The sequence below is a fragment of the Balaenoptera acutorostrata genome, chromosome 1 (assembly GCF_949987535.1).
Source record: "Balaenoptera acutorostrata chromosome 1, mBalAcu1.1, whole genome shotgun sequence".
In the NCBI taxonomy this organism is placed as follows: domain Eukaryota; kingdom Metazoa; phylum Chordata; class Mammalia; order Artiodactyla; family Balaenopteridae; genus Balaenoptera; species Balaenoptera acutorostrata.
The window spans coordinates 45,561,519-45,622,670 of record NC_080064.1 but is presented as its reverse complement, the minus strand read 5'-3'; the positions used below and the strand labels follow the sequence as shown (position 1 = coordinate 45,622,670).

Below are 61,152 nucleotides of genomic sequence, written 5' to 3'. Positions count from 1 at the left end.
TCTGTGAGCAAATTATCAAACCCAAGGGGGGGGGGGTCGTGGGAACCTCCAATTTATAAGCCAAGTCAGACAGAAGTCATGGGTAACCTGGGGACCCACTGCTTGCAATTAGCATTAAGACCCCCTAACCTGTGGGTCTGCACTAACTCCAGGCAGTTAGTATCAAAATTGTTTAGGGTGGAAAAACCCACATATCTGGTCTCAGAAATGTTGTAAGTGTTCAAGTAAAGAAAAACAGGTTTTTTTCCAGGCACATATAAATATCTGATTTTGAGGTGGAAATTAGTTACTACTAATTATTTTTAAGTTTGACACGACTTGTACATTTTTCCAAAATTATGTTTAGAGATTCTATGATACAGTGGTCAGAATTTAATATTTTTAATTAATTAATTTGTTTATTATTTATTTTTGGCTGTGTTGGGTTTCCATTGCTGCGCGCGGGCTTTCTCTATTTGCGGCAAGCGGGGGCTATTCTTCATTGCGGTGCGCGGGCTTCTCATTGCGGTGGCTTCTCTTGTTGCGGAGCACGGGCTCTAGGCGAGTGGGCTCAGTAGTTGTGGCTCACAGGCTCTAGAGCGCAGGCTCAGTAATTGTGGCACACGGGCTTAGTTGCTCCGCGGCGTGTGGGATCTTCCCGGACCAGGGCTCGAACCCGTGTCCCCTGCATTGTCAGGCGGATTCTTAACCTCGGCGCCACCAGGGAAGTCCCAGAACTTAATTTTTAAGTAAAGATTTTAGACACAACCAGCATCATAAATTACCACCATCATCTCGTGAAAGAGAGGACATTATAATGTCAAATAATCTGGAAGGGCATAATCTCAGTACTAAAAGTTTGAATAAATTTAGTTTACGAAAAACCGACTACATTGTTCATTCTTTCTCACCTACCAAGTACCAGTGAAAACTTCATGAACGAACCAGCATCACCCTTTTGGAAGCCACTGACCTTAGGAACCCCATGTAGCCCTTAAGAATTGCATTCAGCTGTAAAAGAACCCAGAAAAGCAGTGGCTTAAACAAATTAGTAGTTTTATTTTTCTCATGTAAATAGAACTTTGGAGATAGTCCCAGGCTAACGTGGCTGCTCCTTGAGGCCATCAGGGACTCTGCCTTCTATCTTTCTATTTTTCTTTTGTTCAGCAGTCTTTAGCATGAATTTGTCATCATCTGATCCCAAGATTCCTGCTTCCCTCTCCAGCAAAGTGTAGGCAGTGAGGAGTCCGCCTCCAAGCCAAAAACCTGTGTCATATTTCAGACCCAACCATAGGCAGTTACAAAGCTTTGCCCACAGGCCTCCCGGGAAGGTACATAGCCTGTGCACTGCACTCTCTGAGGGGGTTTGCAGCCAAGGGCTCTGGCCCCATCCTACCATCAACCCAGTCTTAGCCCAGGCTCCTTAAGTGGAGAAGGGGGAGCCTAGCCATGGCCTCTCTTAGGTGTCTCTGCACAGACCAACTTACTGGCTGTTGGCGGGGGGAGGGGGAGAAGGGGGCGAGAGTGGGGCCTTGCAATGTTTCCTCCACTCTGACTCAGTATGCAGTACTTTTCCACTCCTAGCCCTTCCCCCTTCCCTTCTCCCTGCCTCCCTGGTCTGCAAAAAGGCAGGAGCCTTTTGTTCAGGGATCCTTCAGCAGTGAGACAATCCCGGCATTTGCACTAATCCACCTGACTCTTGCCTGGCACTGTTCCAGGGAGAAAAATGGAACATTAGGGGAGCCAGCACTTTCTCCTGTTTAGTCTCTTGCTTATACTGTCACAGTAGATGATTAAATCCTTGACCGTTAGTTTCATTTTTACTATTCTACACAGATGCCTAGCAGCTCAGCTCTCTGCAGCTCAGCTCAGCTTTTGGCAGGAAGAAAGAAGGGAAAGGGCAAAAGGGGTTGGTTGGCCAGCTGAGTTGATCTGCCTTTTGGTGAGCTTTCTCCAATGCCCCACTGATATCTTATGCTTATATCTTATTGGTCAGAACTGGATCACATAGTCATCCCTAGCTGCAAGGGAGGCTGGGAAATGCTTTTTAGCTGGGTACACTGCCACCCTGAGTGAAATCAGAATGGGTTTTATATATTTTTATTTTTATTTTTTAATTTATTTATTTTGGTTGTGCTGGGTCTTTGTTGCAGCAGGTGGGCTCCTTTGTTGCGGCTCACTGGCTCGTTTAGTTGTGGCACGTGTGCTCCTTAGTTGTAGCAGATGGGCTCCTTAGTTGTGGCTCACGGGCTCCTTAGTTTGCAGCTCACCGTCTCCTTAGTTGTGGCACATGTGCTCCTTAGTTGCGTCTGGTGCGCTCCATAGTTGTGGAATGCAAACTCTTAGTTGCGGCATGCACGTGGGATCTCGTTCCCTGACCAGGGATCAAATCTGCGTCCCCTGAATTGGGAGGTGGATTCTTAACCACTGTGGCACCAGGGAAGCCCCAGAATGGGTTTTAGATAGATAACTATTACATCTTGGAATCCCCTACTTTTAGAAAAGTTAGTGGATGGTGGTTTGTCCATTGTCTGTTTGATTTCACTGGTTGGCATTATATAAAGAATTGGGAGAAAAGCATTCTGGGAAGATAGCAGTGGCATTTTTTAATCTCCCTGAATTCCCCCATTAAAAACAAAACAAAACAAAACAAGCAAACAAACAACAACAACAACAAAGCCACAGAGCAATTGGGATAGCAAAACCAAAAACCTACAGACATCTATAACAAAACTGGGAGACAAGACAGCACCGCAAACCCCAAAATTCATGGAGGTGGAAGCCACTGGTGGCTCGAAGACTTGCATGGTATCAGCATTTTTGTGGAAAGAAGCAGGGGGAAGCAAAGAGTGTCTGAGAAATCTGAAAATAAGAGAACCCCAAAACAGGTATTCCCTGGAAAGTACAGTGGGCCAATAGGAGAACAGCAGCTGGAACTGTGGGGAGCAGGGGGTTGTACAACCCTGTTTGCAGCTGATGAGGGCAAGGGGTGCAAAGTAAGGACTGAAGAAGCTGGAGCAGCCCGGGTCCTGTGAAGCCTCAAAACCAGACAAAGTGTCTTTGCAGGACACTTTGGAAAGCCGCAGGGAATATACTACAAATAGGGTAGGCCAGGGATATTTGGGACAAAGGAAGGGGAAGTCCAAATGAGAGTTGGGGAGCGGAACAGAGCCAGAAGATCTCGGAAAGTATGAAGCCATTCTTCTGACCACTTCATGGAAACATAGACAAGGAAGCTGTAGAGCCTTGAATTTAGCAAAGCTATCCTAACTCACTCCTCCCCACTAAATGTGCAGGAAAACTAACTTCATCTAAAAATGAGCAACAGAAAGGACTGGAGTGAAATCTCATAATGAAGTTATTATAAGAAAAATGAGAACAAGGAGCAGAAGAACATCCTTAATGAAATAAAGCATTCCAGAAAGATATGCCCACAAAACCAGGTAAAAACTGTAACAATATTTCAAAATGAGCTAAAGTAAATTAAGGAAATATTACAAGATACGAAAGAAAAGTACAAGTCAGAATTAGAAAGCAAAAATTAGGTAATCAAACTTAGGAAAGAATTGGAAAGAAAAGGGAAAACTCATCTTACAAGTGAAGACTGAACTAGAAGGAATATAAGAGTAACATGGTTTTTGCACAACAGATAATGCCTTAAGGGAATAAAAAGTGAAAAGAAGGAAAACATTTAAATTCCAGAATGAATAAAGAGAAATCTGAGAATTCAAGAGAAAATGACAAATATAGAAGATAGGCAAAAATATCTAAAACTGTATTATACAAGTCCCTGAAGGAGAAAAGAATAATGGGGCAATGGAGGAGAAATAATATATTTTTAAAACTACATAAAAGAAACTTCCCTGAAAAAAAAATTAAAAAGACTCGATTGCATATAGAAAGGGCACACCTTGTACCTGGGGAAATCAACCCAGAAGATCAATACTGAGACATATTCTAGTAAAATTAATGGATTTTAAAGAAAAAATATTTGGGGCATCCAGGCTAAAAGACAAATTCACTTATAAGGGAAAGAAAATCAGACTGTGATCAGACTTGACAACAGCACTTTATGTTAGGCGACTATAGAGTAACAATATATCTAAGATACCCAAAGAAAGGAAACCAAACCGACCGACTTTCAGGTGTGAAGGCCACAGACAAAATGTTATCAACGTGGAAGAACACAGGGACTGTTCTCATGAGACCTTTCTGAGGCATCTTCTAGGGAACATACCTCAGACAACCAGACTAGTGAGACATTGACATAACAGGTGGTGAGCACTAAATATATTTACTTGTATAACTAAGAATAAGTGATGGTTATAAGGGAAAGAATATAGTTTTTAATGGTTATGTGCCCTTAAATACACAGTATAACTAACAAAATAGAAAGAGAATGGGGAGAACATTTATAAGAGGCAGACAAAGCTTGCTGATTGCCTTATAGTTATTAACCAAAATATTGCTTCCAACCTGGGGCTGGAGAAGAAGGGGAGGAGGAAGAAGTTACTAGATAATGTCAATATTGTTCATAAGAGGAAAAAATAGACAATAGTTGCCTTCCCCAAATAGAGGGGATTAAAGATGTAACACAGAGGAAATGATTAGAACAAAAGTACAAACTTTTGTAAATATTAAAACCAAAAAAGGAGTGAGCAAGCAAATAAACAGACCACAGAGTGAAAAATTATTTATATAAAAGAGTTGAAATTTTCACATAGATGTGGGTGTGAATCCCTGCTTCACCTTACCTCTCTCTGCTTGGCTTCCTGTGTAAAAGTCTATATATATGTATGCAGACTTAAGTGCCTGGGAGCACATCTTATTTATATGTGTATATGTGTGTGTGTGTGTATATATATATATATATATATATATATATATATATATATACACACATATACACACACACACATATAATATATATAATTGATCTTGAAGGGCAAGTGTGAGAATTAAATTTATATAATATGATTTTCAGTACCCAGTATATAATAAGCATTCAACCAAAGCAAGATCTGTAGCCTTTTCAGCAAGGGAGGGGCAAAGCTAGGACTTGAAAGTAGGATGGTCCAGCTATGAAGTTTGCTCTTTCTCTACTGTGCTACTCAAGGCAGCACGTATCCACTGAATGGTGGAATTACAGGATTTTTCAGAAGGAGAGATTCCATGCTTCATGGAAGACATGGCATTCAAAGATATAGAGTCCAGCTTAAGTAGAGGCATGAAAGAGAAAACAAGATGTGTTGGTGAGGAGGTGAGGGTCTGTAAAAGATCAGTTTTAGTGTCTTAGACCTGTCCTCATCCTTTTTCCAAGAACAACTTATAAACGAAAAACTGATAGCCAGTTCTACCAGATGTATTAGTTGAGAGTATGGTTTAGGAGAATGAGTGTCTAAAGATAGGACCTTGTATACTAACTAGACAGGAAGGTCCTGACAGCAGCGACTCTGCTCTGATGTACACCCCCAGGGCCCAGCACAGTGTGTGGCCTACACTCAACCTATACTCATTGCTGAGTAAATGCTGGTGGGGTGAATTAATAAGGTAATACCTAAAACATAAACCAAGTTTTTCAAGGAGTTTTCAAGCCCTCATCAGGTAACTGTATTTATCGACTCACTATTTGTATCATTTGGGATAGGTTAGGTTATTCTACAGTAATAAACAACTCCAAAATTTCAACAGTTTAAAACAAAAAGTTTCATTTCTTGCTCATGTTACAAGTTCACCACAGCTTGGCGGGGAAACTCTGTTCTTCGTAGTCACTCAGGCCCCTGGGTTGTTGGAATGAGCATCATCTCATATATTGTTGGTCACTGTGCCAGGGGAAAAGAGAGCTCTGGAGGGTCTCTCAGTGGCAATTAAATCTTCCTCCTGTAAGTGACACGTGTCACTTCTGCTCACAATTTATTGGCCAGAGCGTCACATGGCCATACCTAACTTTAAAGAAGGCCATGAAGTGCAATCCTATTATATGCCTAGAAAACAAGAGACCTGAAATGCTTGGTGAACAGTATTAATGACCATCCCATTATCTGAAGGTGGGTAATGGGGCTCCATTTAGATAGGTAGATAGAAAGAAAGGACAGTGTACACTAGTATCCCCCCTTTTTACAGTTGAGGACACTTGTGCACTAAGAGGTTGTTACTTGCTCACACTAACTTGCTATTAGCAGGGAGCTAGGATTCAAATCTGCATCTGTCTGACTCTAAAACCTTTACCTGCCTTTGATCCTGCCTTTGATCCTGCCTCTTCCTCATATACTTGGAGATGAGGCAGCAAGTAACCTCACCTTCACCCATGGATTTCATTTTACTGTCTCTGTGTCACTGGCAGAAGTTTAAATCAGACTTTGCAAAAAACCCAGGCCAGTGTAAAAGGAAGAAAAAGTCATTTCTGAAGCCTGGATTACATACTTTGTTTGTACTGTGTGGATTTTCCCTCAAGGTTCTCCCTCTCTCTTCATTGCACTTTCCTTTGAAATCTAATCCACCAAACAGCCATCAAGAGGTGAAGCCTGGCTCCAGAGAGGGGGTATCAAAGGAAGGAGGAGGAGTTTGAGCCTCATTTTCAATTTGCTAAACCTTTCAAATTCTTCCCCAAGGCTTCAGTTTGGTAAAAGAAAAATAGTAATGACTTATGTTTATCCTGGGGAATATGTGTTTTCCATGCCCCCTTAGGAAATGTCATCAATGTGTTTTGAATTTATTTTTTGCTTGATTCATCAAAATATTGTTGCACAAGAGACTTCGGATGTCCAAAGAGCTGTCTTTTAAAATAAATGTCTTTTATTTTGCCTTCGGAAACAGCTAATCACATTTTATCAAGAGTCAGCAGCCTTCTTTCTTCAAAGGACTGAATTTAACACTAAAAAGGTTACAGATGGGGAGAAAGAGGGGTCATGTACGACAACCACCCCGTAACATTAACAGGCTATAAGATGCCCAGGACTATACAGAGTGAAAGTTTTGAAATGAAAACTTTAGGAAAATGATGGCTCATTTAAAAATATTAGGAAAATTTGAGCAAAAAGTAATTCCCATATTCCTTACCTCGTTGGGAGAGAGTGGTGGTTAAAAATGAGAGTCCATAGTCTTCAGGGACTCCCATTATTCATATGTTAGATCATCTTTGCCTATCTTCTTTATTTATTGCTTTTTAAAAATCCTTTTTGTTTCTTTCTTTTTTCATTTTTGGTTGAAAAATGTCCTTCCCTTTTTTATGGCATTAATCTTCTGTTTCTTTGCTCTTGAGTTCCTCCTAGTTCAACCTTCATTTCTATAGTGATCTTTCCTATATTTCTATTCTTATATTCCTATATATCTATTTACATAGATAATCTTTTTTTTTACAGCTATTCATAATATTTTATTTTCAGTAAGAGTAGACTCGTAAGGTATTCATTTTTTCATATGTGATTTTGGTAATGTGTATTTACTTTTTCATTCATCTATCTCTTCAATAAACAAAATTGGCTTTGATTATTGTCTCTATTATGGGTCTGTTTCTATTTTTTCTTTCTTTTTTTTTTAACATCTTTATTGGAGTATAATTGCTTTACAATGGTGTGTTAGTTTCTGTTTTATAATGAAGTGAATCAGCTGTATGTATCCATATATCCCCATATCCCCTCCCTCTTGCGTCTCCCTCCCTCCCACCCTCCCTATCCCACCTCTCTAGGTGGTCACAAAGCACTGAGCTGATCTCCCTGTGCTATGCGGCTGCTTCCCACTAGCTATCTATTTTACATTTGGTAGTGTATATATGTCCATGCCAGTCTCTCACTTCATCCCAGCTTACCCTTCCCCCTCCCCGTGCCCTCAAGTCCATTCTCTACGTCTGCGTCTTTATTCCTGTCCTGCCCTTAGGTTCTTCAGAACCTTTTTTTTTTTAGATTCCATATATATGTGTTAGCATACGGTATTTGTTTTTCTCTTTCTGACTTACTTCACTCTGTATGACAGACTCTAGGTCCATCCACCTCACTACAAATAACTCAATTTCGTTTCTTTTTATGGCTGAGTAATATTGCATTGTATACATGTGCCACATCTTCTTTATCCATTCATCTGTCGATGGACACTTAGATTGCTTCCATGTCCTGGCCATTGTAAATAGAGCTGCAATGAACATTGTGGTACATGACTCTTTCTGAATTGTGGTTTTCTCAGCGTATATGCCCAGTAGTGGGATTGCTGGGTCATATGGTAGTTCTATTTTTAGTTTTTTAAGGAACCTCTATACTGTTCTCCATAGTGGCTGTATCAATTTACATTCCCACCGACAGTGGAAGAGGGTTCCCTTTTCTCCACACCCTCTTCAGCATTTATTGTTTGTAGATTTTTTGATGATGGCCATTCTGACTGGTGTGAGGTGATACCTCATTGTAGTTTTTTTTCATTGTAGTTTTGATTTGCATTTCCCTGATGATTAGTGATGTTGAGCACCCTTTCATGTGTTTGTTATATAGATAATTCTATTGCTATATATTTCCTATATTTCTATTCCTATATATCTATTTCTTCCTGGTGTTCTATATCATAATCCTGAGTTTTTCTAGTACTAATTAGTGTTGTTCTTTCATCTTTTGTATCATTTTCTTAATTAATTTTATTCCATTTTGGAGGATTAGGTTATAGTTTCATCTATTTAGTGCATGTGTCTTTCTAGTATGCTTTCGGTGTCCATAGGGATGCTTTTTTTTTTTTTTTTTAAAGCAGAGGTTCTTTTTTTCTTTTTTTTTAAATTAATTAATTGATTTATTTATTTTTGGCTGTGTTGGGTCTTCATTTCTGTGCGAGGGCTTTCTCTAGTTGCGGCAAGCGGGGGCCACTCTTCATCGAGGTGCGTGGGCCTCTCACTATCGCAGCCTCTCTTGTTGCGGAGCATAGGCTCCAGACGCGCAGGCTCAGTAGTTGTGGCTCATGGGCCTAGTTGCTCCGCAGCATGTGGGATCTTCCCAGACCAGGGCTCGAACCCGTGTCCCCTGCATTAGCAGGCAGAGCCTCAACCACTGCGCCACCAGGGAAGCCCCATAGGGATGCTTTTAAATCTTCTTTTCATATAAGCCAAGAAAGATAAAGTGACTTTCCCAAGATCAAATAGCTACTAAGTGGCAGAGCAGGTATTCACACACATGTTTATCTGACTCCAAAGCCTGTTAATCTTCTTACTAATCATATTTATCATATATTGAAAATCTACTGTGTGGCAGACAATTTACAAACAAAATCTAATTTAATACAGCATCTTGCAACATCTTTTTATTATTGATGAAGAAACCAAAGCTTGGAGAGCAACTGCAGATGGTTGTGGGCACCTGTGGTGGTTTCAACAGCTCTAGGGTACTAGCTCCTTAGTTCCTGCTCAACAGAAATGGTGTGGTTTTAACAGCAGTAATGGAACTACCTCAGCAGCTGAGCACTGCATGTGGGCTGATGAGCTCTAATGCAGAGGGAGTAGCATCTTCCTGATATTTGGGTAATAATTCCTGTCTTCCTTTTGCTACTACAACCCTGTTCTTTCTCCCCTATGCTCTTTTAGCCCTTCCAATACTTTTGTTATCAATTCTCTGAATTAAATCCCCCTTTGATTTAAATAACAAAGTTTGTCTTCCTGAATCAGACACTATCTGATGCACTTACTTGTTTCCATTCATTATTTTGTTCATTTAAGAAACATTTATTGACTACCTACTAATGTTAAGGGTATTTTGGAAACAATGATTAACAAGATAGACAAAGTCCCTGCCCTCATGAAGCTTGTAGACTAGTGGGAAGAAAGATAATAACTAAGGAGTTACACAATATGATTTCAGATTGTAGTAAGTGCTGTAAAAATAGAAGTCGGTTAAACAATAAATAATTGTCTCTCTTGTATAAATTAAGTCAGAAGGTAAAGGCAGGTAGCCCAAGAATAGTATGATTGCTCCAAGTAATCAAGTCTCCTTTTAGTTCAGTACCTAATTTGCCTAGAGTGTGACCCTCTTCCTGTGGTTCAATATGGCAGGCAACACATCCAAGTTCCATACAGCTGGATGGAGGAAGGGATTAAGAAAGGGGCAAAGAACAAGAGCTAGCTCTCTTTTAAGGGGAGGTTTCTGGGAGGCTACCATGCAATACTTTGATTATATTTTACTGGCCTGAACTCAGCTACCTGGCTCCACTTAGCTGCAAGACAGTCTGAGAAATGTAGCCACAGGCCCAGTTAAAAGTGGGAGGGGGGGCAGTCTACTACTAAGAAAGAAGGGGAGAATAGACACTGGTGTAGACAACTACTAGTCTTTACCAAAGGAACTAAACAAAGGGATCTGATTGCAAGTAACCTGAGGTCTGTTTATGGACACTCATTTAGAATGATTCTTCTTTTTTTTCATTATTTTATTTTATTTTAAATTAATTAATTATTATTATTTAAAAATTTTTGCTTGCATTGGGTCTTTGTTGCTGCGCGCGGGCTTTCTCTAGTTGCGGTGAGAAGGGGTTATTCTTCATTGCAGTGTGCAGGTTTCTCATTGCAGTGGCTTCTCTTGTTGCAGAGCACGGGCTCTAGGCACGTGGGCTTCAGTAGTTGTGGCTCGTGGGTTCAGTATTTGTGGCTCACAGGCTCTGGAGCACAGGCTCCATAGTTGTGGCACACAGGCTTAGTTGCTCAGCGGCATATGGGATCTTCCTGGACCAGGGCTCAAACCCGTGTCCCCTGCATTGGCAGGCAGATTCTCAACCACTGCGCCACCAGGGAAGTCCCTAGAATGATTCTTTATAATCTCTCTCCACCACCAAATAGAAGGTTTCTTCATGGCAGAGACTTGATCTACCTTTCTATTTCCAGTTTGTCCTGCAATACGTCAGACTTGATTGATATAATCATGTTTTTGGAAGTGAATATGATATACAACCTTAAAACAACTCAAGAAACCACTTTTAGCAAACATTGCAGAGCAGTATGTGTGATCTCAATTACTCTCACCAGACTATGAGTTTCTTCAGTCAGTAAATCACTGAATCTGTCTTTCTAGAGTACTGAATATTGTCTGTGGTATGTAACTGGGTGTTAAAATGTGTTAGCAATATGCCTCTGGGGATCTCACTGAGGCCTAATGCAATCAGAGAAGGATTCATTAAGTGGGACTTAGGCTGGTGAAAAGCCTTTTTCCTCACTGGCAGGAAATTAAGGACAATATTTGTATAGCATTTTAGTACATCTTCACAACATCATCCGATGCCATCTTTATTTTTATCCTTATTTTATAGATGAAGAAACGGAGACTCAGGGAGGGTAAAGATATTCCACTTAGCAAGTGGCAGAGCTGGAGCTAGAAACCAGATCTTAGGAAACCAAATGCACCTCTAGGGAAAGAGAGATTTTCATTTCAGTAAAATTAGTACCTTTGTGGAGAGGGCCACAGCATCCTTTGATTTCACTTTCAGGAGGTCGATAAAGTAAGATCGGAAGAAATGAAGGCAAATCATTTTGCCAGGTCTTTCTAATTACAGAATTCTGATAATCAGCACTGTGACTAGAAGCTGCTTTATATAAGACTACGATTCCCAGCATGGCACAAGGGACCAATGGGAAGACTTCGACTCCCAGCATGCTGTACTTTGGAACTCCCAGTCCCAGAATGCAACGCTCTTCCTTACTCAGAGGGCCGTAGAGACTACAGTTCCCAGCATGCAGAGCCGCCCCCAGTTTCTGGCGCCCCGCCGGACCCTGCTTCGGAGAGACGTTTTGGACTCCAGAGGGCGGGCCCTGGAGTCCCAGCCCCCTTTGGGGGACGTGTCTGCGGGGCGGTTCTGGCCCGTTGGGCCCGTCCAGACGGAACCTCGAAGGGATGGGTTGGGGCCTGGGCCGGGCTTCGCCCAGGCAGCGTCTGAGACAGCCCCAATGGGGCCCTCGGGGGGCCTTCCTCCCTTTGAACTGCGGTGGCGTGTGGGCTCACTGTATCCTGCACTTTTCAGAGTAGGGGCCGCCATCACCATGGTCACTGCTGCGAGTCGGCCGTGCGCCGGCGGGCCGCGGGACATCCTGTGGCGCGTGAGTGCTGCGCGCACTGTGGCAGGCGCTCGGCAGCTGCGGGGGTCGGGCTGGGCGTGCGGGCTCTGGTCGCGCGTGCGCGCTGGACGGGGGCGGGGCCGGCTCGAGTGTAGTGTGGGGAGCGCGTGGGGAGGGGGCGACCCAAGTGACTTATTTCAGGGTTGTGGGGGGCGTCCTGAGTGGAAGCTGGTTACAGAGGGGACGGGCGTACTAGGGAAAGTTGGTTACAAGTTGTGTGTGTGCGGGGCGTCCTGAGTGCAAACTCTTTACGGCGTGAGAGAGGGGTCCTGAGTGGAAGCTGGTCATAGTGGGAGGGATGTCCTGCATGGGAGTTGGCAGAGAATGGGGAAGAGTTGTATGCAACTCTGCTAGGTGCACAATTAATAACTTGTTGATTACTTGGGATAAGAAGCGGGAAGGAATATCCGGAATCGGAAAGAATGTGGTATGACCTTAGCAGAGGCTGGTCTTGGGGACTAGGTGAGCAGGACAGGTGTTTTGTCAAATTAGAGGAATGTGTGCACTGTGGGCTCGAGAAGAGGAGGTACTTCCTTGTTGAAGTCCAATCAACAGTTCTGCCTCCATTCTGTGGAGGGCACAGAGATATAGGAGTAAGATCCCTTTTAGGACAGTGCTTCTACCCCAGCGGCACTGCCATCTACTTTGTATCCCGGGTTACTAAGTCTTACCTGTTCTTTACCACCTGTATTATCAGTCATCGATGTCCTGTAGATTGTATGTCAGAAACGTGGCTGCAGTTTTTTGTTTTTTTTTTAAACTTTCTCTTTACCACTGCCTTCCTTCAGACACTGACTGTAATCTTTGGCTTAGGCAATTGGGGTGGACTGCCTCCTGTTTGTCTCCTGTCTGTGTCTTGTCCCCTCTGATCCATCTTCATTATAGCCACCTTACAGACACAAGGGTGTTTTACCTTCCAAAATATAAATCTGATCGTCACTTGCGTGCTTAAAATGCCTCAGTATCTCTTCTTGTATTCAAGTATTCAGCAGTAAATCTTGTGCCTCATATGGTAGGCACTGGTGAGTCAGACATGAATACAATGCAGTAGTTGCCCAGTAAGGAGCTCATATCTAATAAACACAATTACAATATACAGTTGGTTCCTGGAAAATGAATACACTTTCAGATATTGATACATCTATCAAACCTAGAGAGACAAGTATAAGTTGCTGTAAAGTACAGTTGTAAACTAATTGAGACCTCCCTCACCCCCCCAAAGTGTGATATTTAATGTGACATCTGACTCTGGACTAAAACAAGCATCAGTTCACTGATACTACAAGTTTCTGGAGTGGTGTGTAGTGTTACTAATAGTAGTAACCGTTAGCGTTTATCTGTAGCTGCATGGACTGTGATCTGGGTGTAAATATTAGTGATTAACATCCTGTATGAAAAGATAGGATTTGCATAACTGAAATAACTGAAATAGTTTAACTGACTTCATGATTGAGGGATTTTTGTTTGTTTAATTATAGGTTTTGGGCTGGAGGATAGTTACAAGTATTGTCTGGTCGGTGCTGCTTCTGCCCATCTGTACCACAGTATTTGTCATCTTCAGCAGCATTGATTTATTTCATCCTATACAGTGGCTGTCTGGTAAGTGATACTCAGTTTGGGGAAAACAAATTTACAGGACCCACTTCTCAACATAAAAATCGCATTATGTTTTAAATAATTTATTTTAATTGCTGTATTGACAATGACAAAACATTCACTTTGAGGTATTCTTAAGGCATTCCCTTCCTAACATAGGCCTTTTCACTATATACTAAGATTAGTAGACACATCAGAGACTGTGTAGTATTATCACATGAACAGAAAGATCATTAGAAGACCACATAAATAGAAACCTAATTTTGTTTATTTGTCTCTTCTATTTGGCAGCTTTATTGAGGTTGTCTTTTTAAGGAAGTGAACTATTCCTTTTATATATTTAAAAATTGTAGGTAGAAAATATGACATACCTTTTTAAAAAGTCTGTCTAAAATTAAGAGTACTTTGGGACTCTCTGGTGGTGCAGTGGTTAAGAATCCGCCTGCCAGAGCAGGGGACACGGGTTCGATCCCTGGTGCAGGAAGATCCCACATGCCACGGGGCAACTACCTGTGTGCCACAACTACTGAGCCACGTGCCTAGAGCCCGTGCTCTGCAACAAAGAGAAGCCACCGCAATGAGAAGCCCGCACACCGCTACAAAAGAGTAGCCCCTGCGCACCGCAACTAGAGAAAGCCCGTGGGCAGCAGTGAAGACCCAGTGCAGCCAAAAATAAATTAAATAAATAAATTTAAAAAAAAAGAATGATACCCTGGAATCTGATACATGAGATATATTAAAAAAAAATTTCTATCTTGTGGCTGATAAGAAAGATGAGAAGAGAGACAAGGAGGAAAGACTAAGGAACATAGAGTTAAACTGAAAGATTGATGAGGAGGAAAAGATTGGAGCAGGCTAATGTTTCTCCAGATCCTTGGAGATAAAATTAATAAATTCATTAAACTATAACTATTTTATGTTAATAATAGCTACCAATTATTGCTGCCTACTATGTGTCAGGCACCATGCTAAGTACCTTAAGTATAATACTTCTTATCCTTCCTACAACCTTGTATAATAATGACGTAGTATCCCTACTTAAATGAGGGAACTGAGACTCAGGTTATAAGTCTGTGCAGAGACACAGCTAGTGAATAACTGAACTAGGATTTGAATATTGGTCTCTGACTTCAAACCTATGTTTTTCCACTCTGCCACACTAGAATTAAAAAAATAAAAAGAGAGAAATATTCCCAGAGTAGGTTTTGAAGTCTTTAAAGTCTTGCCTAAGGCCTAGAAGCACAAATACTCTTGAAATTCTTTTTTTCCCTCCCTCTCAGAAACAGTAACAATAAATTTCTTTTGCTTTGGAAAGTGGGAAGTATGTTGTTAATTTAATTTTTCTGAAGAAATGCCAATTTTCAAAGAGTTAAAAGCTTTACCTTGTGACCTTTAGAGAGATATTGCTGCTAAAGAGTTAAAGTCATTTAAAGTTTTTTGTTGAAACATATCAATCACTTCTTGGGTGAGTCTCACGGGTCAAATGAAATTAAGCCATTAGCCAGCACAAGGATGGCAAGTATTTCTGTAACCACCTTGCTGCGTCTGCATCACTCATGAGCTGGGCTGTCTAGTTGCAATCTCAGAATATTTCAATATTGTAATCTAGAGCCATTACCGATTGTTCAGTACTGGCACTTGAGATAAACACTTTCTGCCATTTCATGGCCCAAGGGTATCCTAGTATCACTTTCTCTTCAGATTGGATTTGATTTATGCCATTTTTCTCATCAAATATTACTTGTATTCTTAAACTTTTGCTTCACAAAGTCTTTACAGAGAAACTGTAGTCCTTCCTTCCTTATTTCCAGTCACATGAATCAGTTCTTTCACTCTTTTATCTCAGTATAATGTTTGAGGAGTTTAATTGTGGATACTGAATAAATATTTTTCAATAATTTTGGTCACTAAATTAAAATTTTAAAAATAATTGGTTTCATTATTAAGTCTTAGTCTATTTAACAAACATATGTCCTTATTTTTATATCTCTTGTTCATGTTTTTAGGCATAATATATACGTATTTTAAACTTTACCGCATTTTTTAAATGGAATATTGATTGTTGAACTACTCTAAAATGTGAATGTATTAGTATTTCACAGGGACATCATGATTTTTTTTTTTAATTCGGCTCATTTGGATGATTTATGGATTATGCTATTTCTAGAAATGTTACTTTTTTCTAGCTGTAGGGACTAATTGCATTTATTAAGAAGAGATCTGAAAAATATTATTTACATTTTAAAAAGAAACTTTGTTGGTATATTACTAAATGTGGTACTTCTCTGTTTCACGTGATAAAATGTTTGCATATGGTATTATTTTGTCTGATGTTAACATCTGGGTCATCTAAAAGAAATTCTAGTATAATGTTAAAGGACCTGGAACTTGGTCCAAATAACTTGCGCTGTATGTAGTTCTTGAGTTGATGTCCTATAGGACCCATCAGCAGTGTATGAGTAAATTTTTAAATAAAAGATAACTTTTAAAATTAAAATTATAGTTGTGGTTCGAACCCCTTTTCTATTGCAGTATACTAAACATGACTATATGACTGAATGAACTTACTAATTCATCTCTCTTGTGTTTTAGATTCTTTCAGTGATCTGTATAGTTCCTATATAATCTTTTACCTTCTGCTGCTGTCAGTGGTAATAGTAATAATAAGTATTTTCAATGTGGAGTTCTATACAGGTGAGTTTTCAAATATTAACCATCTTTAAAATATCTGAATTTATTTTACTAAGGGCAGACTCAGTGCATTTTGTATGTGGATGTGTACATCAGAGGCTGTGTTTTATGTCAGAGTTTAAAAAATATATACAGAATTATTATATATGCTTTGAATGTCTTACCATAAAATTTATTTGACCAATACATCCTCTGTTTTTAAAAAAATAATTAGAACTCTTAGGACAAATATTGGATGATTCCACTTATATATATGAGGTATCTAGAGTAGTCAAATTCGTACAGACACGAAGTAGAATGGCGGTTGCCAGGGGCTGGAGGGAGGAGGGAATGGGCAGTTGTTTAATGGGTATAGAGTTAATGGGTACAGGGGAGGATGGAAAAGTCTGGAGATGGATGGTGGTGATTGTTGCACAACAATGTGAGTGTACTTATGCCAGAAAACTATACACTTAAAAATGGTTAAGGGACTTCCCTGGTGGCCGAGCTTCCAATGCAGGGGGCGTGGGTTCAATTCCTGGTCAAGGAACTAAGATCCCATGTGCCACGCAGCGTGGCAAAAAAAAAAAAGGTTAAAATGGTACTTTTTTTTAATGTGTACTTTATGACATACAAAAATTTAGACCTTTTAATAATTCACAGCTGGTGTTAAAGTTGTGATTCAGCAGATATATTATAAAAATAACTCCTTTATAGAGTAAGAGATCAAGACCAGACGATTTCTAAGGTCCTTTTCAAATATTGAAGTCTATAATTCTATGGTTTTCCAACAAAATTTAAAATATCATATGTTTTGCCTTGGGAGAATCACCTGTTAGATTTCAGTGCTTTTTACTTTTTCTCAGTTTCTCTCCTTGCTCTTCCTGCCGTTTCAGATTCCTTAAATCTGTCTTGAGGTAAAATGAGAAGCTTTTTCTGATACTTCTTTTTTTCACTATAACATCATTCTTCTTTTTAGCTCTTTAGTACTTCCTTGTTAGATATGGTATAAAATGTCACATTGTTGTCTGGATTTTATAGTACACCCTTTTCCTTTGCTTTTCTAATCCCTCACTACTGGCTGATGGATCTCTTTTTCTATTCAAGCCGTCTACAGAACCCCTTGGTTTACAGCATGTGTGCTTTCACACTGTCCCATGTACCTGGGTCATCTAGATTTAGATGCCAGACAAGGGGTCTCCAGCTAGTCATTCTTTTTTTTTTTTGGCCTCGCCACGTGGCATGCAGGATCTTAGTTCCCCGACCAGAGATTGAACCCGTGCCCCCAGCATTGGAAGCGAGGAGTCTTAACCACAGGATCACCAGGGAAGTCCTCGTCTAGTCATTCTTAAAGCCTGACTAGTCACTTTGGCTCATTCCTTCAACATTCCTTATGTATTACTTTATGCCATGCATTGTGTGGGGATAAGAGATGTATGGTCCCAGTTTTCCCCAGGGGATCACAATTAATGCTGAGAAAGACAGTAATACATGGATAGTATGGACGTATATAGAAGCACCATTTACCCAGCATGGGGAGCTTCCTGGAGGAGGTGATGCTTGAACCAAACCTTAAAGAATGAGCTGTGTTAAGTAGACACGGAAGAAAAATGATGTTTTAGGGAAAAGGTGTATCATATAAAAAGGCTTAATGACATGAGAAGGTTTGGTATGTTCAGAGTATGAGTCAGAATATAAGTCAGTTACACAGTCAGTAGGCCTTGTGGGCATTTCTGGTGGGGAGGGGAAGGTAATAGCAGCCTCTTCCCCAAATTGTAAAGCACCTAAGCCCTCTCCCTTTATACTTAATTTTGCACCTCCCCACAATCTCTTGGTGTGTATCAAAAGAAGAATGTGTACAAAGATAGGCCAGGGAACCCTGTGCCAACTGTTTTCAAAAGTCAGCACCCCTCACCTCCCACCCACACTTGCTTCCCCCAGCTCACTTCTGAAAACCTTTTAGGATTATCAGAGCAGTATTAGAAATTCCCATGCAAGCATTTATTTTAGTATTCAGTGTTATCATTAGTTACCTGGTTTGTGGTTTATTTTTCACAGATGGACTATATATTGACAATTTAAAATGCTGAAATAAGGATAACTTGCTGGAGGGCAAGCACTATCTAAAAATTATTATTGTTTATTCCTTTATGGCAGTGAGGGGAGTGCCAGGGTAGGCACTATTTGAGCTATCAGGAAATCTTAATTAAAAAGAATTGAAAAATGTTAATCATAGTATACTTAGGTTTCACCTCTCTAGATCCTTTGGTTTTTCTTTTTCTTTGTGCATCTGTTTGTATTCAGTCTTTTTTCAAATTATTTTAACTAAGAATTTTTAACTTGGTATTTTTCTGTACTATATTTTACATTGACTCTGGGTTTCTTCCTGCCCTTTGGCGTATTTGTGCAAAGATGAGGGAATAGTTTAAGTCCTCTAATTTCATATGCTGCAGATTATAAAGCCACAGTCACGTGTTTTGTTTGCAGTTGTGCCTTCCATTCCCTGCTCGAGACTGGCACTGATAGGGAAGATCATTCATCCTCAGCAGCTCATGCACTCCTTTATTCATGCTGCAATGGGAATGATGATGGCTTGGTGTGCTGCGGTGATAACCAAGGGTCAATACAGTTTTCTTGTGGTTCCTTGCACTGCTACTGAGAGGTAATATTACATATATTTTTTCTAAGGGTGCTTGTTTAGTTACTAAGCCCAAAGTGACCTATATACATTAATAGTTTATGGATGTTCTTTACTTTCCGGACTTCAGTAAAAAGTGCTTTTTTACATACATCGAATGTTTTTGATGTTTTATGTTTGTTGAATTCAGCAGTTTTTTTAAACCATTTATTTTGTACAAGGTGCTATGCTAAATGCTGTTGGATTTGTTAGCATGATTCACACATGGACTGTAAGCTCCTTGAGGGTTGAGAACAGTAGGGGATTTAAGACCTGGACACAAATGGATATAATAGGAGAGCAATAGGAATGTATGAGAAATAGGATTTAGTAGGAAGAAAGTGAAATGTGCAGATAAAACCTCTGGGGGTTCAGAAGGCAGGGAGGGATCCACACATGGCTTCTTGGAGGAGGTGGTATTTCGGTTGGGGCTTGAAGGAAGGACAGTATGAGAAGAATGAAGAAAAAAATTTTTAATAATTAAAAATACCTTCTTCAGTAGAGTACTTTTATAATTTTGAAACTTACACAGTTCTTGAACAGATGGCATTGATGTAAATTTCAAGTTTATATTCTGACTTTAAAAGTCAAAAAAGTAATCTTAAGTTCTCTGTTATCCAGTGACTTTAAGACAGTATTCATGACTGCTACTGAATACTTGATGTCCTTTTATCCCCCAGTTACATTATATGAGGCAAGTTTTTTTCCTAATGCAATAAATTTTCTTCAGTGAAAAGGGTGCCCGTGAGGGATTGCCTAGTTATAAGAGCAACACAGAGAGTAGCCCAAAGTTACAGCATCTCTATCAGGTTATAGCCTTTATTTAGAATTCTTCAGTCCAGATGCAATTTACCAACTCATAAGCACCATTGCTTACTGTCACAGGGGACTCTCTTACCCTTACCAGATTTCTGGAGGAGCAGAGCTAGAGCATTAACTAAAGATCAAGTTCTCATGCATCAGGGAAAAGGGTTTTGTTAATCTTTTGCCCACACTTAACCCCTTTGTTAGAATTTGGGGCATTTCTTAAGTAATTAAGTCAAAGCTTTGCCTTCAGTAAATAATGAGCCTAAAATAGTAATATGTGTCCCTGACTGTTGAATTAATAACCTAACTTTTCCCCTTCAGCTTAGATGGCCCTGCTGCACAAACCTGCTTAAATGAGTATCACCTTTTTTTTCTGCTGGCTGGAGCATTTATGGGCTATAGCTATAGCCTCCTGTATTTTATTAACAACATGAACTATCTTCCATTTCCCATCATACAGGTAAGCTATGATTTGAGCATTACTTTATGTCAGAATTTGGCAGAGTTAAAATTGCCTTGGTGTTTGTATATATAACTGGCATCAACTGATTAATTCAAGATTTGATCAGCAAAACTTAGGACTGAGATCCTCAAAATGCCATTTGGAGAGGAGATCTTTGTCTTCATGAGACTTCAGTGTCTGTTTGAGAGCTGCAGTTGCCCTTCCTGCTGCCACTCTCAGAATACCTCTTTGTTCCACTCTTTCCCTCCCTGCTAGGTAGTGGCAGTTGCTGTGACCTAGCAGGGCTGGGGGAGGATGATGATGACATTCATGCAAAGTACCTCTGTGCAGCTGCCAGCTTCTTTTTGAACCTAAGAACCTCATAAGCTTGAGAATGTACAACTAAGTATAGAATATGTCAGTTACTGTCTCAGATCCTTTTCAGAACAAGCCTTGATGTGCATAAATAAAACAGTTTTGACTGGTTTGAGTGGGATAGGTTTTAAAAATTCTACTAGTTTGGTAGGAGCTGCCTCTTCCTCTGGCAGGAGAGAGAAAGATGGGTTGAGATTTTTCCGGTGCCATCAAGGCTTTCCCCAGCCTGTTGCTGCTATTCTTGACTATGCTATTATTCGCTTCATTCCCACTCGAGGGCATGCTGAGTACTGAGCTTTGGAGCAAAACTGTTAGAACCAGCCCCTTCCCACTAGGACCCAGTCCGGTAGGGAGGGAGGGATATGTAAATAAATGATGTTCCACAAGAGTGTAAGTGTGAGAGTGTGAGGGATTAGGATTCTCCTGGTTTAACTAAAATTTTCACATGCCTGTTGCATCCCTGAGAACAATCTGATGAAAATACACCTACTGCAAAGAGATAGTGCTCACAGGATCTGGCCCTTATCTGGATCTGGCCCTTATCTCCCTGCAGTCTGTGAGTGTATGAACAAAGAGTCCTATTTACAAATTCTTCACATCTTGTGAAGGTGAATTAAAGCAGAGTGTCAGCTTTGCCACCTCAGAATTTCAACAGGAGAAAACCCCCCAAAATCCTGTATAGAAATACCCATGGTGAATCAGCTTTGATCCAAACATAGTTAAGAATATAGGAAATGAAGAAAAAAAAAATTAGAGAAAAATGAGATTACCCCCAAATATCTTGCTCCTCCATGGACTTGTGTTGAAAGTAACCACCTATTTAACATCATGGATGTGTAAGAGTGAACAAGGGGAGTCCAGGATTGACAGTACTGATAAATTATTGTTTCTACGATGTACTGTCACATTTGTAAAATTTAACTACTAAATTTTTTGTAATAGCTTTTGATAAAATCTTAGATTCATTCTTGTGTATTCTTCCAGACCCTTTACTGTACATTTATATATATAGTAGCTATAATACTACATATTTTGTGGGGTGGGGTTTTCGTAAATAGTTTTATATTGTACATATTATTCAGTAACTACTTTTTTCATGTAACAGTATGAAAAATTAGATGTTTTTAAAAATCTAGTAATTTTAACCATTTACCATTAGTCCATTAGGTTTTTTTCCTATAAACTTGCCTATGCTACAAAAACCAGTTCTATTGCCCTTATTAAATTCTTAATGACAGACTGATAGGGAAAAACAGAACGTTGGCATGGAGTGGGGGACAAAGAAATGGATTAATGCCAAGACAGGCTTGGCAAGTCATATGCCAACAAGACTATTTGAAAGTATTAAATGAGATAAGATTTATAGAGCCTGGCACATAGTAAATATTTGAATAGGTACAGGGTAGCTCATAACCAAATCACAGAAGAACCCAACAGGGAATTGAAAAACACTTCAGCTTGGGAGCAAGAAGAGGGTATATTAGCTGTTCTCTGCATATCTACTGAAATGTCTACCTGCTTCCTTAGCCTCTCTGGACCCTTGTGAGTGATGATGGAGGTGAGAGCTGCAGTAGGAATAGTTTAGGGACTATGCCCTTTTTATTGGGGGGTTGAGGTGAGATGGTGGTAGCACCCAGTAACTGCATCGAATAGTGCAATTCCATGTCTTGGACTTTGAAAATATCTGAATAAATCAAGATACTTCAAGCTGTATGGTTAGTGATCGAGCATTCATTTCACCTGGGCTGCTTTTTGTAAGATGCTATGGGAAACTGCAGACGTGGTATGAAGACATAACCTCTACCTAAGGACTATAATTCTTTGCTGCCCTTTAGCTTCGGAAATCCTTAGAGAAGGATCAGCCTTAATATAAACACAAAAGAAGACCAGAATTTGGGAAGTCCATCTTTGGTTCTTTGGGTTTACTTAGATTCTTTCCAATAATTTAAAAAATATTTTTTCCATTGACATTTTTAGGGCCGACAACCCTTGTTTCACAAGAAATGTAATTTTTTCAGGAAAAACATTTTGTATTTTTTCATATTTGATTCTTTTCTCTTAGGTTGTTAGCATTGGAAGGTATCCACTAAGGAACTGTTTAGCTGGTTCAGACTTCTTATCTCACAGATAATTAGATAGGAGATGAGGATGACTTAGTGTTATACAGAAAGAGGAAGCACTAGAACTCGGGTCTCCCAATTCTTAGTCTCGTGTCTTCTTCACTACCTCCTATGTTTCTGCAAACAGCATGTGAAAAATTTCAGTGTAGAGGCAGCATACATTATCTTTAAGGTTGCAGGCTCTGAAGGCAGCCTGCCTGCATTAAAATCGCAGATTTTTCTTTTGCTAGCTGGTAACACTGGTTAAGTTACTTACCCTCTCTGTGCCTTGGTTTTCTCATCTGTAAGATGGGTATAATAATAGAACCTCCTTCATGGGGTTGTTGTGAGGTTTAAATGGATTAATGTATTTAAAGTGCTTGGAACACTACCTGGTATGTGGTAAGCATCCAAAGAATGTTAGCTGCTATTGTTGTAATTATTATTATGTTTTTTGTACTTACTCCATCCCTGTAGTCCTTACTATAAGTATAGATTGATATTGTTAACTTTCTCATTTCTGATCTCATATCAATGAGATGTTGTATAATGTAAATTTTAAATACTTTAACATCTGAAATGGATGATTTTTTTACCTCTGGAATAAGCTTTGTCTTTTTATGCAGTGATTATGTTTTATGTGTGGACTGTTATAGTTATGAGCTTGCTTTGGAATAAAAAAGAACCTCTGTTTGAATGTCATTTGATTCTGGTTTTCTTTTCTTCCACAGCAATACAAGTTCTTGCGCTTCAGGAGGTCTCTGCTTTTGCTAGTTAAGCATAGTTGTGTGGAATCGCTGTTCCTGCTTAGAAATTTCTGCATTGTGTATTATTTTCTTGGTAAGAATTTCTGCTTTTTGATACAGTATATGTATTAGCTCACAGCTCAGAAAATATCAAAGTCATTCTTGATTGTATTTATATATTTCCTACAATTGTAGGTATGTGATTAGCCCAGCTGATTGCTTGTTTCGATTAAATGTTTAGATTTAGATTCAAACGTTCAAAGACTAGTTAAGAGAGAATATTGTTACAGAAAATGTGGTATATACATACAATGGAATAATAGTCAACCTTAAAAAAGAAGGAAAGCCTGTCACATGCTACAACATGGATGAACCTTAAGGACATTATACTAAGTGAAACAAGCCAGGCGCAAAATGACAAATACTACATGATTCCACTTATACGAGGTGTCTAAAATAGTCAGCGGACTTCCCTGGTGGTCCAGTGGGTAAGACTCCAGACTCCCAATGCAGGGGGCCCGGGTTCGATCCTGGTTGGGGAACTAGATCCCACATGCATGCCACAACTAGGAGTCTGCATGCCGCAACTGTGAGCCTGCATGCTGCAGCGAAGATCCTGTGTGCTACAACTAAGACCTGGCACAGCCTAAATAAATAAATAAATAAATAAATAAATATTTAAAAATATATAACTAAATAAAGTAGTCAAACTCTTAGAAATAGAAAGTAGAATAGTGGTTGCCAGGGGCTAGAGGGAGGGGAGAAAGGGGAGTTGTTCAATGGACATGGAGTTTCAGTTTTGCAAGGTGAAAAAGTTCTGGAGATCTGTTGTATGACAAGGTGCCATACAGTGTATAGACGCTTAAAAGTGGTCAAGATGGTAAATTTTATAATGTACTTTTTTAAGTCTTTTTTATTTATTTATTTATTTATTTATTTATTTATGGCTGTGTTGGGTCTTCATTTCTGTGCGAGGGCTTTCTCTAGTTGCGGCAAGCGGGGGCCACTCTTCATCGCGGTGCGCGGGCCTCTCATTATCGCAGCCTCTCTCGTTGCGGAGCACAGGCTCCAGACGCGCAGGCTCAGTAATTGTGGCTCACGGGCCCAGTTGCTCCGCGGCATGTGGGATCTTCCCAGACCAGGGCTCGAACCCGTGTCCCCTGCATTGGCAGGCAGATTCTCAACCACTGCGCCACCAGAGAAGCCCTATAATGTACTTTTTACCACATATAAAAATGTATCCTTTAAAAAAAAAAGAGAAAATATTGTGTATCATTTAGTCATTACTCTATAAATAACATTCCTTTTTATAACTTTTTGTAACTTGCTAATACAACAGAAATACCCTGTCGCTAAGGGGACATTGTAGAATTTATTAACATGAATTTTAAGCACAAAGATGCAGTTTATTTAATACAATGAACAGTACAAGCTGAATGGAAAAGCTTAATCTCAATAGCAACACATATTAATATAAACAAAATCCAGCATTCTAAAATACTGTTTTCAGACTGTAACATTTTCTGGCCCTACCTTTTTCTGTGGATTTTACAAAATTGTTCTATTTGTGCATAGGCCATTCTGTTGTCTACTTTAAAAAACTTTTAGTTTATATAATCCATTTTTCTACATAGCTTTTATAATTGTCATTTTAATGTTAACACTTTGTTGTTTTCTATTAACCTACTGCAATCAGCCTGGATGTTCCCCTGTTGTTGTATCAGTACATTTGGGTTGACATAGCAGCTATGTCAACATATCCATGTCAACTATTTCTTCTATAATTCCAGTTATGTTTCATTCAGATTTCATTTCCAGTGTTACCACTTTTCATTTCTTTGTTGCACTTTGGTCTCTTTGGCCAGTTTCCTCTTTCAGTTTTTCATTTTGGTAAAATGTCATGGAGATTTATCATGGCAGATAAGGAGGCAACACAACTACATGCTTTGCTGTCTGTGCCAGAACTGAATAACAGACGTGAGTGACTAATCACTAACAGACTTTGAAAGAAAGGATGTCCATCTGTTATCTACATACTGATTTGTGTACTACTGAAAAGCTAGAATTGCTATATTCAGTTATGCACAGCTAAGGCCACAGTAACTGAAATTTGAATTGTGTTGTTGCGGGCTGGTGTTATTAAACCACAGTAACTGAAATATGTACATGTTGGACCTGTGCAAAGCAAGGACTGCCTGTATTTAGAAATTACTCTCTTTTCCTGCCCATTCCTAATCAAAGTCTAGCATTTTGACTGAGGTCTTGGTGTCTACTTGGTCATCTCATCCACCTCATGTTCCAAAGCATGATTAAGATTTGTTTCATTAACTTTTTATGATTATAGCGTGGTATTTTTTCATTTCAGGCCACATTCCCAAAGCTTGGATTAGCACTGCTATGGACCTTCAGTTAGATGAGTAAGTGATCCTGAAAAGTCTAATTTTAATGCTTTTAATTGTCTCCATCCTTTTAGATGTTTGCTACTTTCCAGTTGTTTTATTTAGATTTAGCCTTTAAATTTTTTTAAAAATTGCATTCATTTTTGAATACACATAGTTCACATAATTTAAAATTCCAATGGTATATAAAAGGGTGTACGGTGAATCTATTGGCCCCTGTCTCTAGTCACCCAGTTCCTTTCCCCAAAAATAAGCAATGATAATTCCTTTTTTGTTAGATACAGCTTTTATAGAAGTGGATTTCTTGAGTTACATGGACATACCTCTCTTCTGTTTTTCTCCTCAATAATCATTCTTTGCTATGTTGTGGTAGATAAGCACCATACTGGAGTTTTACTCTAATTTTACCTGTGAGGAAACCAGATTTGAGTCAGGTCACGTGACCAGTTGCAGGTCATAAGTAGCAATGGGGTGGCAGCACTGGGGTTTATTGTTCTAGTTATTCCCTATGCACTTTGCACATAGGCAAAGCTTTAATCTTTATTTAGCGAATAAATGTAAACTCCTCTGTTAGTATTTGTTCTTTTAACTATTGGTTATTCCACTGTGATACTTTTGTATGATCTTAACTACTACCACTTTTGAGGAGTGCGAATATTGACATTTATGGATGTTTGAGATATTATGGTTTCTCCAGTGTAGATTTCAAAAAATTCCTAACTTTTAAAAGTTGCTAGGTAAAATTTAGTTTTGTCTTCTGCTTAATCACTATATATGAAACCAAACGTGTGGGTCATTTATTATGTTAGCCCAGGTTTTATACTTGGTCAAATGGAAAGAGAAAAATAATAATGGTATTGATAGAAATTTAATATAATACTTTTTTCCTCCTTTCACTTAAAAAATGTTTTGTTTGTATGACAGTGCCTGATATTCTGGACTTAATGTATGCTAGGCCCTCAGTGATGCTTATTTAAAAGCAGAAAAAAAACTTTATCATCCCCACCGCCACCCCAACCCCAAGGAATGTCAAGTATTACTCTGGGCACTCCTAACATAAACTGTTTTAAATCTCATAAAAGCCCTAAGAGGTAGAATGAAGAGATTATGCCACCATATGGATGAGGAAACTGAGGGTAGGTTAGGTCAAGTGATTAACAAAATCACAACATTTACAAATAGCAGAGCCAGAGGTTCTAGTCCTGTTTTCACAATTGCTAAGTGTGTGATTGTAGGATTATGATGACTTTGCAAATTGAGCTATTCAAGGTTTTGGTAACATTGCCTGCATTCCCTTTATTTAGCATTCTAACAGAGTTTCTTAAATTATTTTAAAAGTAAATTTTGTTATTTTTAGAGAGTACTTTGTGTTCTTAACTACTATGAAACTGTTTATACATATACAGATAGAGCTGAAATCTGGTCCAGGAGAGGTGCTAGTCATGCTGAATGGTTTTTAAGTATCAAGCTACAAAACAACAATAATAAAATTTTACCCAGTCTCTAGGGGAGACTTCTTCCGTCATAGAAAGTGACAGTGAAGATTTGGAATGCAAGAAACTGAGAGCTAGTTTAGGTCTACTCTTCCCTTAAGGCTCCCTTGTGTACTTTATAAGAAGGTATTAGTGAAAGAACTGTACAGAGTACAAAAGGAGAGGAATCTATCACCATTATTATTTAGAAATAGGATTTGTTTGTTTCTCAGTGTGGGGCCTCAGGTCTCTTAAATGCTTAGATTGTATTTTTCCTACAGGATTAAATAATAATTTCTGCTTTCATAGGCAGTTTCATAGGCCTCTTGACACTGTGAGTGGCCTCTTGAATCTCTCATTACTCTACCATGTCTGGCTCTGTGGTGTCTTTGTCCTGATGACTTGGTACATCTCGTGGATACTCTTCAAAATCTATGCCACGGAGGTTAGTATTGAGTTTTTTGTCAGTACTTTCCTGTTTTGGAGTGCAGAGGTTTATTTTTAGTAGAGCACTGATCAGCATGTTGTTGTGCCCAAAGCCATTTTGAGAAGTTGGGTTTTGGTTTTTCTTCTGAGATTTCATAAGGCATATATCTTTTGTAACCATCATTTATTTGTATTTTTTTCTGAGGAACAGTGTTAGTGTTCTTAATGTTTGAAAACTAAACTGAATGAACTGTTAGTGGTACTTACTATGTTTTATCTATAGTGTAATTCTCTTCTGAAAGTTTCCATTTCTCTATTGAGCATATACTAGATCGGCCTCAATTTTTAATTAATTTTACATGCTATTGGTATAGATACTATTGATCAGTATTAAAATATTTAAATATAAGGAAGGCAATAAAATACTTGTTCTTTGAAGGAACTTTTTAAAATTTATGTTGAAGAAATGATTTTAAATGAGTAGGAACTGCATTGTCTTCATCATCCAAATGTTTGTCTTAGAAAATGAGTGTTTCTGTTTTATTTTACCATTTCTGTAGGTTTGTACCCTTCAGTGACTTCAGAGAATTTTTGTTTCTTAAATTTGTTTCTATTATTGGAAGCCAGAGATCTAGTCAAATTGGGAAAGTAACATGTTAGAAGGTAGTGTATTTGGGTATATGTAATTTTAATGCAATCTGTTTTTGCAAGGAACACTAAAGATATTAGTTTGGTTGTATTGTCTCCTTTATAATAAATTTCAAATAGTGCTAATTTACTGAATGTAATTAAGTCATGAAAATAATCATTCCATAGTCTTTATATTTGATTATATTTGATAGGCTCATCTGTTCCCTGTTCAACCACCATTTTCAGAAGAGTCATATGAATGTCTCCCGAAAGTTTTAAACAGCAATCCTCCCCTCATCATAAAGGTAGCAGAACTATGCATTTTGTGTCTTTACACAGTCATCTCTAACTTATCTTATGGAATAGACTTAATATTCGCATAATTAAGTATTTCGATATATTTTTTGAGGGCCTAGAATATTCTAATACTGTAAAAAGTATTGTAAAAATCACCTACCTGCTACATTGAATGCTGTTTACTTTTTCAGTTTTCATTCCAAGTGACTAAGATGCAAGTATATATATTGCAACGTATGTGTATAAGCTAGACTAATTCTATATTTAGGAGAGATATAAAAATATTTCAAGCATGAAATATAATGATATACAACCATATACAGTAGCTTTTCACAAATTCCTCATGGTAGCAAAACAAAACACTGATTTTTTTTTTTTAATCATTGGTTTAAGGTATATTTTCACTCATATAGAATTGTTGGCTGTTAATGATCAAAGGAAGTACTTGATAGTGTGTACATATTCAATGAACTCTCTAAAATTTGAGTAATGATAATAATCCTAAAACAAATTTTAATCAAAAGAGTCTAAAGAAGTTGCAATAAGTTTATAAATCAACCTAAGTGAGAATAAATTGTTTTGATTTAAATTTCATTTTGAGATTTTAAAAGTAGAACTACAATATATGTGATCTTGTTAAGAAGTCATAGTACTTAAAAAAGAATTAAAATAGAACCTAGAGTTTGGATTACACTCTAGAAAAGTTGTAAACTAATAAGAAAATGACCCGTTAAAGTTCTGATTACCTTTAAATATCAATTATGACTAATTTATTAGATAAACAAAAATATCAGTCACTCATTTGGTTATTTAAAAGATCTGTATTTACTGGGCAGATGTTAGTCACTGCTAGTTGCTTAGGGTGTAATGATGAATAAGACAAAGCACAGCCTAATGGAAAAGGCAGATACACAAAATAATGAAAATTTACTGTGGTAAGTGCAGTGGGAACCACTTACTGTGCTTGGGACCAAAGCAAGAAACCTTCGCAGAAGGGATGGTGTCTTGAATGATGAGTAAAGTGGTTTGCCAGGGAACAAAATGAATATTTTGAGTAAAAAAGTACAGCGTATGTTGTGTATCTGCTGTGTGCTGGGCACTACTTGTGGACGTGGCAGCGAGCAAGACGTTGTCCCTGCCTCACTGTTTAGTGGGTGGAACCAGGTGAGACAAGTAAGCAGGCAGTTACAATAAATTATGGTAAGTACCACGGTTGAGAGCTGTGTGAGTATATGTTTTTGCCGGGGAGGCCAGGGAAGTTCCAGGAGGAAGTGGTGTTTTAAGTTTCCCACTATAAGGTGGGAAGGAACACAGAGAGTTCCGTAGTTCCTAGGTAGCTGGAGCCCACAGTGACTAGGGTAGCCTACAGAGGGTAGAGGCAAGAAAGTTCTGGAAGTCTAGAAAGGAAGGTTATGGTTCTGAAAAGCATTTCCTTCATGAAAAATTTCAACTGATTTCCCCTTAGATATGTAGTATTGAGCCCCATTCATAAATAAGATTTTATATAGAGGTTAAAAAAATTAAATAGTGTGTATTTTTTTCCCTTTCAGTATTTGGCCTTGCAGGACCTGATGTTGCTTTCTCAATATTCTCCTTCACGAAGACAAGAAGTTTTTAGCCTTAGCCAGCCAGGTATTGCTAAAAATAATAGACCTAATAGGAACTGAGTATGTGTGTGTAGAAAGTGTTCCACTTAAAGTTTTTTGTGAAATAGATGTATTTATTAAAATATCACACATCATTAAGTATCACACATATTTAATAATACTTCCATTAAATGAAGTATTGATTTAAGCATTATACAACTGTTTGCATTGCTGTGGTTAGAAATTATATTTCCAGGAAAAGTATTTTTAAATTTTTATATTATTTCCTTCTGCCCCCTCATTCCCTTCACCTGAAGAAATTATGAGGTAGGTTGACAGTTTTAGAGCAGAAAAGTACAGTTTGAGAATCCCAGAAGTTTTAATGCTGTAAGGGGTCTTAAAAAGCAGATGGTTTAATCCTTATGGAGGACCTAAGTCTCAGAGAGATTGAAGTGGCTTAATAAAGTTAATGTCAGAGTTGGAATAAGAAATTCTGTCATTTGACTCTTAAGTGCAGAGCTCCCTCTTCCTGCCATGCTACTTTGCCTTCCTTTTTAAAAAAAAAGTGAAAAGAAATTATCAATAGACTTGATGGTGATAGGCCCAAGGACACTCTTGGCAACTCTGAAACACTTCTTCATTGTTACTTGCCGAGCTCCTCCAGACTGCAGCTGGGCCAGTAGTGCTCTGCCTTGTTCCTAGAGGGAAAGCCTTCCAGCCCAGCACCAGTGGGGACAGAACCTGGGTAGCTTTACATCTCTCTAATAAGCTCTTCATTATTTTGCCAAACTCGCCAATTCCCACATTATAAAATAAACGTATAGTTACATGTTACATGGAAATAAAATCCAGTTATATAAAAGTATAGATAATTGGAGCCACTCTCCTTTTGGTAGTATGAAAAATCCAGTGCTGATGCTGTGGAAAATTAACTGTAGCAATACTTTTCTAGCAGACTGAGGTTTACTTAAGAATTCTCTATGCACTAAATGTTTTCACAAGATATTCAAGTAAACCGTACCAGGGTGGCATGTTCTCTGCAAGATAACATATTATTAAAATGTAACTGGTCATAGAAATAGAGATGAGATTTGTGGTTACCAGAGGCAAAGGGTGGGGTCAGGGGAACTAGATGAGGGCAGTCAAAAGGTACAAACTCCCAGTTATAAGATAAATAAGTACTAAGGATGTGATGTACAATATGATAAATATAATTAACACTGCTGTATGTTATATATGAAAATTGTTAAGAGAGTAAATCCTAAGGGTTCTCATCACAGGGAAAATTTTTTTTTTCTATTTCTTTAATTTTGTATCTATAAGAGTTGATGGATGTTCACTAAACTTACTGTGATAACCATTTCATGTTGTATGTAATTCAAATCATTATGCTGTATACCTTAAACCTAATACAGTGCTGTAGGTCAATTATATCTGAAAACTGGAAGAAAAAAAAATGTAACTGGACCATTACATAGTTCCTTACTGGTCCTGCGATACAGCGGTATAAAACATCCTGGGGGGCTTTCCTCGTGGCTCAGTGGTTAAGAATCCGCCTGCCAATGCAGGGGACACGGGTTCGAGCCCTGGTCTGGGAAGATCCCACATGCCGTGGACAACTAAGCCCGTGCGCCACAACTACTGAGCCAGCGCTCTAGAGCCCGCGAGCCACAGCTACTCAAGCCGTGCGCCTAGAGCCCGTGCTCTGCAACAGGAGAAGCCACTGCAATGAGAAGCCCGCACACCTCAACGAAGAGTAGCCCCCGCTCACTGCAACTAGAGAAAACCCGTGTGCAGCAACAAAGACCCAACGCAGCCAAAAATAAAGAAATTTTAAAAAAATAATTCAGGAAAAAAAAAATGTCCTGGGGCCTATTGATGGAGTATTTTGTTTGTTTTCAGGTTAAGTGGTATTCCTCTTAAGTTGTAACTTGGAAGAAAGATTTAAGGAGGGACCTAAGTGAAGAGAGAATGATTGTTTAATGTCCAGGATGGAGAAACCAGTTTTCAGTGGACTCCTCTGCTATTCTCAACGCACAGTTGATTTTTACATGACAGCTATTGGAGATAAAGGTTTTAGAAAATCAAAAGATAATGAGAATTAAGGGAATTTTTAAGAGTGTGGATCACAGTAGTTTAAGTTAAATAATAAGATAGCAGATACATAAACACTCAGTATAAAGTATGATCACTGTCAAATAGTGTGTCATTTCTATAGATGTAATAGCAAATAGGGGCTCTTTTGCAAATGAAAATGTAAGGAAGCACAGTGGGTGAGCCACAGCGATTTAGAGGTCACTGGGGGCCATGGGGTGCCTCTCAGTAGACATGTTCATTGTCTTAAGTCTTCAGTCAGTTTAGTACTGCTAGTGAAGTAACCTGGGTCTTTTTCACTGAAACCGTGCAACAGTGTTTGGCTTTATTTTAGCAACCAATTTGAGAGTGGTTTTTTTTTAATGGTAAAATAGCAAATATTTGCTTGTAGACTTTTAGGAAAATTATTTCATCCAAATATTTATTGAACTCCTGCTGTGTATTAGATGGCATGAGTATAAATGGTAGCTTGACTGAGAAAAGTGGGCCCTGATGCAAAGTGTAATATAGCATTTCTTGTTGATTTTTCTCCCCATTTTGAGAGGAGACTATAAGATTATCTACATTTTAAAAGCTGGTATTTGGACCTCCTAGGTGGACATCCCCACAGTTGGACAGCCATTTCAAGAGAGTGTTTGAATCTTTTAAATGATATGACTCAGAAACTTGTACTCTATCAAGAAGCTGCTGCTACAAATGGGAGAGTGATGTCTTCATCCTACCCAGTGGAACCTAAGAAATTGAATTCTCCAGGTAACTCCTTATACTACTAAGAGAGGGGAAAGCACTTACATTTTATTTCCTAAGAAAGTTAACAGTAGTTAATCTAAGGATATGTATATAAGTGTGAAGTATATATTTTTAGGGAAAATTGATCTAATATATGGGATATTGTACTGAATCAAGAAAAAGGCCTGGGTACCAATTGAAAAAATTAAGTCCAGTGTGGTGGTGGTGGTGTTAAAAAGGCTAACAAAATGTTGATCATCAAATAGAGGACTTCAGCTTACTCTAGTAGAGAGCCAGGTGAATCTTTACAGGTAATACTGGATGCTGCTGTGATTGCAGTATCCCAGAGATAAAAAGTTCCTGGGCAGTGCCCAGAGAGGAGCAACTGCAATGACTTGGTGATTTGGGGATGGGGGCATCCACATTCATTGTTTTAAGATAGCTTGATATAATGTTTGAAAGATGAAAGCTGAGAGGAAGAAGTACAGGTGGAGGAACCTATGCTATTTCACAAAACACCTTAAGTAGACAATACCTAGGAATGTAAGACTGATAAAAAGACTTAATGTTCCAGTGCCTTTTGGAGCCAGGCATTTAATGAAAATGGGCAGAACTGGCTGGATGAGGACTGTGGTAAACTTGAGAGCACAGTCTTCATCTGAAATGGGAAGCAGTGGGTTACCTTCAGTCCATTGTTCCCATGTGGGAATTTGGACCCAGTATCTGAACTTCTGGGCTTTTTTTTTCTTTTAAAGAGAAGCCTGAAGAAGTTTTGGGGAAAATCTACCACTTTTAAACATTGGCACTTAATCTTGATATTTAAAAAATCACTTTATGGGCCAAAGCAAACACATCTCTGTCTTTGACTTCATTACTCTGCTGGGGTCATAGACCAAAAACTAAGAGATTACAAAAGAAAAATGATTTAGATAAGTTCATGAATGTCAGATTTTAGAAGATTCTGGAGTGTTTCAGATGTTCTTAGCATTCAGATTAGCATTTATTTATTCAGCAAGTATTTATTGAATGCCTGCCATGTACCAAGCACTGTGCTAGAAGCCAAAGAGTTGAAGATGAAAAAACATTCTTGGAACTGACCTTTTAGTGGGAGGCACACAAATAATGACAAGACAGTGTAACTGCTTAAAGGAAGTCTGTCAAAAGGAGTCTGAATGGGTAGGATGATGTTTGATAATGAAAGGAGTTGTTTAAATTTTATCCTTTAGATGTGGCACTGTTAGAGAATTTTGAGTAGCTGTAGTTACATCAAATTAGCATGTTAGAAAGATCATTGTAATTCTGAGTTGGGGAAGATCCTGGGCCAGACCAAATATGGATTATTCATTATTTTAAATGGTTGTCATATCCCATCACTCAGTCAAAATTTGCCTCTAATTTTGAGGAATAACTACAAAACTTAAAAACCCCAATCTTAATTTGTAAATTGATTCTCCAAATATTCGTTATTGCTATTAACCCTTAAAAAGTCATGTCATGAAAATTTGGTACTTTAAATGTTTGATGTCTTATGCCAGTTTTATTAAAAAGATAGAATACTAGTATAATTTATTTGTCTTTGTGCCTTGTACTGGAGTGGCAGAAAGATGTTCTTCTATTTTTGTACAAGAGACTCTCTAAATTGGTACAGTTATGAGATAATTTTTGAAGAAGCTGTTTACAGATCAGATTTGTAGGCAAATTAGTCTCTGGTGTGACTTCTGTTAACTTGAAAGAACTCTGGGGAAAATGGGATAAGGTTAGCACTCTCTCTTTCTGTACATTTTCACACTGTAGATTTGATTCAGCCAAGTAATAGTTACAGTAAGAACATGCAGTAACCCTGGGCATATTCTAATGCAACAAGATTGTTGCCATTTGAAAAAAAGGTGTAAGTTGATAGGTTCACTCAAAGCAACTTAGAGTTAGAAAAATTGACCTTGAAGATGAAGATACCTGTTTAGAGAAAAAAAACAGGGGCTGTACCAACCTGACAGAAAAAGATGTATAAAGCTCCTTGAGTGGTCACCAAGTTGCAGTAGTAAAATCTGGATGTTGAGAATGTAAACCTAAATGGAAAAAATCTACTGAACCTTGGTTAAATGAGTTAAACAAAGAATTGAGATGTGTAAGATTTGAGAACCTCCACAGTGGCCTGCTTTGATCAGGTTGCCTCTTCAGCACTGGATCTGTTCTTTTACAGAAGAAACTACTTTTCACACCCCAAAATCTAGCCAGATGCCTCGGCCTTCAATGCCATCATTAATTAAGACGTCGCTGTTCTCCTCAAAATTGTCTGCACCTGATGTTGCAAGTCCCCTGGCGACCCCATTTGGCTCTAGTGTAGTGAATCGGATGGCTGGGATTTTTGATGTAAACACGTGCTATGGGTCACCTCAGAGTCCTCAGCTTACAAGAAGAGGGCCAAGATTATGGACTTCGGCTTCTGGTGAGGACTATTTATTTTCTAAAATTTGAAATGTCATAGTTGCAGAGAATCAGGCTAAGCTTTCACCTTCTTGGGTTTTTTTTTTTGTAGGTCAGCAAATGACTGAATATTCTAATCCTTCTCCATCTACCTCTGTTAGTGCTGAGGGTAAGACAGTGAGACAGCCCAATGTGATTTATTCATGGATTCAGAATAAACGTGAACAGGTAGGATGATATGGGTATAGGATTTATAGTTACATGTAACACTGAGAGAATCAAGGATCTCACTTAAGTAAGCCATTAGGAATAAATAGGACTTTGGGGATGCTTAATGTATTAAGTTGACCCGTATAAAATTGCCAGTATTTGACTGGTTTTGAGCTATAGAAATTGCAATTTCATTTGGCTTAACCTAATACAGTGCCTTTGATCTGTGAATTCTTTCATTTAAGAGATATTTATTGAGTTCTTCATATATATAGGGTGTGGTTTTAGGTATTGGGAAAACAGCAAAGAAAAGTCCCTGACCATATGTTTACATTCTAGTGAGGGGAAAGAGGTGAGCAAGCAAGTGTATTATATTTCTTTGAATATAAAAAATACAGTTTGTGCTTGAACAACTCGGGTTTGAACTGTGTGTCCACTTATATGTGGATTTTTTTTCAGTAGTAAATACTACAATACTACTCGATCGCAGTTGGTTGAATCCACTGATGTGGAACTGTGGATACAGAGGATGGACTGTAAGTTATAGGTGGATTTTCAACTGCAAGAGGGTCAGTGTCCCTAACAACCGAGTTTTTCCAAGGGTCAACTGTACTATTAATTGTAAGACTTACTTTACGTACTATTAAGAAAAAAAAAGTTGCCAGTTAAACCGTGACATGCTATTGACTATAAGATGCATCCTGATATGTCATGTGCAAAATATGAAAAATATATGTCTTAAAAGGGAAGAAATTTGATGTCTTACTTGCTATATAGAAAAATAGAACAGGTAAAGGAGACCAGTACCTAGGGGAAGAGAGTACTATTTTATGTGGGGTGATCAGGGGCCATTTCATTGATAGGATGACTCTTGATCAGAGGCCTGAAGGGAGGGCAGGGAACAGCAAAATGCAAAGGCCCTCACGTGGGAGTAGGATTGGCTTGTGTGAGGAACGGTGTGGACACTAGTGTGTCCAGAGCAGAGTGAGGGGAGAGTGGTAGGTGGGTGGTGAGATAAGACAGGTAGCAGGCACCCAGAGCTCATCAGGCCCATTAGCCGTTGTAAAGACTGACATTTTCTCTGAATGTGATGGATAGCCACTGCATGGTTTTACCCACAAGAATGACATGATGTAACTTTACATTTTGAAAAGTGCTGCTGTGTTGAGACTAGATCCTCAGAGGGCAGGAGTGGAAGCAGAGGGACAGTAGTAAAGCTGTTAAAGTAATCTAGGGGGAGACGATGGTATCTGTGACCAGAGTGGTTGTGGTGGAGACTAAAATGTGATCAAGGTCTGGATATATTTTGAAGGTAGATGTAATAGGACTTGCTTATGGTTTGGTTGTGGTGTGAAAGAGTCAGTGTTGATTCTAAAGTTTTTGGCCTGAGGATCTGAAATAATGTAGTTGCAGTTCATTGAGTTGCAATTTACTGATGATTCTGGAAGAAGAGATTTGATAGAGGTAAGGTAGGGAAATCATGAGTTTGATTTTAGACATGTCAATTTTGAGATACTTACTAGACAACCAAGTGAAAATACTGAATAAGATATTAGACATAACATCTGGAGTCTAGGGGAAAGTCCAGGTTAGGAATGAAATTTTGGAAGTCATCAGAATATAAAAGCCATGAGACTCCGTGAAAATTCTTGGGGAATATAGATATAGAAGAAGAGAGATGCAAGAACTGGGACCCTCTAATGACGAGGTCTGGGAGATGAGAAGGAATAGCAAAGGAGCACCGTTGAGGTGAGAAAGAACCAAGAAGAGGGTGTTTCAGACAGAAGTGAGTGTCAGAGATGATGCTGATAGGTAGCATGAGACTCAAACTAAGAATGAACTGTTGCGCTAGAAATATGGAGGTCATTGAGTACTTGACAAGAGCTACTGGGTGGAGTAGAGGGGATGCACACCTGATTGGCGTGGGCTCAGGAGAGACTGGGAGAGGAATTGGAAACCACAAGAAAAGCTAGATCTTTCAAGGAGTTTTGCTATAAGGGGAACAGAGAAATGGGGTAGTAGCTGGGAGGAGTTGAGGGGTCAAAGAAGGGTTTTATTTTTTAGGATGGGAGAAATAATATCATGTTCGCTGATAGAATGATCAATTAATAGAGAGGGCAGAACTGAAGGCATTTTACAAAACTTCAGGATCCCATATGGCTCTATATGCCATAAGTACTGCTATGTCATGAATTTACTTTCAAGTCAGTTGGGATATGTAGCTTTTAGCTTAATATTAAAAAAATTGTTTTCCCTGTAAATGTCAACTAGTAGAAAACCACTTCATGTCTTAAGATCTTTTTTTTTTTGGTAGGGGAAACATGCTCTTTTTTGGTGTTAAGAGGTAAGGGGTAAGACAGTTGTAGAGAACTGAGAAAGAATATGGTCTTAGAAAATATCACCAGAACCACTTAGAGTTCCTTTTTTATTATGACAGGGCTTTAATTTGAGGGCTAGACATGTGTACATGAGAATGCAATTTAGGTTAGATGGCCTATCTTTGTTTTCCAGTTTATAGTACAAAGGTATTTACTTACGTGGTTTACCTTAAATACTGTTCTTTCTTTGTAAGATGTGAAGTGTTTCATTTAAGTTAGTGTCAGGAAGAACCTGGAAATGTGTAATATTATATTTGAGTAGAATTGCAAAATGTGCATGTGTTAATTCTTCCCTTTTTCCAACTCAGATTAAGAATTTCTTATCAAAACGGGTGCTGATAATGTATTTTTTCAGTAAGGTAAGAATGTGTAGTTATAGCATTGGGAATGGGGGGAGAGGAAACAAAATAAGAATGAAGTAGCAGGTAGGATTTGACTTCTAAATATTTAGCTTGATCCTAGCAAGCCAAACAGCTTTGCATCATGCTTCACTAAACCTCCCTTTTAACAGTAGCTGCCCTAGACACACACCTCGCCTTAGTGGCTTCCTGAGGCTTGGCTCTAGTTGACCTTCTGGGTTTCTTGGCTGCAGGCAGCTTTGTGCTGATATGTAGCCCCTTGCTGCAAAATGAGCAAATCCATGGTGATGCTTCATGGCTCATTGTCCTGCTAACATCTTTATGGCCAATTTGGTGTTCAGAAGAGAGATGACTGGGTTAGATTGCAGATGTTAAACTTGGGTTGGATAAAAGTTGTAATTCAGACCACAAACTAAATGACTTTCCAACTTGTCTGTCAGCTGCCCCAGCTGCTGTAGGGGAGTAAATCTCAATGGTAGAAGCTAAAAATTCATTCCTGTTTTCACTGCTACAGCTGTTGTGTGTCAGTTAATCCTTTGATGAGGAAAACCTTGCCCATTTGTAGGGGAAAGAATTTTTGTTTTAATTATTTTAATCTAGCTTCTCTCTTTCTGCAGATATTGTAGTATTAACTAACAGTGCACTCGATTAATGCCTTCAAGTGAAAGTCTGCATTGGCGTACATTCCTCATTTTTATTCTTTGGGAGTCATACTCTGGTGGGGAGAGAGAACTCAGTAACTCTGATAGAATATAGATACACATAGCAGAGAATCCTTTCAAGTTCTTGAAACTGTTTTTTCACTGTGGTGGCAGGGAGGATCCACCCAACTAGCAATAAGGCTATCCATTAGAGCCCTGGTTAAACTATCAGACCCCTGAGGAAGGTGTCTTGTCTTCCACCAAGAGGAAGAGGAGTTGTCTGAAGTTTTACTTCAGAGCTTTGTTTCAGAAGGATGGGAAGAAAACTTACCCTTTTGTCTTCTGTATGCCATGCATGCTCTTTTCACTTAAGTTCCCTCATTTAATTCTAACAGCATTCCTGTGAGTTGTCTTTTTGTCCTCATTTTACAGATAAGGAAACCTGAGGCTCAGAGGGGTCAAGTAGCTAGCCTAAGGGCACATAGCCAGTAAGTGGCAGAGCAGACGCTGAACAAGATAACATCTCCTTTTTCCTTGGAAGTGAACGGCTGCTTTTGATTCTAATTTTGCAAGTGGATCTATTGTATGATAAGGAGTTGTAGACACTGCTACTTAATGTTGGGACATGTAACATGCTGTTGTACTTAGTAGGCTTCATTGGGTGCATTATGAAATCCACCATTTACACGGGCCAGTTATTGCTCCATGCCACAATACCTTGCTGTATTAAAGAAGGTTGGGTTGTTTTTCTTTGCAGTGGGATCGAGGGTAGACAATTTAAGAGAGGTAATATGTATTTAGGCAGTTCTTTTGTTTTTTAAAAAAAGCATTCTTAACCCTTCTCTTAAGTGATCTCTATGCTAATCCCCTGAGGTGGGTTGAGTTGAATATATTTATTATTTATTCAACTCTTATTTTAAATGAGAAACTGAGGCCCATAGAGATTTAGAGACTTGGCAAGAGTCACACAATGAGTTGGTAGCAGAATGCTTTATTGCAGTTAAATCATACTGTGTAAGAATTTCAGGTTTTAATTCTTCAGAGGCAGCTGTGAAATTTTTATTGTTATAGTCTACATAATTGATTACATGAAACTATCATTTCAGGGGAACTTACTTAAATGTCTTTATTGTATTTGTAGCACCCAGAGGCCTCCATTCAGGCTGTTTTTTCAGATGCCCAAATGCATATTTGGGCATTAGAAGGTAAGCAATCTCAGTGAACTATGATTTATTTATTAGTTAAATATTGAAGTATAATCCATGAAAGATCAGTTCTGGACTTTGATCTCAATCTTTGAATTTTCAGATACATTGTTATTTCTTTGTTTTATATAGATCATTTTTCTTAGATATTTAGGTGTATTTTAATTTAGGCAGAAATTTTCCTTGTATATAAGTGGATAAACTGAGCCTGGGGTTCTTGCCTCTCTTTTCTCTATTTCAAAAAAACTGCAACTAATAGATTGTTTTTTAACTGTCAACTTACGTTGACATAACATGTTTAAGCATATTTAGCTTAGGTTAAATATGAAAATCTAGTTCCTAAAGAACTATTTCTTTTCATCTTACAGATACTGCCTTTTCAATGCTTAAGTGATACTTCCTCAGAGAGGCCTTTCCTGACCACCCTATGAAAAGTATCCTCACAGCTGTCACCCTTATCAGGCTTTGTTTTCTTAGCACTTATCACTACCAAACACAATATTATTTTAAAAAATTCTTTTTCCTACCAGAACGTAAGGCAGAGACTGTCATCTTATTATTCAAGGCTATTGCAGTTGAGCACTTTTTCCATGCCTTTTCCAATCTTTTGCCTATTTTTCTATTGTATTACTCCCTCTTTTTTATTTAGAAGTTTTTTTATGCATTCAGAATATTAATCCTTTCTCAAATAGATGTATTGCAAGTAGATTTGCCTAATTTTGATTCGCTTTTAACTTTTTTCTTCTTTTCCACTTGAGGTCTGTCTCACTTAGTAGCAGCATCATTTACAGAAGATAGATTTGGAGTTGTCCAGACTACACTACCAGCTATTCTTAATACTTTGTTGACGCTACAAGAGGTAGGCAACATGTGGGCTGGGTGGAGGTAGAGGTCCTGCCCCCTCCCCCTGCCCAGCTTTTTCAGTTTGTTTCTTACATATCACATTGAGTAACAAACATTATGTTGGAAATCAAAATAATGGTGCTATTCTCACCCTCAGGCACTTATAATCTAAGAGAAACTAGGAAGATAAACTTTTAATTCATTTATAAGTAATAATTTTATTGTAACAGAGAAAGAAAGTATACTAAACCTGTAGGATATACCTCTGATATTTTTTTTTTTTTTAAAGTTTTACTTGATTTTATTTATTTATTTATTTATTTATTTATTTTTGGCTGTGTTGGGTCTTCGGTTCGTGCGAGGGCTTTCTCCAGTTGCGGCAAGCGGGGGCCACTCTTCATCGCGGTGCGGGGACCGCTCTTCATCGCGGTGCGCAGGCCTTTCTCTATCGCGGCCCCTCCCGTCGCGGGGCACAGGCTCCAGACGCGCAGGCTCAGCAATTGTGGCTCACGGGCCCAGCTGCTCCGCGGCATGTGGGATCTTCCCAGACCAGGGCTCGAACCCGTGTCCCCTGCATTAGCAGGCAGACTCTCAACCACTGCGCCACCAGGGAAGCCCTATACCTCTGATATTAATCAGATTATTTAGGATATTGGAATTCTGTTCAGTGCTATAAGTTTGCATCCTTACATAATTTGTAGCTACTGAAAGTGACTTGTAGTTAAATTACCCTGCAGATAAGAAGTTACCTACCGGCCAGGGCTTAAGAAGATAGAGCTGGGGCCAGTGGATTCCTGTTAGCAGGCTGTGTGCATAGTTTTAAACTACCAGGTCTTTTTAGTCCTAGACTTAAAGGAAGAAAAGTAAAACGTATGCTTCTTGTTTTCCATTAGGCTGCCTTTCCTAACTTCATGTTGGGTGATATGTTTTACACTGCCTTGTAATATTAGTTGTATGTCAGATGAAGAGTATAAACACTGAGGGCTAGGGGCATTTAGAGGTAGGGGCTTGGGTGTATAGGTTTTCTGGAGGAGTGTTACTGAACTAGGCTTGAAGGATAATAAACTGGTGCATATTTGGGTCTTGGGAAACAATTTAAGATATGAAGAGAAAACAGGCTTCACTGTTCCTTTCTCCAAATCTCAATTCATTTTACCTCTTAGAAAGTCTTACCCATCAAAACCAGTGATTTTTTTTTTTCTTCACTTTGAGTCATCTTTGTGCCCACTTTCTCATGTACATTATTTGAGACATGTTTATACACATGGGTAGTTTTATTATTTGGGTTCTTTTCCCAGCTGCCTTTCTCTAAAGAAAGAATTTCCTACTATTTCTCCACAACTTCTAATATTTGGCTTGTCTAACCACACAATAGGGTAACCATGATTTGGGCATATCTTTGGTACATAGCATAGTTTTGTTTTTTTTTTTTTTTAATCACTCTTGCTATATAGTTTAAAATAAAACTACAGTACAATGTTCCATAGTCTGCAGAGTGATTTATCATTATTTTTTTTGAACCTCAGATCTATCTTGTGAAGTGAGACGGAGGTGTTTTGGCCCTGTCTTGCACATGAGAGGGGCTCGGGAGTACAGTGACTTACCTCAGGTCTCACACACAAGTCTTGTTAGTGGCAGAGCTGGGACTTGAATGTGAGCTGATTGCAGGGCATTAGCAGTGTAGTAGACCCCAGGGAAAGCTGCAGATCCACATTCCTTATTCTCTCTGAACTTGTCTATCACCTTCTCCTGGGCTTTTATTTTTACAAAAGGTTCTCTTTAGAGTGAATGGCTCTACCCTTAGAACTGTGGCTTTCAAACTTTTTAGACCATGATCTAGTAAATTTACATTAGACTCAGAATATAGAGATGTGTGGGTGTAACAAGAAACAAAAGATTCTTAGAAGAGTGCTTACCTTTCAGTATGTGCTCTGCATTCTAATGCTTTCCATTCTATTTCATTTTTTAAAAATGCTGGTTGAAACGGAATTGATTTCACAAGGATCACACTGCCCTCAAGGTATTCTGCACCAAAGTTACTTTCCTTTCACCTCCCCACCATCAGAATTCCTAATTCTTCATAGTTGGTTATGGGTAGGTATGACAAGGAAAGCAATTTGTTTATTTGGTTATAGTCATTCCTACCTTTGATTGGGAAGGTAAGAATTATAGATTTGTGGAAGGGTCAGGCCCTATTTACTTTGAAACAGAGGAGTTGAATGGAGGATACGGTTGAGGGGCAGAGTAGAAAGAGGCAGAGGCATGTTTTTGAGAGTTGAAAAGAGGTAAATGGAGCAAAGAACAGGACCAGTGATTTGATACTTTGCTTCTGAGTATAAAAACCCTTCCTAGTGTGAGGCTTGTGGCATCTGTTCTCCCCTAGGCCCCATCACAGTCGGCCTTTTGGTCATGCTCTGCAGGCATCAGATTTTGCAAACTGCCTTGCAGTCTTTCCCACCCCATATCCTGAGGTTGACTGTAGTGAGTGATTCAGTGTCCACGTGGATATTTGTCCCACACTTTGACCTCCTCGCCAGTCTTTTACATACCCATCAGTCTCAACCTTTGACCATCATCCAGGCCTCATCATCCCCTGAATTCTCCACCTCCAAAGCTTAAAATTCCAGGATTCTACCCTCTAAGTCAGAGTCCTTAAATGTTTTTGTGCCAAAGGTCCCTTTAGCAGCAGACTGCTAAAGCCCATGGACTTTTTCTCAGAATAATGTTCTTAAATACATAAAATAAAGTCCTTAGGATTAGAAAGGAAATCAATTATATTAGAATACAATTATGAAAGTATTAAATTTGTGATATAGTAATGTGTGCTTTTTAATTAATGCATTAAATAACAAGATCTATCAGTGAGTCTAAAAACTCATCACTTTGAAGTAGTGATATGATGAATGGTATTTCAGATAATTGCAATAGTAATGTGATATGAAGATATTGATGATATCTGTTGGTGGCAAAGTCACAGGAATTGCTAATGCTATTGTGATTTACTGTTTCATAATTGAAAGAAATGCTAAATTTTAATTAGAGCTTAGTAAAGATAAACATGTAATTTTTTTCCCAAAGTTCATGCCCCCTGAATTCTATCCATAGATCTGTGGGCCCATGTAAGAGCCCCCCCAAGCACAGCCTCTCATGCCCTTGCTTCTTCTGTACACTTTGTCTTTGCCAATATTTTCACTTCCTTTGTTTGTTTGTTTTTTAATTTATTTTATTTATTTATTTTTGGCTGCATTGGGTCTTTGTTGCTGTGCGTGGGCGCCCTCTAGTTGTGGCGAGCGGGGGCTACTCTTCATTGCAGTGCGCGGGCTTCTCATTGCAGTGGCTTCCCTTGTTGCAGAGCACGGGCTCTAGGCTCACGGGCTTCAGTAGTTGTGGCACGTGGGCTTAGTAGTTGTGGCTCGCAGGCACTAGAGCGCAGGCTCAGTAGTTGTGGCGCACGGGCTTAGTTGCTCCGCAGCATGTGGGATCTTCCCGGACCAGGGCTCGAACCCGTGTCCCCCGCATTGGCAGGCGGACTCCCAACCACTGCGCCACCAGGGAAGCCCCACTTCCTTTTTCGGCTCCCTCCTAGCTACACATATGTCTTTCCCTATCCAGCTTAGACCTTATAGTCTATCACTTCAACCATTTTGTTACCAATTCTTCAACTCCTTGTTGCCATGTCCTTCAGTTGCACCCATGTGGCAAAACTCTAAGGGATCAATCCCATATCGACCACCCACCCTTTTCTCTTGCCCATCCCTCCTGCTTCAGCCTCACTTCAGGCCCTTGGCATTTCTGACCTGAATTATTACTATGGCCTTTTGCTCCTATTATTAACAGGGGTCCTTCATTCTGACTTTAGTCACTATCCTGTTCTTCCTATAAGCCCTCTACTCTAATAACCACCATGGACTATTCTGTTTTCCCCCCAAATATATTTTATTTTCTTAACCAGACTCTAACTCTATATACGATGCTTCTTCTTTCCTTCTTTGCCTAGAACACATTTTTCTCCTTTTCTCTGGCTCTGCCCGATAATCCCCATTTCATCACTTTATTATACTGCATTTTAATTGTCTGTTTACTTTTATTGTCTCTAGTCAGAGCAGAGGCAGGGACCTTGTCTTATTTCTGTATTCCTAGCATCTGACCTGGTACCTGGCAAATGACAGGCACTTATTAAATGCTTGTTGCGTGACTGCTGGATAGCTTCATGGTTGGTTTGGTGGGCAAAAGCTTCTGTTCTGGGGCCTGATTTGAGTGACAGGTCTGATGTAATGGGTTAATTATAATAGTCTCAAGCCCCTTCATTTTGAGAGGCAGGGATGTCATGTGACTCATACGAGCCCTGTTATATGTTTTTGGTTTTATGTTCTGTGATGTGGGAGGAATACTTGCTCTTAATAACGAGAGTAAGTTCTAAGTATCTCTGTAATTTAAGGCAAGTTATAAAATACAGGCTTCTGGATGTTACTAAGGAAAAATTGTATGGAACTGTTCTGTTCTTTTGTTTTATTTTTCACTATCAATAAAAAAGCCATATCACTGTGAATCATTAAAGAGAAAATATGAAAGGAAAGGGGAAGCCTTTCATTCTTCAAACCATTCAGAGGGCAAGCAGTGGGGGGATGGATATCCTAGGACAGTTGTTCCTAATAGTGGGCCAGGCCCTTCTGGGAGATTCCAAGTATTACAACAGGTTCATGAATCCACACATACATTGCTGTCATCTGAGTAATTAATGTTTGTCTGACATATTTATAGCTATTTTTTAGAGGTTTCTACATGCTGTTTTGGTTAATTAAAATACAAATTCATTTAAAAGCATTATTTCCTACATTAGTGGATGGAGAACAGCTACTATCCTGTGGAATTCCACTGTGTATACATATATATATGTATATATATCTACATATATATATATAGTCTTTAAAAAGGGTCCTTATAAAGGTTGGGGACCAAAATGGTAGAGTGTTTTTTTTTTTTTAATAAATTTATTTATTTATTTATTTATTTTTGGCTGTGTTGGGTCTTCGTTTCTGTGCGAGGGCTTTCTCCAGCTGTGGCGAGCGGGGGCCACTCTTCATTGCGGTGCGCGGGCCTCTCCCGTTGTGGAGCACAGGCTCCAGACGTGCAGGCTCAGTAGTTGCGGCTCACGGGCTTAGTTGCTCCACGGCATGTGGGATCTTCCCAGACCAGGGCTCGAACCCGTGTCCCCTGCATTGGCAGGCAGATTCTTAACCACTGCGCTACCAGGGAAGCCCGGTAGAGTGCTTTTTAATCAAAAAAATTTTTCTTAAATTGTGTTAAAATACACATAACATAAAATTTACCATTTTAACTATCTTTTAGTGTACATTTCTGTGTCATTAAGTACAGTCACATTGTTGTTTAACCATCAACCATCATCTAGCTCCAGAACTTTTTCATCTTTAAAAGTATGTTTTAAAGTTTTTAGAAAGCCTTCAAGTCTTTGAAAAGTCATTGTCACCTTGTTGGTAGGATATCAGCTCTATTATATTTTTTGCCTTATCATCTGAAGGTCAAATTTTGATATACTTGGAATATTGAAGTTGACCTTTATGCTATTCACATATCCATTCATCCAATAAATGTTAATTATCAAATGGTTTACCATGTGTTAGGATATAGAATGAGAAAAGGCAGACATGGTTCCTGCCCTCTAGGAGCTTACAGACTATAAAATGGAAAATCATACAAATAAGTAACTACAATTGTAATAAGTGCCACAATATGCAAAAATGCAGGATGATCAGAGAACATAAAACAGGCGAGTCTAAGCTAGTCTTGTGAATAGGAGATTGAAAGGAAGTGTGAAGTCATTAAAGGCCTCCCTGAGGAAGTGATAACAGAAGTTAGAAGGAAGAATGGGGAAAAGGAAAGGAATGTCCTTGAGGGCCAGAACTATGGGTTTGAATGCCCAGAGACCCTTGACCAATATTCTTCTACAAGTCACAGACCATTCTTTGTTTCTCTAGAATCCTATGCTACTTTACCTAATATTTGTGTAGTACTCCAAAAGAAATGCTCTTTCTTTAATTTTTGTAACAATCCCATAAAGTTAGAATAAGGCTTATTTTGCATGACTGAGTCTCTTTCAAAAAGACTATATCTGTTGGTATGACTTAATCAAGATCATGCCAATAAATGGTTGAGTAAATTTGAAAACCAGGCTTTTAGACCTCATGTCCTTTGCTTCCCACTGTATCAAATTACCTCTGTGAGGGCTTGGCAGGAGCATGCATTTCTTAACCTCCTTTCTTTCTTTCTTTCTTTCTTTCATTTATTTATTTATGGCTGTGTCGGGTCTTCATTGCAGCACACGGGCTCTTCATTGTGGTGTGCAGGCTTCTCTCTAGTTGTGGAGCGCGGGCTCAGTAGTTGTGGCACACGTGCTTAGTTGCCCCGCAGCATGTGGGATCTTAGTTCCCCGATCAGGGATCGAATCTGTGTCCCATGCATTGGAAGGCGGATTCCTTTTTTGTTTTGTTTTGTTTTGAATTTTATTTTATTTTTACTATACAGCAGGTTCTTTTTTTTTTTTAAGTTTATTTTCTACATCTGTGACTCTATTTCTGGTTTTTTGTTTTTGTTTTTTTTTTAAATTTATTTATTTTTGGCTGTGTTGGGTCTTCATTGCTGCACGCGGGCTTTCTATAGTTGCGGCGAGCGGGGGCTACTCTTCGTTGCAGTGCGCGGGCTTCTCATTGCGGTGGCTTCTCTTGTTGTGGAGCACGGGCCCTAGAGTGCATGGGCTTCAGTAGTTGTGGCTCATGGGCTCTAGAGCGCAGGCTCAGTAGTTCTGGCGCATGGGCTTAGTTGCTCTGCGGCATGTGGGATCTTCCTGGACCAGGGCTCGAACCTGTGTCCCCTGCATTGGCAGGCAGATTCTTAGCCACTGTGCTGCCAGGGAAGTCCCATACAGCAGGTTCTTATTAGTTATCTATTTTATACATATTAGTTTATATATGTCAATCCCAATCTCCCAATTCATCCCACCAACACCACCCCCTGACCCCTGCTTTGCCCCCTTGGTGTCCATACATTTGTTCTCTACATCTCTGTCTCTATTTCTGCCTTGCAAACCGGTTCATCTGTACCATTTTCCTAGATTCCACATATACGCATTAATATACGATATTTGTTTTTCTCTTTCTGACTTACTTCACTCTGTATGACAGTCTCTAGGTCCATGCACGTCTCTAAAAATTACCTAGGTTCGTTCCTTTTTATGGCTGAGTAGTATTCCATTGTATATATGTTCCACATGGAAGGCGGATTCTTTTTTTTTTTTTTAACATCTTTATTGAAGTATAATTGCTTTACAATGGTGTGTTAGTTTCTGCTTTATAACAAAGTGAATCAGTTATACATATACATATGTTCCCATATCTCTTCCCTCTTGCATCTCCCTCCCTCCCACCCTCCCCATCCCACCCCTCTAGGTGGTCACAAAGCACCGAGCTGATCTCCCTGTGCTATGCGGCTGCTTCCCACTAGCTATCTATTTTACATTTGGTAGTGTATATATGTCCATGACACTCTCTCACCCTGTCACATCTCACCCCTCCCCGTCCCCATATCCTCAAGTCCATTCTCTAGTAGGTCTGTGTCTTTATTACCGTCTTGCCACTAGGTTCTTCATGGCCTTTTTTTTTTTTTTCCCTTAGATTCCATATATATGTGTTAGCATACTGTACTTGTTTTTCTCTTTCTGACTTACTTCACTCTGTATGACAAACTCTAACTCCATCCACCTCATTACAAATACCTCCATTTCATTTCTTTTTATGGCTGAGTAATATTCCATTGTATATATGTTCCACATGGGAGGCGGATTCTTTTTTTTTTTTTAGAAATTCACATTCTTTTATTTATTTATTTATTTATTTATGACTGTGTTGAGTCTTCGTTTCTGTGCGAGGGCTTTCTCCAGTTGCGGCAAGTGGGGACCACTCCTCATCGCGGTGCACGGGCCTCTCACCATCGCGGCCTCTCTTGTTGCGGAGCACAGGCTCCAGACGCACAGGCTCAGCAATTGTGGCTCACGGGCCCAGTTGCTCCGTGGCATGTGGGATCCTCCCAGACCAGGGCTCGAACCTGTGTCCCCTGCATTGGCAGGCAGACTTTCAACCACTGCGCCACCAGGGAAGCCCGAGGCGGATTCTTAACCACTGGACCACCAGGGAAGTCCCAGGGCTTCCTGGATTTCAGTATTTAGGAGAAGACAATTAAAGTGAGAAAAGACAATAATTTTAAGCTCTGGCTACATACTGTTTGCTCAAATCCCTGAACCTGAAGCCTTCTTGTCCTTTGTTATAAAGGAGATTAGAGAGAATTAGAGATGTGTTAAGGACACATTACCTCCAAACTAAGACTTTCTTCCCCAATGTAACTTTTATACCACTAGAGTCTGCTGGACCCAATTTAATTTTTGCGTTTATTTGTGAGCTATTCCAGTTATTTGTAAGGATTGATATTCTGTGACTTTTATACTTTCTTAGAGGTCTTTCAAAGAACAAAGAGAAAACAGTCAAACAGAATTCACTCTTTTACAATTATCCTTTGGACCCTTTTAAAATCCAAGATGTATTATGAAATCCTAGTGATTTTACATTTCCAGTATCTTGAAACAACTTGCTATTTGATCATCCCAGGAATTATTTCATCATTACTCATCCGTTATTCCAGTTGTGGTAAAGAAGACCAATAAGAAAACAGAAGAATGATGAAATCATATAGTATTGTATCATCTTTCAAGAAAAGGTATATAAATAGTCTGAACACACATCTTTACAGTTTTTTTTTAAGCTTTCATTGAATGCAGTTGCTAGTTCAGATTTTTAAAATTTACCACCCATGATGGTAAAAGGAAGAAAATTGCCAATATGTTAAATAATTATTTAGATAAATCAGAAGATGAACGTAGAGAGACAGCACTCTAGAAATTTACATGGTTCTTAAGTGGATACATGCTGAAGGTATACAAAGGTGTATTCAAAAGTGATGGAAGGGCTTTCCTGGTGGCACAGTGGTTAAGAATCCACCTGCCAATACAGGGGACAAGGGTTCGAGCGCTGGTCTGGGAAGATCCCACATGCCACGGAGCAACTAAGCCCGTGCGCCATAACTACTGAGCCTGCACTCTAGAACCCGCGAGCCACAACTGCTGAAGCCCGTGTGCCTAGAGCCCGTGCTCCACAGCAAGAGAAGCCACTGCAACGAGAAGCCTGCACACCGCAGCGAAGAGTAGCGCCCGCTTGCAGCAACTAAAGAAAGCTCATGGGCAGCAATGAAGACCCAACGCAGCCAAAAATTAATTAATTAATAAACAAAAAAGTGATTGGAAGGAAATAGGTGATATTGAAATGAAAAGAGTCATGTACAATAAAATATTTTTATATTTGATTGATCATTTCAGTTCATCTTTATAAACCTAAGAATGAAAATGTTTTGCACAATTGGGGTACAAAGAAAATGGCTGAACTCTTCAACAATATTATGAGCTGTCAAAAGTTTTTTAAAATATTGTATTTTGATGTGCAGATGCAAGAAAAAGAACCAGAAGTAATGATAAGCTAGAACCTGCTGGAGATATATCTTCAGTTTGAAATCAGTATTACAAGATGGCTATGTTCCAGGTTTATTCATGATAGCTGATAAGCAGCTAGTTGCATTCAAAACACATTGCCTATTTCAGATGTATATATCTTCAAAACCTGGAAAATACGTTTATAGTCTTATTTAAACTTGTGTAAAGTTATTTTACATTATCCTGTCATTCTTATTTCTGTAAATTTTTTGTAAAAAACTAAACTATAAAAAGGGTCCACTGGAAAAAAAAAAAAGGGCTTCCCTGGTGGCACAGTGGTTGAGAATCCGCCTGCCAATGCAGGGGACACGGGTTCGAGCCCTGTTCCGGGAAGATCCCACATGCCGCGGAGCAACTACGCCCATGCGCTACAACTACTGAGCCTGTGCCCTAGAGCCCGTGAGCCACAACTACTGAGCCCACTCGCCACAACTACTGGAGCCCACGTGCCTAGAGCCCGTGGTCCGCAACAAGAGAAGCCACTGCAATGAGAAGCCCGCGCACCGCAACGATGAGTAGCCCCCACTCGCGGCAACTAGAAAAAGCCCGCGCGCAGCAACGAAGACCCAATGCAGCCAAAAATAAATAAATAAATTTATTTGAAAAAAAAACAAACATAAATCCATAAATAGGAGAGGAGACAACAGCAACAAAGTCTTCAAAGCTGGACAGCAGATGGTTGAGATAACTAACTTAGCAGATTCCAGAGGCAAGTCTGAAGTTGGTAGTAGGGCAAGCACCAAGGCCCTCTGGAACCAAGGGTGAAGGGACAGGCACCAGAACAGGGAGGTTTGGGTGAGAGCTGTTTGAAAGCCAGTTAGATCCCTAGATTTTCCTAGGTGGTGCTTCTCCCTCGTTCCAGCAGAAGTCGAGGTTCATCCTCAGAGAGAGTAGAGCACTGGGTCTCTGGACTGGGAGAGTTCACAGTTGCGGGTACTCTACTAAAAGCATAGAGCTGTGCTCCATAGCTCTGTTCACCACTTGGCTTCCCTGAGCACTGGGGACCAGGCCCCCCAGACAGGGTACTGGAAGACTTTTCTTTGGGAACTCTGATCAGACCAAGAAGAAAGACCTAAAGTTACTGAGTTGAGCACTCACCCCCAAAAAATCCACACAGATCACCTATTGTGAAGCTGTCAGAAATCTCCAGTTGTGTACTCAGAGCTTTCGGTCAGCTCTTTAGGAGGTCCCACTCTCAGTCATGAGCCAAGGATCACTAGATTTTGAAGAAAGTATCCAATACAGAAGATAGAGACCAAAAGAAGCAAAGAGAAGAAAAGTAGCTTGGAAGAAACTATAAAACAAACAAAAAACCAAAAACATAACAAAAATCACCAAAATCCTCAGAAATAAAAGCGGTATTGCAGCCTTGAAACAAAAATAGGATGCTGAAATAAAAAGGATCACTCAAATGACATAAAAGAGCTCTTTTTAAGATTTTTCTTTATTGTTTACACAGCAGGTTCTTATTAGTTATCTATTTAATACATAATAGTGTATATATGTCAGTCCCAATCTCCCAGTTCATCCCACTACCACCCGCCCCTGCTTTCCCCTCTTAAGAGCTCTTGAAATTAAAAACATCATGGCAGAAATCCTTTTAACTATAGTTTTAAGTACTTTTTTGGTGCTTACATCTGTAACTATAAATAATAGACTTTTACTATTACTTCTTGTCACTTTAGACATTATCTTTGCTGTAGTAGATTGACATGCTTATACTTCTCTGTCTTCTCCCTTCTCTTAATATAGTTTATAGCATTTAAAAATTATATTTACCTTTGGCTTTTAAAAGTTATACTTAAATCTCTTTCTTATACTATCAAGTATAAATAAAATCAGTTTCACTTGTGAGTTCTCTTCCCACCTATTCTTGCTCATAGGTACTTTATCAGCTAGAATTGAAAAGGAAGATAAACTAGTATAGTAAATAACCTTACCCTTGTAAAGTATAAAGTTTGGTCTTTTTTTGGGCTGAGATTTATAATAAAGGTACTCTTACCCGTCTGTCATGCATCATAAGCAGAGTAGGATATCTGTGTTTCATTTCCCGGCTTTGCATTTTCAAGGCTGTTGAAGTATAACTGCTTTTTAAAGGACAGATGTGGACTTTTCCCTGGTAACTGCTGAAGTGGCTGAACCTCTACTCCCTGTTTTTCAAACTGTTTTGACTGTGATCCAAAATAAATATTTATTATATGTCTGTGTGTGTGTGTGTGTGTGTGTGTATCTCTGTACCTATCTATCTGAAATGAAATCTCTTTAATCCTTTGGACTAAATTGGCTTTCTTGATAGTCTGAACTAACGTGTTTTCTTTCTTTCTTGATGTAGGCAGTTGACAAGTACTTCAAGCTTCCTCATGCTTCCAGTAAACCACCTCGGATTTCAGGAAGCCTAGTGGACACTTCTTATAAAACATTAAGATTTGCCTTCAGAGCATCACTAAAAACTGCCATCTATAGAATAACTACTACATTTGGTGAACATCTGAAGTAAGTTTACCTGTTTTTGTTCCACGATAATTCACTTTCAGGAGTTCACCTGAGAAACAGGTATGAGAATTATAAAGGCTCATAAGTTGAAAGTATTCTTTTGGGACCTTCATGATTCCTACTGGGAACTAACAGCTTGGATTTAGATTTAATATTTACATTTTAAAATTTGGCCTATCATATAAGTTTTGGGGCCTTCTTTCAAATGGGTAAAAAAGAGGATAGAAAGTTGTAAAAGCAGCAAATGTAATTATATATATATTTTTTAAATTACTAAAATATCCTTAAGGGAGAAAAAAGGCAAAATGAATACTTCTCCAGAAAAGCGTATTAAAAATAATTCTGTTATTACGTCTTGGTCAGCAAACTAAGACTTGGGGTGAGCAGAGTATTCCATAAATGAGTCCTTGGTGCTTTGTGAATCGTGCTGGAAAAGCAATGAAGATCATACCACCTTCAGAAACGGAACCGGAAAGAAAACCACAGATGCCAAACCGGTGTATATTTAGTTTCATTGATGTTTACTGCTTTCTTTTCATGAAATAATCTACCTAGTCAGTGTAAGGGATACTAGTTTATTAACTAAATTATGTCTGTCATAATTATAAATAAACTTTAAAAGATATAAGAGATTGCTCTGTTTTTTCTGTATGCAATCAATAAGTAGTTTAGAACTTCCTCAAACCACTTGCTTTTAGAAGCATTAGTGTATTTCCTTTTACTTCCATGAGGCACATACATAAAGCATATGACATACATGTCAACACATATATAAGGTAGCAGCAGCAGCAAGTTTTTATGGAACACTTGGGTTCTGTGTGGGAATACAGAAGAGCTGTAGATAATCCGCTCTCCTTAAGAGGTTTATTCATTTGTTTAAAAACAAACCAAAAATAAATCTGTTTATTGAGTGCTTCTAGATCTGCACTCTCCAATATGATGCCACGTATTGCTATTTAAATTTAAATTAATTAAAGTTAAATAAAATTGAAAATCCAGTTTGTCACTTACATTGGCCACATTTCAAGTCCTCAATAACTGCACATAGCTAGTGGCTACCGTATTGGACAGCTTAGGTATAAAACATTTCCATCATTGCAGAAAGTTCTGTTGCACAGTGCTGTTCTAGACAGTACACTTCGCACTTTCATTTACTCTTCTCAAAGAGCCTTTGAGGTGTAGAGATTATCGTAATTGTATAGATACGGAAACTGAGACTTGGAGGGATTAAGACCTTGCCTAATAGCATAGTCTAGTCAGTGTTAGAACGTGAACCTGAAATCAGGTCTTTCTTGCTCTTAAAATTCCACCTTCTCACCCTATACAACACTGGACTCCCTTTAAGATGTAAACTGCCACGTAGGGTACTCTCAGAAAACGTTCAATGAATTTAGGTAATGAAATAGATATGATGTATATTGATGATACAGCAAAACAGGACGAAAAGGGGAAAATAAATTTCTTAGATAAGAAAGGGAGATAGATGACTGTTAAAAAAATTATGAGAATGAAACTCTGCCTTAGTTTCTTTCCTCTGAGAAGAGCCATATTTTTTTTTAAACATCTTTATTGAAGTATAATTGCTTTACAATGGTGTGTTAGTTTCTGCTTTATAACAAAGTGAATCAGTTATACATATACATATGTTCCCATATCTCTTCCCTCTTGCATCTCCCTCCCTCCCACCCTCCCCATCTCACCCCTCTAGGTGGTCACAAAGCACCGAGCTGATCTCCCTGTGCTATGCGGCTGCTTCCCACTAGCTATCTATTTTACATTTGGTAGTGTATATATGCCCATGACACACTCTCACCCTGTCACATCTCACCCCTCCCCCTCCCCATATCCTCAAGTCCATTCTCTAGTAGGTCTGTGGAAGAGCCATATTTTATACATGTACCAAAATTGATGAGGTCAGTAGAGACTATTTTGTACAAATATAGGACAGAATGGTATAGTAGAAGTTAGATTTGGAATTAAAACATTTGGATATATGTCTGGTTACATTATTGACTATCTGTAGTTGTGGACAGGTTACCTATTGATTTAAGTGACTTGCCTGAGATTATGCAGGTAGTAAGTTGCAGAACCAGCATTTAGACTCAAATCTTTCTGACCCTAGAATTCTATCTACAAACCTCTGGAAACCATTCTGATACTGTTTACCTTCCCATGAAAAGGGTATGTTATCCATTTCAGTTTGTTTCATTTGCTCTTAAGAGAGATAAAATGGGATCCTACATATGTAAAGCCCACACTACATTATATATTGTTGTGACAATAACTATTATTACTGTATAATACCTGGTTTATTCAACCCCAAAACTTCACCTCTGAGAACCAGGTATAAATGAAGCTAACACTTGAGGCGTGAAAATTAACGCAGATCAGTTACGCATTGGAGAAATTCATTTAATACCTATTTACTCTTAATTTAGGCAAATTCGATTTGCTAGTTTTCCAGCCTATAACATATTAAAATATGAGAGGAAGACTGCTATTAGAGTCAAGAATACTAACAATAGCAAGAGATAGTACAGTGCCTGCTAGCAGAGGGGAGTCATGAGAAAAGCTGTAGACTTGGTGTTTGAAAAAGTTCAGAGCCATTTAGTGAGAGATGACAGCCTCGCTGGCACCTAGAGAGAGTTCGAACAGTAAAATACACTTGAGATGGTGCAGTTAGTCGGAGAGATGTAAATGTATAAGGTGCTTTAGCATGATTTGTAGTCAAATTATTATAATAAGACTTGACACTTTTAAAAGTGGCGACCTTCAGTTACCTGGAATTTTATCATTCAGTAATGGTATATTACTATCAACAACTAGAAAACCAGAACCTTTCAGTATATTCAGTTTGTGCCCAAAAGTTTAAAAGGAAGTTTTATACTAGTTTCAATATATATATTTGCCCCGCTTTTGTCCAGGTAATGTATTTTTGTGGCAGCAAGGGTGGGGAGAGAACTCAGTTTTCCCCTCCAAGACATAACTTAAGTTCAAAGGGAAAAGTAAATCTAAACCACCAAGCTGTTACCTTTGAAAACGATTAGTGGAGTCTATTGTGTTTTAACCAAACATTTTAGTTTAAAGGATTTTATATTAAAGGCAATTCAAATACTCCACAACTCAAAGATAATGTTGGAATCTGGTTTAAATAAAATAATAAAATCCAGAAAATCTACTGCAAGGCCTGGAACTGCACAGCAGGTTCCACAGCAGAGCAGGTTAAAATTGATGCCTTCACTTGTCAGTCTTAATTTGCTTTGGTCTTTTAGAAGGTAGAAGCATGCTGTTACTGAATGCAAGCCCTCCTCCTCATTAGATTAAGGAGGGTTTTCATCCAGCTTTTTCAGAAGTACTAAATATGTGAAGATTTCTATTCGTTTTTAATTGTTTTGAAAAATATTGACTCTGTGCTCTGTGGTTCACTTAATATGCTTAATGTAAAATAAAGCTTATGCTTTGAATTTATGTTTCATTTAGTGCTGTGCAAGCATCTGCAGAACATCAGAAAAGACTTCAACAGTTCTTGGAGTTCAAAGAATAGTTAAGTAATATAAACTGTGTTCATTACACTGCTGATACAACTACAGATGGGACAGTAAATGTTCAGCATTCTTGGATCAGAAGAAAATGGACTAATTAGATGCTTCCTTTGTCGTGGTGGTTGCTTTGAAAACTATACTTTAATGGGAGAAATCATGGAAAGAAATTCTCAACAGAATAACCGAAAACTGCCTTTTCTGTAACGATTACTTTTTGTGTGTGTGGTATAATAAAATCTTTATTCAATTTTACAGAAGCATCTATGGCAGTAGAAATGTTTGTAGCTTATATAGCTTAATAATAATAACTAGAAAATTTTTAGTGTTTACTTTTGAGAGGAGTAGAGTCAGCTCAGAAGGTACTGATAAAATAGGTTGACTTGGTCTAGTCTTCCTTCCTAATCGTCCTGAGAGTTTAGCTCTCTGTAAATTCAAAATACATAAACTTTTTTGGAGTAGTTTCTGTTTACTAAAGGATAAAAAGGGTAACAGTGGAGAAAAATTCACAGAAAATATTGTCTGAAGGACATATTTTGTTAATCTGTTAGGTTGTGTTTTTGTTTTCAGAGACAAATTAAATTTGCATGATTGTCCAAAAAAAGTCTCAATTTACAGATGCTAACTCTATATAAAGGAATGTGGAAAAATTCAGTTCTTAAGTTACAAGATTAAACATTCACATTTGGTTTTCGAAAGACAATTGACCAACATCTATGAATTTATTTTGTATCATGCTAGTAAACAATAAGCATATGGGTATTTTCTCAACTAGTTTTGCTTTCTTTTTCTGGAACAAAACATTAAGTGATTGCCGAGTTTTTCAAGTGAGAGAAAAAGTTTTGCACGAAAACCCAGGAAACTTTCCCTTTTTTTTCCTTCCCTCATCTTCATTAGATCAAATTATTTTGTAAAGCTTAATTGGCCTCACAGAGGGAGCAACCTTTGCTTTGTTAACTGGCTAATTAAAATATATTAGGAAAATCTTTACAGCCAGAAACAACTTAGTCATCAATCAGCAAGTGAAACCAAAATGTCAGAGGATTACTGTACTTAGGAGTATGTTGTATGTCCCAAAAGTGAGTAGGTAATTTTATAATTTATTAGATCAACTTTGGAGGTGAAAGATTGGAAATCCTACTGGTAGATATTCACTGGACTAGCTTTGGACTGAAATGCTCCCTTGTAATTCTTTTCCCATTTTTTCCCTCTAGTGTCCCCGGTTTTTTTCTTTAAAGCCAGCACAGAATTGTATATGAATCTTTAATGTGGTATATATGTCTACCATTTGTCTGATTACTTGATGTATTATATCTTGATTTATTTGTTGCCCCTTCAACCAGCACATGCCAAATTATAAATGAATCCTGCTGGCCTTTAAAGTATCTTTATGAGACAGTTTCCCAGTTGTCAAGTGTTTGGAGTATCTAGGCTGTTGCCTTTTTTTTTTTTTTTGGCATCTGAAGTGGAGTTGATCTCTTTTTTGAATGTAAAAGTTGAATTTCGAATGTGGAAGTTACTTACAGATGACCAGGAAATTGTGACTAGGTTGACTGAGAACTGTTGAGTTCCATGTTTTAAAGCCATTGAACTTTTTATATTCCATTCTCTGTGCTTTCCCTGGCTGAGGCATTTTGGGAGAAAAGAACTCTTAACCTTATGCTTCCATAAAGAAGAATTTAAACTCTGACTTACTTAGATAAAATGTCTGGCTTTGTTTAGGTTTTTGTCATTTCCCATATACTTTGGGAAAATGTATATTTGATGAGCAATGTGAAAATTTCTGATGTGTTCATCCCTATTTTTTCTCAAGAGGACGTGCTGTGTACACAGTATAGTTCACTTTATGTCTGGCTGGTGGAAATTTGGAAACTGCTTCCCCAAATCTGGATTGTATTTAGTAGATAAGGAAGTCAGTTCCTTTTCCTCATTGTGTTGTTAATCTACACACCATCTGTTGGAGTAGGGTATGGCTCAATCACCTGTTATGAAAGAGAGCTCCTTCGCCTGTGTACAGGGAGGAGGATCTTAGGAGGCCAGCAAGAGGAGAGAACCATTTCCTTTGATGAAGTCACATCCTGCCTATGAACCCACTGATACTACACATTGGCCTGAAAATTAGAGGGTGTTCTTTAAAAGCCTTTCTCTGACTGTCAGTACAAAACGTGATTGTATCAGCTCTTGTAATGTTTTCTTGACCCTTATGGAAGGTATAAATCCACGTAACTTCTTTCCTAGAGAACTGGAACACTGTGCTAGAATTTTTAAAAACTTGTATAGTTGAGTGGACGTGGATAAGCAACAATTTGTTACTTTGCTGAGTTTATTCCTTGGTAATTGTTCTGTGTGTCTTCCTATAAATATGGTAATCTGTTTATATCGTTTTGTATATCACTGATACTGAACTGGGTAGAAAAATAAATTAACAGTTTTAAAAAATGGGACTATTAATTGAAATATGTATATCTGTGAGGTCAATTATTTAATTTCTGGGGGGGGGGTGTTGTGTGTGTATGTGTGTTTCCTTAGCCATTTTAATTCAGTCTCAGAGTTGTTGCTTATAAAACCTGAAACACTTCTTGAGAAATGAGCTTTTGCCCCTGGTTGGACTAATCTGGTAGGTGATCTGTGTTTCATGGTAACTCTAAGGAGCCTGAATTCTAAAAGCCTCTTTCTTCGTTGTCTTGGCTGCCTTTTTTTCCGAAACTAAACAAAGGATGCAGGTGCTGAAAGCCATTTCTTAATAGAGGTTTCTTTTCTTGCCAGAATAATGTTTCTAAACGGATCATATTCCACCAGACTAAAAGTTTTGTCTGTCAGCTTTACTTAAATTAGTCTGAACTTCACCTCAAGGTAGTTGAGGTACTATATATTAAGGCCCTCAACTTTCTTGTTTGCTATCCCAATCCATAGTTATGTTTCCTTAGAACCAAACAGCTTAAAACAAAGATGAATTTAATTCATCAGTTAATAATCCAGCTACTCTTAACAAGCTGCTGACCACCATTTTAAAATAAGCAAAATCGTTATCGTTTTGAGGGGTAAGAAGGGGTGATAGACAGCACACACCCCCTTAGAGTTCCCAGTCATGGTCCTAAGCAGCCGTGGCAGTTGCTGTAGTGATAGGCACGTTGATGTGGAGCTAGCTAATCATCCAAAAATACTCACTGAATGTCTATTATGGCCCAGCTATTAGAAACAAATTGACCTGTGAACAAGAGAGTCCTTGTCCTCCAGGAGTGTATAATCTGATGCAGTGGCATTTGAAACTTGGAATCAGAAGCATCAGACTCACAGGGAGTGCTTATTAAGGTGCAGAGTCTGGGCTCCACTTCAGTACAGATTCTGCTTCAGGAGGTCTGGACTGGTTCCCAAGAGATGTAGTTTGTAACCAATTCCAAGCAGTGGTCTGAGAATTACATTATGAGAAGGGTTTATCTTAGATCAGGAGATCTGATGCATTTAGCATGCATCAGAATCAGTTGGAAAGCTTGTTAGAACACATTACCGGGCCCCCTCTCCAGAGTTTTAGGTTCAGTAAGTCTGAGGTGGGGCCCAAGAATTTGTATTTCTAACAAGTGTCCAGACACTGCGGATGCTGCTAGTCAGGAGACCATACTTTAAGAACTACTGTTCTAGCGGATTTTCTCATATGTGTTGTTCTCTCAGATGAGTGTCTAAAGCATATGAACTATGATTTTCTATAAGGTAGAGTTCTTACATCTGATTCATTTGTTGGAAAGCTTGAAGAATGTGGTTAGATCCCATAGGTAATGCAGGAATGCTGAGAAATATTCAGGTGTTTGGATGATTGTCTTGAAACTGCAGCAGGGATCTGACACGAGTTGCTCTCACACCTTTATGTGCTCGGCTCATATTGTTCCCTTTGCCTGAATTTCCATCTTGGCACACTTCCCATTTTTCACAACGAGCTTAGCTTTCCCTCATGCTCCTGGATAGATTTCAATGTGTTTTCTCAATGCTTTGTCATTCTTTCTGTTTTGGACCTTATCACATTGAATTGTAACTTAACTGATTACAAATCTGCTTCCCCTTGTAGATTATGAGCTCTCTCCTTCCAGGATTCCTGTTACACTTTCTCAATGTATCACTTTAATATTTTTGACTTTCCATGCTTTATTCTGGATAGTTTCTTCTGACCTGTCTTACAAGTCATTTTCCTCAACTGTGTCTAATCAGTAAACTTATCACACTGACAATAGTTTCCTGATAAATAAGTGAAAATTAGCAGTCCTTTTTTAGTATTACTTTTAGTTTTCATCTTTTTTTTTTAAACCGTTAAAGATTTATTTTTATTTTTATATATTTTTAAAATTTATTTATTTTTTATTTATGGCTGTGTTG

General features: G+C 38.6%; 1 protein-coding gene across 1 annotated transcript; it reads left to right on the top strand.

Annotated features, from left to right (window-relative positions):
* The first annotated feature begins 11,682 nt into the window (after positions 1-11,682).
* NDC1 (NDC1 transmembrane nucleoporin) lies at positions 11,683-59,222 on the top strand. The gene is made up of 18 exons (XM_007164430.2): positions 11,683-12,022; positions 13,519-13,639; positions 16,229-16,330; positions 18,794-18,968; positions 20,112-20,250; positions 23,438-23,546; positions 25,818-25,869; positions 27,633-27,768; positions 28,592-28,684; positions 30,227-30,308; positions 32,951-33,109; positions 35,286-35,531; positions 35,622-35,737; positions 38,406-38,456; positions 40,239-40,302; positions 41,061-41,161; positions 53,088-53,248; positions 56,729-59,222. The coding sequence occupies exons 1-18, from the start codon at positions 11,873-11,875 to the stop codon at positions 56,790-56,792; spliced, it is 2,121 nt and encodes a 706-aa protein (XP_007164492.1). The 5' UTR covers positions 11,683-11,872; the 3' UTR covers positions 56,793-59,222.
* Positions 59,223-61,152: the final 1,930 nt, after the last annotated feature.

Coding starts and splice junctions, on each gene's coding strand:
- NDC1 (XM_007164430.2), top strand. CDS start 11,873: ATGGGGCCCTCGGGGGGCCTTCCTCCCTTTGAACTGCGGTGGCGTGTG. Junction 30,309..32,950: donor TTTTAGCCTTAGCCAGCCAG/GTATTGCTAAAA, acceptor TGGACCTCCTAG/GTGGACATCCCCACAGTTGG. Junction 38,457..40,238: donor TAATGTATTTTTTCAGTAAG/GTAAGAATGTGT, acceptor TTGTATTTGTAG/CACCCAGAGGCCTCCATTCA.